This window comes from Hordeum vulgare, chromosome 7H (assembly GCF_904849725.1).
Source record: "Hordeum vulgare subsp. vulgare chromosome 7H, MorexV3_pseudomolecules_assembly, whole genome shotgun sequence".
Taxonomy (NCBI): domain Eukaryota; kingdom Viridiplantae; phylum Streptophyta; class Magnoliopsida; order Poales; family Poaceae; genus Hordeum; species Hordeum vulgare.
The window spans coordinates 60010772-60082860 of record NC_058524.1 but is presented as its reverse complement, the minus strand read 5'-3'; the positions used below and the strand labels follow the sequence as shown (position 1 = coordinate 60082860).

At 43.7% G+C, this 72089-nt stretch overlaps 2 protein-coding genes across 2 annotated transcripts; one reads left to right on the top strand and one right to left on the bottom strand.

Moving 5' to 3' along the window:
- Window positions 1–35766: 35766 nt before the first annotated feature.
- On the top strand, window positions 35767–36463 carry LOC123407491 (hydrophobic protein OSR8-like). Its single transcript, XM_045100632.1, has 2 exons — window positions 35767–36033; window positions 36114–36463. The coding sequence occupies exons 1-2, from the start codon at window positions 35938–35940 to the stop codon at window positions 36255–36257; spliced, it is 240 nt and encodes a 79-aa protein (XP_044956567.1). The 5' UTR covers window positions 35767–35937; the 3' UTR covers window positions 36258–36463.
- Window positions 36464–37036: 573 nt separating this feature from the next.
- LOC123407490 (ABC transporter C family member 13) lies at window positions 37037–54629 on the bottom strand. The gene is made up of 36 exons (XM_045100631.1): window positions 54526–54629; window positions 54395–54435; window positions 54197–54284; window positions 53271–53435; window positions 53070–53198; window positions 52722–52822; window positions 52080–52149; window positions 51266–51520; window positions 50821–50890; window positions 50591–50651; window positions 44608–44695; window positions 44009–44127; window positions 43822–43919; window positions 43452–43518; window positions 43130–43247; window positions 42925–43041; window positions 42754–42834; window positions 42414–42668; window positions 41884–41985; window positions 41736–41803; window positions 41457–41588; window positions 41231–41378; window positions 40750–41033; window positions 40506–40653; window positions 40184–40359; window positions 40002–40113; window positions 39843–39896; window positions 39216–39338; window positions 38978–39076; window positions 38782–38874; window positions 38572–38682; window positions 38336–38497; window positions 38077–38264; window positions 37758–37947; window positions 37442–37609; window positions 37037–37222 (listed from the first exon to the last, which is right to left on the bottom strand). The coding sequence occupies exons 1-36, from the start codon at window positions 54553–54555 to the stop codon at window positions 37145–37147; spliced, it is 4389 nt and encodes a 1462-aa protein (XP_044956566.1). The 5' UTR covers window positions 54556–54629; the 3' UTR covers window positions 37037–37144.
- Window positions 54630–72089: the final 17460 nt, after the last annotated feature.

Here is a 72089-nt window from a genome sequence, read left to right as displayed (position 1 = left end):
TTTCTGTTTTCTTCTGGGTCGTAGCCATGGAGAATCTTCATCATTCAGTAGGATGCTTGGGTCAGTTTTCACTTTGAAGGGCGGAATTTCATGAAACTTATTATAATCTTCTGACATGTCTGTCTTGTCATCTACTCCCACGATGTTTCTTTTCCCTGAAAGAACTATGTGGCGTTTTGGCTCATCGGACGATATCTTCTTTTGCTGATTTCTTTTTCTCGTTAATGTAGACATGTCCTTCACATAGAAAACCTGAGCGACATCATTGGCTAGGACAAATGGTTCGTCCATGTACGCAAGATTGTTGAGATCCACTGTTGTCATGCCGTACTTTTGGTCTACAACTACCCCGCCTCCTGTCAGCTTCACCCATTTGCACCGAAATAAAGGGATCTTAAAAGTAGGTCCATAGTCAAGTTCCCATATCTCCTCTATGTACCCGTAATATGTTTCCAAACAGTGCCCATTCTCGTCTGTTGCATCAAAGCGGACACCACTATTTTGGTTGGTGCTCTTTTTATCTTGGGCAACCGTGTAAAATGTGTTCCCATTTATCTCATACCCTTGGAAAGTACATATAGTCGAAGATGGTGGCCTGGCCAAACAATACAGCTCATCCCCAACGGTGTCGTCATTCATGAGATGTGTCTGCAACCAACTGCCGAAAGTCTTCTCGTGTTCCCCTTTAATCCAAGAGTCAGGCTTCCCCGGGTTTTCGGAGCGTAGAATATTCTTGTGTCTCACGATATACGGAGCAACCACGGTGGAATTGTGTAGAACTGTGTAGTGTGCTTGAGAGATAGAATGCCCGTCCATACATACTTTTGCTTTCCTTCCTAGTGTATCTTTTCCTGTCAGCCTACCCTCATACCGAGATTCAGGAACACCAATCGGCTTAAGGTCAGGAAGAAAGTCCACACAAAACTCAATGACCTCCTCTGTTCCATAGCCCTTGGAGATGCTTCCTTCTGGCCTAGCACGGTTACAAACATATTTCTTTAAGACTCTCATGAACCTCTCGAAGGGGAACATATTGTGTAGAAACACAGGACCGAGAATTCTAATCTCTTCGACTAAGTGAACTAGGAGGTGTGTCATTATATTGAAGAAGGATGGCGGGAACAACAACTCAAAGCTGACCAGACATTGGACCACATCAATCTGTAACCCTGATAGACTTTCTCGATCGATTACCTTCTGAGAAATTGCATTGAGGAATGCACATACCTTCACAATTACCAGGTGAACATTTTCCGGTAGAATTCCCCTCAATGCAACCGGAAGCAATTGCGTCATAAGCACGTGGCAGTCATGAGACTTTAGGTTTTGGAATTTTTTGTCTTCCATATTTACGATTCCCTTTATATTCGACGAGAAGCCAGTCGGGACCTTGATACTGAAAAGGACTTCAAAGAAGATTTCCTTCTCTTCCTTAGTAAGAGCATAGCTGGCACGCCCTTGAAACTGCCCTGGATGCATGCCATCTCTTCCTTTATGACGTTCCTGGTCCTCCCGTGCTTCCGGTGTATCTTTTGACTTCCCATACAAGCCCAGGAAGCCTAGAATATTCACGCAGAGATTCTTCGTCAGGTGCATCACGTCGATTGCCGAGCGGACCTCATGGACTTCCCAGTAGGGTAGCTCCCAAAATATAGATTTTTTCTTCCACATGGGTACGCGCTTATCAGGGCCGTTAGGAACAGGTTGGCTACCAAGACCCTTTCCAAAGATTACTTTTAAATCTTTGACCATAGCAAATACTTCAGCACCAGTACGGATGACAGGCTTCCCCCGGGGTTCTGCCTTGCCATTGAAATGCTTGCCTTTTTTCTTTAAGGGATGCTTGGGCGGAAGAAAACGACGATTGTACGGATACACATTCTTCCTACAGTTGTCGAGATATATATTTTCTGTCTGATCCAAACAGTGTGTGCATGCATTGTATCCCTTGTTTGACTGTCCTGAAATGTTACTAAGAGCAGGCCAATCATTGATGGTTACGAAAAGCAACGCTCGAAGGTCAAATTCCTCTTGTTTGTGCTCGTCCCACACACGTACACCTGGTTTGGCCCACAGCTGTAAAAGTTCATCAACTAATGACCTTAGGTACACATCAATATCGTTGCCGGGTTGCTTTGGACCTTGTATAAGCACTGGCATCATAATGAACTTCCGCTTCATGCACAACCAAGGAGGAAGGTTGAAGATACATAGAGTAATGGGCCAGGTGCTGTGACTGCAACTCTGCTCCCCAAAAGGATTCATGCCATCTGTACTCAGACCTAACCATAAGTTCCTTGCTTCAGCTGCAAATCTCGGGAACTCTCTCTCGATTTTTCTCCACTGCCGACCATCAGCGGTGTGCCTCAACTTATCATATTTCATACGATCTTCCATGTGCCATCGCAACAACTTCGCATGATCTTTATTTCTGAACAGACATTTCAACCGTGGTATTATAGGAGCATACCACATCACCTTGGCAGGAACCCTTTTCCTAGGTGGCTCGCCCTCAATATCACCAGGGTCATCTTTTCTGATCTTATGCCGCAATGCAGTGCATACCGGGCATTTATCCATATTCTCGTACTTCTCACCGCGATAGAGGATGCAGTCATTAGGGCATGCATGTATCTTCTGCACGTCTAATCCTAGAGGGCAGACAAGCTTCTTTGCTTCGTACGTGCTGGCGGGCAATTCGTTCTTTCTTGGAAGCATCTTCTTCATCAGTACCAGCAACTTTTTGAATGACGAGTCAGTCACACCGGTCTCTGCCTTCCACTTCAGCAATTCCAGTGTGCTACCCAGCTTCTTCTGGCCATCTTCACAAGTTGGGTACAACAATTTGTTGTGGTCCTGTAACATCTGCTCGAACTGCAACCTCTCCTTTTCTGTGTCGCAACCTCGCCGTGCATCAGAAATGACCCGGCCAAGATCATCAGCGGGCTCATCTGGTTCCCGTTCTTCATCCTGATCTTCTTCTTCATTGTCTTCCATTGCGGTATCAGCATACTCAGGGAACATAGATCGGTAGTTGTCATCATCGTTCTCTTCTTCTTCATTGGCGTCTTCCATCATAACCCCTCTTTCTCCGTGCTTGGTCCAAACATTATAGCCCGACATAAAACCGGACCGAAGCAGGTGGCTCTGAATGACTCTTGAGGAAGTGTAATCCTTCTCATTCCAACATTCAACACATGGACAAAACATATAGCCACCACCATGCTTGTTCGCATCGGCTGCATCTCGAAAAGAATGCACGCCTTCTCTGTAAGCGGCTGTGCGTCGATCACCGTACATCCATGGATGGCTCATCTGTGTTATACGACAGTATATCAAATACAATCACGATCCTAAAAATTAGTACCGCACAGTCTAAACGAGGAAATATAGTTGCTAACCTTTTAGAATAAGTAGAAATAAAGAGGAAGAGGTTTAAGCGTGGCTCAGGCATCTCATATCGTAGTTGTGTTCGGTGAACTGAAACGGCATCGCTCTAACACACATTTCAACAAACACCTCTAGTGCATCAAAAAAAGTGGAGAGCAAGCACCCACCCACAATCCTCCATCCAAGAAAAATGCAAGGAAGAGGGGAGAGGGGGGCTGTGCTATATATAGGCAGAGGACTTTAGTCCCGGTTTGAGACACAAACCGGGACTAAAGGTGGAGCACATGCGGGCTGCCCACCGCGTAGCCCTTTAGTCCCGGTTTGGGACACGAACCGGGACTAAAGGCTCCTTACGTGCCGGGACTAAAGCCTCGGGGGAGGCATTGAGAATTGGGGCGACGTGGCCGGGCCTTTAGTCCCGACCCAGAGGCAGGCCGGGACTAAAGGGTCTAGGCCAAAGGCCCGTTTTCCACTAGTGAAAGCTCATCCTGCCGATTGCTGAACTCCGTTTGAGATTAACTTATTTTAAATTTATTGTTGTAAGAAAGAGTGGATAGCACAAGCACTAGCTCCTTCCTCCAAAAAAGATAAGGGTTTCTCTACCTCCTGCTGGCGTCGATACCGGTCCATCTCGTCTTCGGTGGCCATAGGGTCGTGGGGGGATGTGGTGGATCACGACCCTTGCCGGCGAGGGAGCTTCGTTTTTTAGATGTTTCTTTGATGTTAGGGTTTGTGTCCTGTTGAAAAAGATGAGACGGTCGGTGACGGTTTCTTGAAGATGGAGTAAGGTCCTCTCTATCTAGCCCATGTCTTGGTGGTGCGTCTACCATCATCGGGGGGTTAAAGTTGTGTCTTTGATGGATCTGTCCTTCGTAGATCTGATGGTATTTAGTCGACGTTCGTCTATGTTTGTGTGTCTTCAGATTGGATCCTGATGATCTACGCTACTCTTCATCGTTGACGGTTGATATTCTGGTATGATGGTCCTATAAGGCCTTCGCGGAACAACTTTTTAATTGTCTACTACAACAAGTTTTGTCCGGCTCCAACTACGGAGGAGCAATGACAACGATGCGTCTTTGCCTCGTTTCAGTGATTGTAGTCGTCGATAGGTGGTCGAGGATCTGAGTGTAAATTTTATTATTTTTTATGTTCGTTGTACTGTCACGTGAAAATGAATAAATTAAATGTTTTCTTGCAAAAAAAGACAGAAATCATGTATAGAAGTAGAGAAAAGGACAGGTTAATCAAACAATAAAACGAGCATAAGAACTTTGGAGCTGTTGTTGGAGAGGAAGTTTTCTTTCACTCTAACCTCTTGGAAGAAATCCTATGTACTTCCTATGAAAAGAAACTTCGATGTAAACCCATCCATGCATGTAGGTCATGCACTTTTTCTCTTCTTGAGTTTTTAAAGACATACAAATCAAGCAGGCAACTCGGACATATCTAAAGAAAGTATAGTTTAGGAAAAGTTAATGTAAATCCTATAATGTCTGAAGGCATGTATAATGATCGATATCTTAGTGATGCCACTTGAATAATTGCTATGCATAAAGAGAGAGAAACGAAAAGAAAAAAATAGTTGAAACTTGTTGTATCCCACATTGAATAATAGTGAAGAATTGGATGATTTCAGACTATAGTTTTTAGAGTGAATTCCGTATTTTATCCCTAAGTTTGACGTTTCTGACATTAATTATCCCATTTAAGATAATTTCATCCGCCATACCCCATTTAACAAAAGTATTGCCGCAATTTACCCTTTTCTATTTTTTATGAGCATTCTGATACATGATCTTGATTGCCAGGTCCACGTTGTCATAATATTTTTTCTGCATATGAAATTAACAGCAATGTATAGCATAACTATAATCAGTTTTGACAAAACAATGTGCATAAGTATGATATAAGCTACCATCTAAAACAATCAATTTTGAAAGCATCATCTCGTGCATAAATAGGAAGAATATTTTGCAACACATGTGTTTTGTCCACATTGCATTTTCCCGATCCATTACACAAACGAGGTAAACATCATCTATTCCAACTCTGCATATGAGTTCACCATGACACATGCGTTTTCGACACATAATGATATGGCACATGAATCAAGTGCCCGTAAATCGTTCAAGGATCTGTGTTTGCGTGTGCTTGCCATCGGCCCAGTCCGATCGACTGTGCGAAGCGGTAAAGTCTGCAAAAAAACTAGGAAAAACCTGCCGACATGGCATGTCAGCTGGACCTGATAACTGTGACCCATCACTCAAAATGCTTTAGAAAATCTAAAAGGGGTAAACTGTGACAACACTTCTATTAAATGGGGTATGATGGATGGAATTCTGTTAAATGGGGTAATTAGTGTTAAAAAAATGTCAAACTTGGGGGTAAAAAGTGGAATTCACTCTACTTTTTACCCCAACTTGAGCATCGCCTTGAGCAGCTCCAAGCATCAAAGTCCACCTCATTGGACTCCGACTTTGATCTGGATTCGGACATGACCGAAGAAGAGAGAAGAGGAGATGGGAATGAAAGTGACAGCTAGAGTTAGGGCTTGGTGCGAACAAGATCAGATGTGTCAGGACATGCCGATATGACGGACATGTTCGCAGAATCCAATATACGTCCAACATTTAGAATGAGTTTGCAGCACTAAAATGACGCAGTTGTAGCAAAAAAGATTCGACATCGGCTAGCTCGCTAGCCACTGCGTTTATAGCAAAAAACTGAATGGTTTGCAGCAAAGAAATTGTTGTCGTCCATCGTCGAGGTCGCATCATCTTCACGAATGATGTAGCAAAAAAGTGTCATCGTCCGTGATAGCAAATGAATCTGCTGATAGTAGCAAAACAAAACACTGATTCCAACAAATAAAAATCAGCGACAAATCCAGTACTTTGGTTCCAGCAAAAAAAAATGTGTCGGTTGTAGCATCCTCGTCACCTCATGTAGTATCTCCCGTGGCCGGTTGCAGCACTCCATAAACAATATAAGTAAATATGTGTATGGGCACATCCATAGCGACCGTTGCATCGTCGTTTGCGTCGACCTCGCAACGGTTTGTGCACGGGCAGCAACGAAGGGGGAAGCGGAGCTCGGCCATGAGGTGGTTAACATGCAGCACTGCCTCCCCCATGCAGAAACCGACAGTTCACGGTGGTTCACTGTGGGAGAAACAAGAACGTGCAGCGGCGGGTTGTATATGTGAACAGGAGGAAGAAGAAGGAAAGAAGAAAAAAATAAGATATGCTTGGTGGAGAGTAGGCCACTTGGCCAGTCTAGCGGTATCTGAGAAAAAAATAGTTTATTAGAGCAATTCCAACCGGCCGATCCAAATGGACAGCGGTTTTGTTCGCTGTTTGTATGTTTGGGTCGGTCGTCCGTTCCGCGTCCGTCCGCTTTTCTTTTTTGATCGGCCGGACGTTTAACGCGGGCGGTCCATTTTATGTTCACACATTAGATAAAACATGTCAGCATGGCAAGGCCCAAGACTGCATGTCGGCACCATACCAGCGACCGACATACATTGCCAGCCTATATTAAAACCACCACACAGTTCATACTGGCATACTTGCCAGCGGCCGACACGCATGCCAGCACGCCAAAAGGGGCGGGAATTCGACCACGCCATGTCGGCCTGTGGTCATGCCAGCACACTTGTCGACATACAAAAAAAGGGTCCGTGATCTCCGTCGCAGATCACAGCTAGTCGAAGTTGAACATTTCAGCCTGCATCTTCCCGAACCATAGCCTATTCCTTAGCGACACGGTGTTTAGATCAACCTTCTGTTGGGGAACTTCGCATGGGAAACAAAAAAAATTCCTACGTGCATGAAGACCTATCATGGTGATGTCCATCTACGAGAGGGGATTTGGATCTACGTACCCTTGTAGATCGCACAGCAGGAAGCGTTAAGAAACGCGGATGATGTAGTGAAACGTCCTCACGTCCCTCGATCCGCCCCGCGAACCGTCCCCCGAACCGTCCCGCGATCCATCCCACGATCCGCTCCGATCTAGTGCCGAACGGACGGCACCTCCGCGTTCAGCACTCGTACACCTCGACGATGATCTCGGCCTTCTTGATCCAGCAAGAGAGAAGGAGAGGTAGATGAGTTTCCTGACAGCGTGACGGCGCTCCGGAGGTTGGTCATGATCTATCATAGCAGGGCTCCGCCCGAGCTCCGCAGAAATACGATCTAGAAGAAAAAACGTGGAGGTATGTGGTCGGGCTGCCGTGGCAAAGTTGTCTCAAATCAGCCCTAATACGTCAGTATATATAGGAGGGAGGGGGAGAGACCTGCCTTGAGGCTCAAGGGAGCCTCAAGGGGTCGGCCGAAGGGGCGGGAGGAGGAGTCCTCCTCCAATCCTAGTCCAACTAGGTTTGGAAGTTGGAGTCCTTCTCCACTTTCCCACTTCCCCCCTTTTTTCTCTTTGATTTTTTCTTCTCCTGCGCATAGGGTCGCTTGGGCTGTCCCACCAGCCCACTAAGGGCTGGTGCGGCACCCCTAAGGCCTATGGGCTTCCCCCGGGTGGGCTGCCCCCCCCCCCCCCCGGTGAACATCCAGAACCCATTCGTTACTTCCCGTACATTCCCGGTAATGCCAAAAACTTTTCGGTAATCAAATGAGGTCATCCTATATATCAATCTTCGTTTCCGGACCATTCCGGAACCCTCGTGACGTCCGTGATTTCATGCGGGAGTCTGAACAACATTCGGTAACCAACCATATAACTCAAATACGCATAAAACATCGTCGAACCTTAAGTGTGCAGACCCTGCGGGTTCGAGAACTATGTAGACATGACCCGAGGGACTCCTCGGTCAATATCCAATAGCGGGACCTGGATGCCCATATTGGATCCTACATATTCTACGAAGATCTTATCGATTGAACCTCAGTGCCAAGGATTCATATAATCCCATATGTCATTCCCTTTGTCCTTCGGTATGTTACTTGCCCGAGATTCGATCGTCAGTATCCGCATACCTATTTCAATCTCGTTTACCGGCAAGTCTCTTTACTCGTTCCGTAATACAAGATCCTGTGACTTACATTAAGCCACATTCCTTGCAAGGCTTGTGTGTGATGTTGTATTACCGAGTGGGCCCCGAGATACCTCTCCGTCACACGGAGTGACAAATCCCAGTCTTGATCCATACTAACTCAACAGGCACCTCCGGAGATACCTGTAGAGCATCTTTATAGTCACCCAGTTACGTTGTGACGTTTGATACACACAAGGTATTCCTCCGGTGCCAGTGAGTTATATGATCTCATGGTCATAGGAATAAATACTTGACACGCAGAAAATAGTAGCCACAAAATGACATGATCAACATGCTACGTTCATTAGTTTGGGTCTAGTCCATCACATGATTCACACAATGATGTGATCCAGTTATCAAGCAACAACACCTTGTACATAGTCAGAAGACATTGACTATCCTTGATCAACTGGCTAGCCAACTAGAGGCTTGCTAGGGACAGTGTTTTGTCTATGTATCCACACATGTATCTAAGTCTTCATTCAACACAATTATAGCATGGATAATAAACGATTATCTTGATACAGGAATTATAATAATAACTTATTTATCATTGCCTCTAGGGCATAATTCCAAGAGTCTCCCACTTGCACTAGAGTCAATAATCTAGTCCTCACATCGTCATGTGAATTACATTGTAATAAATCTAACACCCATACAGTTCTGGTGTTGATCATGCTTTGCCCGTGGAAGAGGTTTAGTCAGCGGGTCTGCCACATTCAGATCCGTGTGCACTTTGCAAATATTCACGTCCTCCTCCTCGACGTAGTCGCGGATGAGGTTGAAGCGTCGTTTGATGTGTCTGGTCTTCTTGTGAAACCGTGGTTCCTTTGCTAAGGCAATGGCACCCGTGTTGTCACAAAACAGGGTTATTGGATTCAGTGCACTCGGCACCACTCCAAGATCCGTCATGAACTGCTTCATCCAGACACCCTCCTTCGTTGCCTCCGAGGCAGCCATGTACTCTGCTTCACATGTATAATCAGCTACGACGCTTTGCTTGGAACTGCACCAGCTTACCGCACCCCCATTAAGAATAAATACGTATCCGCTCTGCGACTTAGAGTCATCCGGATCTGTGTCAAAGCTTGCATCGACGTAACCTTTTACGGTGAGCTCTTCGTCACCTCCATATACGAGAAACATCTCCTTAGTCCTTTTCAGGTACTTCAGGATATTCTTGACCACCGTCCAGTGATCCATTCCTGTATTACAATGGAACCTGCCTGCCATACTTATGGCCAGGCTAACGTCCGGTCTAGTGCACAGCATTGCATACATGATAGAACCTACGGCTGAAGCGTAGGGGACGAAACTCATTGTATTTCTATCTTCCTCAGTTACTGGGCACTGAGTCTTACTCAATTTTATACCTTGTAATACTGGCAAGAACCCTTTCTTGGACTGGTCCATTTTTAACTTCTTCAAAACTTTATCAAGGTATGTGCTTTGTGAAAGTCCTATCAGGCGTTTCGATCTATCCCTATAGATCTTAATGCCTAGAATGTAAGCAACTTCTCCTAGGTCCTTCATATAGAAACTTTTATTCAAGTAACCTTTTATGTTCTCCAAAAGCTCCACGTTGTTTCCAATCAGCAATATGTCATCCACATATAATATTAGAAACGCCACAGAGCTCCCACTCACTTTCTTGTAAATACAGGATTCTCCAACCACCTGTATAAACCCAAATGCTTTGATCACCTCATCAAAACGTTTATTCCAACTCCGAGATGCTTGCATCAGTCCATAAATGGATCGCTGGAGCTTGCACACTTTGTTAGCATTTTTAGGATTGACAAAACCTTCGGGTTGCATCATATACAACTCTTCCTTAAGGAAACCGTTAAGGAACGCCATTTTGACATCCATCTGCCAGATTTCATAATCGAAAAATGTAGCTATAGCTAACATGATTCTGACGGACTTAAGCATCGCTACGGGTGAGAATGTCTCATCGTAGTCAATTCCTTGAACTTGTGAAAAACCCTTTGCCACAAGTCGAGCTTTATAAACGGTCACATTACCGTCAGCGTCCGTCTTCTTCTTAAAGATCCATTTGTTCCGAATAGCCTTGCGGCCTTCAGGTAGTACTTCCAAAGTCCACACTTTGTTTTCATACATAGATCCTATCTCGAACTACATGGCCTCCAGCCATTTGTTGGAATCCGGGCCCACCATTGCTTCTTCATAATTCGCAGGCTCATTGTTGTCCAACAACATAATTGATAAGACGGGATTACCGTACCACCGTGGAGCAGTACGCGGTCTGATCGACCTGCGAGGTTCGACAGGAACTTGATCCGGAGTTTCATGATCATCATCATTAACTTCCTCCTCAACCGGCGTTGCAACGATAGGGGTTTCCCCTTGCCCTGCGACACCATCCAGAGAGATGAGAGGTTCGACAACCTCATCAAGTTCTATCTTCCTCCCACTCAATTCTCTCGAGAGAAACTCCTTCTCGAGAAAAGCTCTGTTCTTAGCAACAAACACTTTGCCCTCGGATTTGAGATAGAAGGTATAGCCAACTGTCTCTTTTGGGTAACCTATGAAGACGCACTTTTCCGCTTTGGGTTCCAGCTTTTCAGGCTGAAGCTTTTTGACATAAGCATCACATCCCCAAACTTTAAGAAACGACAACTTTGGTCTTTTGTCATACCACAGTTCGTATGTGTCCTCTCAACGGATTTTGAAGGTGCCCTATTTAAAGTGAATGCAGTTGTTTCTAATGCATAACCCCAAAACGATAACGGCAAATCGATAAGAGACATCATAGATCGCACCATCTCTAATAAAGTACGATTACGACGTTCGGACACACCATTACGTTGTGGTGTTCCAGGCGGTGTCAACTGTGAAACAATTCCATATTGTCTTAAGTGAGCACCAAACTCGAAACTCAGATATTCACCCCCACGATCAGACCGTAGGAACTTGATCTTCTTGTTCACTCTGAAATTGCTTGAACTTTTCAAATGTTTCAGACTTGTGCTTCATCAAGTAGACATAACCATATCTACTCAAATCATCAGTGAAGGTGAGAAAATAACGATATCTGCCGCGTGCCTCCACACTCATCGGACCACACACATCGGTATGTATGATTTCCAACAAGTCACTTGCACGATCCATTGTTCCGGAGAACGGAGTTTTAGTCATCTTTCCCATGAGGCATGGTTCACACGTGTCAAGTGAATCAAAGTCAAGTGACTCCAAAAGTCCATCGGTATGGAGTTTCTTCATGTGCTTTGCATCAATATGACCTAAGCGGCAGTGCCATAAAAACATGGCGCTATCATTGTTAACTCTAACTCTTTTGGTCTCAATGTTATGTATATGTGTATTATCACTATCAAGACGCCCAAGATGCGACCCTAACCTCAATTTGGCACGAAGGCCTCGTCAGGGATAGAAGCGCATCTCGTCGTGTCGCAAGAATGGATATCGTTACAAGTACATGTACTGAAAAGAAGAGATATATAATAGAATTGGCTTACACTCGCCACAAGCTACATCAGAGTCACATCAGTACATTACATAATCATCAAGAATAAGAGCAGGGTCCGACTACGGACGAAAACAAACAAGAAAAATAAGAACGACGTCCATCCTTGCTATCCCAGGCTGCCGGCCTGGAACCCATCCTAGATTGATGAAGAAGAAGAAGAAGCAACTCCAAATGAACAATCAACGCGCTCGCGTCGAGTAACTTTTACCTGTACCTGCAAGTGGTGTTGTAGTAATCTGTGAGCCACAGGGGACCCAGCAATCTCATTTCCAAAGGTATCAAGAGTAGCAAAGCTTAATGGGTGAGGTATGGTTAAGTGGTGAGCTTGCAGCCGCGACTAAGCATATATTTGGTGGCTAACTTACGAATACCAGAAATAAGAGGGGGAAGATCTGCGCATAGCAGACGTGAACTACTGATGATCAAATTAATGATCCTGAACACCTACCTACGTCAGACATAACCCCACCATGTCCTCGATCGGAGAAGGAACTCACGAAAGAGACAGCCACGGTTACGCACACCGTTGGCATATTTTAATTAAGTTAACTTCAAGTTATCTAGAACCAGTGTTAAACAAAGTTTCCACGTTGCCACATAACCGCGGGCACGGCTTTCCGAAAAGATTTAACCCTGCAGGGGTGCTCCAACTAGTCCATCACAAATTACCACAAGCCGCATAGAAATCCTCCATCACGGAGCTCGCGATCTCGTCGGATTCCCTAGTGGAAAACCTCAACTCTGAGATTACCCAAAGCATCACCGGAATCCCGATGCACAAGATATCTCGTCAAAGGTAAAACTAATCCAGCAAGGCCACCCGGTGTGTCGACGAACACGATAGGAGCTGCGTATCTCGTTCTCGGGACACACCGTCTATGCATAGTGGAAGGTAGCCAAACCTCGAGTTGCCCCGAGGTGGCACCGCCGACTGCTAGGTGGGTGGACCAACACTCATGCGGAGCACTGGCCCGGGGGTTGATTAAATTATCCTCGGGGTCCGGAAAGTCCCTATGCAATTTTATTAGGTGATTAGGCAAATGTAGTACCAATGTTGGGCCTTGCCAGACCAGCTTTAATCTAAAACGAATTATCAAGGGGGTCCCCATAACAACCCCGATCTTGTTAGGAGCATAACACCGGTAGCTGGAAACTAAGGGGGCAAAGGTGGAACAAAACACCAGGCTAGAAAAGGGCCGAGCCTTCCACCTTTTACCAAGTATATAGGTGCATTAAATTAAATAGCATTTAAATATGTTGATATAACAAAGAACCCATGTTTTCACATGAAAGCAACTGCACCTGCAACTAGCAACGCTAACACAAGGTTAAGCAAGCAGTAACATAGCCAATCAGTGGTTTGCTAGGTTGAACGGGTTGATGGTTTTCATGGCATTGTTGGGAGGCTCATATTTAACATGTGGTAGGCAACGAGACATAATCGATAGAAGCGATAAAACTAGCATGGCAATGATAGTAATGGTATTTGGGAAAATGGTCATCTTGCCTGAGATCCCGCTTGGAAGAAGAATTCCTCCGTGAAGCAGACGAACCGACGTAGTCGAACGGGTCCTCACAATCCGGCACGCGTGCGGAGCTCTATCGAGACGAAGCAAACCGGAAACACAAATCATCACACGGAATTCACCACACGATGCACAACACAAATGATGCATGAGCAGCTGGATATATGCAAGTCACGTCATGACAATTCACACAATCAGACACTACACATTAAGTGAAGTTCAATATGCCACGAAATGCATATTGACGAAACTTCACATTTATTTATTTAGTTCTATCCCGATTAGATACTCGGCAATATTAAATGTGATTAAACATGGCAAGAGGTGAAGCGCAATTAAACTACCTATCTAGGCATTTTAAATGAGGTCGGAAAGGACATATAGCACCTCCGAGACGACCTCACATGTTAATTTACAATTCTGTCCAGATCTGAACTAATGCATTTAATTGGTTGTTAAACAGCAATACAAATAGGTTCACGTGATTCTACGCGTCATTTCAAGCAACCTACACATAAAGAACATCTCCAACGGAGCTACGGTTCAAAAGATACAAGTACCGCAAGATATGATGGCATGAATGCAAAATGTGTGCAACGACGGTCACGAGGACTTCAAAACATACAAACAGAAAGATAAAATGAAACTACACAAGATTCTAAGCAAGTTTCATATAGGACACGATCAAATCGGAGCTACGGTTCAAAAACTACGAGCAAAACAAGAAATGACTACAATCTGCCAAAATCAGCCACATAGCATTTTCTACGCCCCACAACTACGAGCTACACAACTCCGATAAACTCAAGCAAGGCATGGCACGAAAGAGGGCAAGACGCACTACTACAAACAACTAACAAAAACTAGCATGGCATCAAGGAGCACTAGGAAAAGAAGACATAAAATGGCATCTCACGCACTATTTCAGACTTAGTGAAAATTACACCTCATGAGAGTGCAGTTTTCGATCTGAAGCAATATTGACAGCAGCAAAACCTATAGCTAAAGGACTCCAAATGGCATGAAAATTTACAGCATGCTAGAAAAACATAAGGGATACAACTAACTCCATTGGACCAACCTCAAAAGAGCTACAGATCACAAGATACAAGCAGGACAAGACAGCAACAAAATATAACAGATTCCAGACTTAGAAATATTTCAGCTCCTCTAAAACAGCACTATTTCTAGCAACTTGAGAGAAAGAAAATCACACCTAAACATGCATTTCTATTGCAACCAAAAATACGAAGGGCTAGACTAAACACCCAAGAACAACTCCCTAGTTGACAACTCAGTCAAACGAAGAACGGATTAAATCCTACGAATCAAACAAAAGGGCAACATGGCAAAATATCTCGCGAACTAACTTACTCAAAAGCTAAAACTAATTGCACAGAAAAATCACACGGATTTTTCTACCCCGAAAACATATAAAACATGTGGGGTTGCAACACAAAATAATGCCACACATTAATGCGAGATAAACACCTATATACGAGAAAATAAACTACCGGCAAACCATACACGTAAAAATAAAAATGGCCGCTCTAAAATACATGCAAATATGATTCCTAAAACATGGACATTTAATCTACGGTAGACGGGCAGTCCGGACACGCGCGAAAAATATTACGGGACGCAAACATAAAGGACAGCATGCTAAACTAGGCGTTAGGCACGCTAAACGACTTCAAACAAATATGCAAGTTGTGAAATCGTGTTCTACTCGTGAAGCTACCCCAAAACCATATAAAATACTCCTCGTTCCGACTTACGAATAAAAAGTTACGGGGGTTTTATTAAACGTCTATTTTTCTGGAATTTATAACCGTAAATCCTAAAAAAATACTACCGGGCCTAATATTCTACCAGGCCGGAAAAAAAAGTGTTGGGCGCAAAATAGTTAACACACGCGCAGGGCGCTGGTCAAAGGGTGCTCACCTTCGGGCCTACCTGGAGATGGACCGGCTTGGAGGGAGCTGGGCCGAAGGCCTCGGGGGGGAGCCAGGCCGACTGGGCCTTGCCTGGGGGCGAAGGCGCGGCCAGGTGGGCTGCCTGGTGCTGGGGAGGAGGCCCAGCAGGGCAGTGCGGCCTGGAGAGGGGGCTCCCTGTCGTGCATCTTGGCACGAGGCGCGAGCAGCCATGGAGGCGACGGCCGGTGGCGAGGGCGGCCGGCCAGGGTGCAGAGGCAACCGGGAGGGGGCAGATCCGAGTGGATCCGGGGCCTCCGGTCCCATTCTGGCCGGTGGGAGCACGAACCGATGGCCGGTGGAAGAGATCGCGGCCGAGCTCCCATGGCGGTTCCTATGGGACAGAGGCAGAGAAGAAGGGGAGCCGGTCAGGGAGAGAAAAGAGAGGAGACTAGAGAGATGAGCGGGGTGAGGCTCGCCGGCGGCGGGACCTCACCGGAGTGGTACGGCGACGGGGCCGGACTAGGTCGCGGGGCAGCTCGTTCGCCGGGCAGGAGGGCGCACGAGCACGGGCACAGGAGGCGCTGCCATGGACGGGAGGATCTGCGGGCATGGGAAATCCCCTGTGGTCGCCCGGACATTGTCCACTTGAGTGGACATTGTCCGGTTGGTGAGATTTTGGGCAAATCTGAGCCATTAGATGTGAATCCAATGGCCAGATTTGTTCAGAGGGTTTGGGCTGCGGGATTTAGAAGGGTGAGGTCTAGCAGGTGGAGTTTTTGAGGGGGGTGGCTGCAAAAATGGCTAGGGGAAACCCTAGTGAAGTGAGAGGGGTCTCTCTAGGGGGGTGTTACTTATATAGGGTTGGTCTGTGGTGGGGTGGACCTCGTCCGTCCGATCGCGATCCGATGACCACGAACGGAGGAAGTGGCTAGGTGGAACTAGTGGGCTATGTGGAGCGGTTATCCGGAGACGAGAGGGAAAACGGGCAGCGCGGCAACGAATTTTTAAACACCGACAGATGTCCGACGGTAGACCGAATACGGTGCCGCTACGGTCGACCGTTCAGTTACCAGACGAACTCCGATCGCGACGAAATTTGACAGGCGGCCTAACAACAACTAATAAAGACCACGCGTCAAATCTCAACCCGGTCATAGGAAGTTTTACGCACACTTTTAAAACAGGGTTACGACGGTGCCACGGACGCGTGCGAGTACGGTCGGGCTCAGAACGGACAACGACGAGAACCGGCAACTAACAACAGATGCAACTTTTGAAAACTGGTGGCAACGGAGATGCCGATGCAATGCAGATGATGCGAATGATGCGATGATGATGCGACAAAACAAAATAGACACACGACGAAAACGGAAAGAAGGGGGAATCTTCTGGAACATCGACATCGGGCTGTCACAACTCTCCTACACTACAAGAGGATCTCGCCCCGAGATCCAAGAATGAAAGGGGGAGAGGATAAGAAAGAACAAGAGGTAAAAACTTAGTCGCTTCTTTGCCAAACAAGTGAAACCAACGATCCTTGAAGGTAGCAAAGAGCTGAGGAATGATATGAGAAAGAAGCAAGAATTCACGGAAATTTCGGCAGCACTTCGGTAGGAAAACAGGAAAAAATATTGAAAATGTGGAAGAAATAGACAATATTCACAAGAAACAACTACATAGAACAAGGGAACGCCATGATCCTGATAGAACAACAAGATTGACCCAAAAGAGCAACATCACAATGCCTCCGGAACAAGAGAATATGAACTAGCTCATACGGAAGAAGAGAATGAAGAGAAAAATGACAACTACTATCTACAATGAACTTGGCAAGCAGCCTTGCACGAAGAATTTAACGGAGTTGTTGGAAAAAACAACAACGAAAAGAACAAGATAGTAGTGGGCTTATGAACACCTTTCAAACTAATGAAGTGACAACCAGCCACTAACAGAAACAAGGATTGATTACAAGAAACAAGATATGAACAATTACTTACACCAAGAGGATACATTGAGAACTTGGATTAATGACAAGCACCATGATAGCACAATCCATAGGAAAAGATTTAGGTGAACTCCAAACCAAGATAGCTCAATGAAGAAATCATGGGTTAAGAATAATCTCATGATCAAAGGATTGCTGGATTTAATTATCTCATTCTTGAAAGGAAATCTCTTCGAGGCTCCTACACTAACAAGAATGTAATAATACCACCTCAAAGGATAAAGGAAGAACAAATGCACTTGGAAATGCAAGATAAGAAAACTTGAGGTTCTCTAGTTGAATCATGAAGAACACTTTGAGAATGAATTGATATCACAATGAACCACCATGAAGGTGTTGGGGAACGTCGCATGCGAAACAAAAAATTTCCTACGCGCACGCAGACCTATCATGGTGATGTCCATCTACGAGAAGGGATGAGTGATCTACGTACCCTTGTAGACCATACAGCAGAAGCGTTAGTGAACGCGGTTGATGTAGTGGAACGTCCTCACGTCCCTCGATCCGCCCCGCGAACTATCCCGCGATCAGTCCCACGATCTAGTGCCGAACGGACGGCACCTCCGCGTTCAGCACACGTACAGCTCGACGATGATCTCGGCCTTCTTGATCCAGCAAGAGAGACGGAGAGGTAGAAGAGTTCTCCGGCAGCGTGACGGTGCTCCGGAGGTTGGTGATGGTCTCGTCTCAGCAGGGCTCCGCCCGAGCTCCGCAGAAACACGATCTAGAGGAAAAACCGTGGAGGTATGTGGTCGGGCTGCCGTGGAAAAGTCGTCTCAAATCAGCCCTAAAACCTCCGTATATATAGGTGGGAGAGGGGGGGCCTTGCCTTGGGGCTCAAGGAGCCCCAAGGGGGTCGGCCGAGCCAAGGGGGGAAGGTCTCCCCCCCCCCCCCCCCCAAACCGAGTTGGACTTGGTTTGGTGGGTGGGAGTCCTTCCTTCCCTTCCCACCTCCTCCTTTTTTTTTCTTTCTCTTTGATTTTTCTTCCAATGTGCATAGGGCCCTTTTGGGCTGTCCCACCAGCCCACTAAGGGCTGGTGCGCCACCCTCAAGGCCTATGGGCTTCCCCGGGGTGGGTTGCCCCCCCCCGGTGAACTCCCGGAACCCATTTGTCATTCCCGGTAACTCCGAAAACCTTCCGGTAATTAGATGAGGTCATCCTATATATCAATCTTCGTTTCCGGACCATTCCGGAAACCCTCGTGACGTCCGTGATCTCATCCGGGACTCCGAACAACATTCGGTAACCAACCATATAACTCAAATACGCATAAAACAACGTCGAACCTTAAGTGTGCAGACCCTGCGGGTTCGAGAACTATGTAGACATGACCCGAGAGACTCCTCGGTCAATATCCAATAGCGGGACCTAGATGCCCATATTGGATCCTACATATTCTACGAAGATCTTATCGTTTGAACCTCAGTGCCAAGGATTCATATAATCCCGTATGTCATTCCCTTTGTCCTTCGGTATGCTACTTGCCCGAGGTTCGATCGTCAGTATCCCCATACCTATTTCAATCTCGTTTACCGGCAAGTCTCTTTACTCGTTCTGTAATACAAGATCCCGCAACTTACACTAAGTCACATTGCTTGCAAGGCTTATGTGTGATGTTGTATTACCGAGTGGGCCCCGAGATACCTCTCCGTCACACGGAGTGACAAATCCCAGTCTTGATCCATACTAACTCAACTAACACCTTCGGAGATACCTGTAGAGCATCTTTATAGTCACCCAGTTACGTTGCGACATTTGATACACACAAAGTATTCCTCCGGTGTCAGTGAGTTATATGATCTCATGGTCATAGGAACAAATACTTGACACGCAGAAAACAGTAGCAACAAAATGACACGATCAACATGCTACGTCTATTATTTTGGGTCTAGTCCATCACGTGATTCTCCTAATGACGTGATCCAGTTATCAAGCAACAACACCTTGTTCATAATCAGAAGACACTGACTATCTTTGATCAACTGGCTAGCCAACTAGAGGCTTGCTAGGGACAGTGTTTTGTCTATGTATCCACACATGTAAATGAGTCTTCATTCAATACAATTATAGCATGGATAATAAACGATTATCTTGATACAGGAATTATAATAATAACTATATTTATTATTGCCTCTAGGGCATAATTCCAACAGTCTCCCACTTGCACTAGAGTCAATAATCTAGTCCTCACATCATCATGCGAATTACATTGTAATAAATCTAACACCCATACAGTTCTGGTGTTGATCATGCTTAGCCCGTGGAAGAGGTTTAGTCAGCGGGTCTGCTACATTCAGATCCGTGTGCACTTTGCATATATTCACGTCCTCCCCTTCAACGTAGTCGCGGATGAGGTTGAAGCATCGTTTGATGTGTCTGGACTTCTTGTGAAACCGTGGTTCCTTTGCTAAGGCAATGGCACCCGTGTTGTCACAGAACAAGGTTATTGGATTCAGTGTGCTTGGCACCACTCCAAGATCCATCATGAATTGCTTCATCCAGACACCCTCCTTAGCCGCCTTCGAGGCAACCATGTACTCCGCTTCACATGTAGAATCTGCTACGACGCTTTGCTTGGAACTGCACCAGCTTACCGCACCCCCATTAAGAATAAATACGTATCCGGTTTGCGACTTAGAGTCGTCCGGATCTGTGTCAAAGCTTGCATTGACGTAACCTTTTACGGTGAGCTCTTCGTCACCTCCATACACGAGAAACATCTCCTTAGTCCTTTTCAGGTACTTCAGGATATTCTTGACCGCCGTCCAGTTATCCACTCCTGGATTACTCTGGAACCTACCTGCCATACTTATGGCCAGGCTAACATCTGGTCTAGTGCACAGCATTGCATACATGATAGAACCTATGGCTGAAGCATAGGGGATGGAGCGCATATGCTCTCTATCTTCATCAGTTGCTGGGCACTGAGTCTCACTCAATCTCGTACCTTGTAAAACTGGCAAGAACCCTTTCTTGGACTGTTCCATTTTGAACCTCTTCAAAACTTTATCAAGGTATGTGCTTTGTGAAAGTCCTATCAGGCGTTTTGATCTATCCCTATAGATCTTAATGCCTAGAATGTAAGCAGCTTCTCCTAGGTCCTTCATAGAGAAACTTTTATTCAAGTAATCCTTTATGCTCTCCAAAAACTCTACGTTGTTTCCAATCAGCAATATGTCATCCACATATAATATTAGAAATGCCACAGAGCTCCCACTCACTTTCTTGTAAATACAAGATTCTCCAACCACTTGTATAAACCCAAATGCTTTGATCACCTCATCAAAGCGTTTGTTCCAACTCCGAGATGCTTGCACCAACCCATAAATGGATCGCTGGAGCTTGCACACTTTTTAGCATTCTTAGGATCGACAAAACCTTCGGGTTGCATCATATACAATTCTTCCTTAAGGAACCCGTTAAGGAACGCCGTTTTGACATCCATCTGCCAGATTTCATAATCGAAAAATGCAGCTATTGTTAACATGATTCTGACGGACTTTAAGCATCGCTACGGGTGAGAATGTCTCATCGTAGTCAACTCCTTGAACTTGTGAAAAACCCTTTGCCACAAGTCGAGCTTTATAAACGGTTACATTGCCGTCAGCGTCCGTCTTCCTCTTAAAGATCCATTTGTTCTGAATAGCCTTGCGGCCCTCAGGTAGTACTTCCAAAGTCCACACTTTGTTCTCATACATGGATCCTATCTCGGACTTCATGGCTTCTAGCCATTTGTTGGAATCTGGGCCCACCATTGCTTCTTCATAATTTGCAGGTTCATTGTTGTCCAACAACATGATTGCAAAGATGGGATTACCGTACCACTCTGGAGCAGCACGTGGTCTCGTCGACCTGCGTGGTTTGACAGAAACTTGAACCGAAGTTTCATGATCATCATCATTAACTTCCTCCTCAACCGGCGTCGCAACGTCAGAGGTTTCCCCTTGCCCTGCGCCACCATCCAGAGGGATGAGAGGTTTGACAACCTCGTCAAGTTCTATCTTCCTCCCACTCAATTCTCTCGAGAGAAACTCCTTCTCGAGAAAAGCTCCGTTTTTAGCAACAAACACTTTGCCCTCGGATTTGAGATAGAAGGTGTACCCAACTGTCTCTTTTGGGTAACCTATGAAGATGCACTTTTCCGCTTTGGGTTCCAGCTTTTCAGGCTGAAGCTTTTTGACATAAGCATCACATCCCCAAACTTTAAGAAACGACAACTTTGGCCTTTTGCCATACCACAGTTCGTATGGTGTCGTCTCAATGGATTTTGTTGGTGCCCTATTTAAAGTGAATGCAGTTGTTTCTAATGCATAACCCCAAAGCGATAACGGCAAATCGGTAAGAGACATCATAGATCGCACCATCTCTAATAAAGTACGATTACGACGTTCGGACACACCATTACGTTGTGGTGTTCCAGGCGGTGTCAACTGTGAAACAATTCCAAATTGTCTTAAGTGAGCACCAAACTCGAAACTCAGATATTCACCCCCATGATCAGACCGTAGGAACTTGATCTTCTTGTTACGATGATTTTCAACTTCACTCTGAAATTGCTTGAACTTTTCAAATGTTTCAGACTTGTGCTTCATCAAGTAGACATAACCATATCTACTCAAATCGTCAGTGAAGGTGAGAAAATAACGATATCCGCCGCGTGCCTCCACGCTCATCGGACCACACATATCGGTATGTATGATTTCCAACAAGTCACTTGCACGCTCCATTGTTCCGGAGAACGGAGTCTTAGTCATCTTGCCCATGAGGCATGGTTCGCACGTGTCAAGTGAATCAAAGTCAAGTGACTCCAAAAGTCCATCAGCATGGAGTTTCTTCATGCGCTTTACACCAATATGACCTAAGCGGCAGTGCCACAAAAATATGGCGCTATCATTATTAACTCTAACTCTTTTGGTCTCAATGTTATGTATGTGTGTATCTCTATCAAGATTCAATATGAACAATCCTCTCACATTGGGTGCATGACCATAAAAGATGTAACTCATAGAAATAGAACAACCATTATTCTCTGACTTAAAAGAGTAACCGTCTTGCAATAAACAAGATCCAGATATAATGTTCATGCTCAACGCAGGCACTAAATAACAATGATTTAAGTTCATAACTAATCCTGATGGTAACTGAAGTGAAACTGTGCCGACGGCGATTGCATCAACCTTGGAACCATTTCCTACGCGCATCGTCACTTCATCTTTCGCTAGCCTTCGTCTATTCCGCAGTTCCTATTTCGAGTTGCAAATATGAGCAACAGAACCGGTATCGAATACCCAGGCACTACTACGAGAGCCGGTTAAGTACACATCAATAACTTGTATATCAAATATACCTGATTTTTCTTTGGCCGCCTTCTTATCTGCCAGATACTTGGGGCAATTGCGCTTCCAGTGACCCATACCCTTGCAATAGTAACACTCCGTTTCAGGCTTAGGTCCAGCTTTGGGTTTCTTCGTCGGATTGGCAACAGGCTTGCCGCTCTTCTTTGAATTACCCTTCTTGCCTTTGACGTTTCTCTTGAAACTAGTGGTCTTATTCACCATCAACACTTGATGCTCTTTACGGAGTTCAGACTCTGCGACTTTCAGCATCGCAAACAACTCGTCGGGAGACTTGTTCATCCCTTGCATGTTGTAGTTCAACACAAAGCCTTTATAGCTTGGCGGCAGTGATTGAAGGGATTCTGTCAGTGATAGCCTCTTGCGGGAGTTCAATCCCCAGCTCAGCTAGACGGTTTGAGTACCCAGACATTTTGAGCACATGTTCACTGACAGACGAGTTTTCCTCCATCTTGCAAGCATAGAATTTATCGGAGGTCTCATACCTCTCGATCTGGGCGTTCTTCTGAAAGATAAACTTCAACTCCTGGAACATCTCAAATGCTCCATGACGCTCAAAGCGACGTTGAAGTCCCGGTTCTAAGCCATACAAGACTGCACATTGAACTACTGAGTAGTCCTCCTTACGTGCTAACCAAGCGTTCTTAACATCCTGATCAGCCGTAGCGGGTGGCTCATCTCCTAGCGCAGCATTAAGGACATAATCCTTCTTCCCAGCTTGTAATATTAGCTTAAGATTACGAGCCCAGTCTACAAAGTCGCTTCCATCATCTTTCAACCTAGCTTTCTCTAGGAACGTATTAAAATTCAGGGTGACTGTCGCGTGAGCCATGATCTACAACACAAATATATTCAAAGTGGACTTAGACTATGTTCAAGATAATTAGAGTTTAACTTAATCAAATTATTCGCTAAACTTCCACTCAAAAAGTACATCTCTCTAGTCATTTGAGTGGTTCATGATCCACTTACACTAGCTCAAGTCCGATCATCACATGAGTTTGAGTATAGTTTGAGTGGTAAGCATCCCTATGCTAATCATATCATCTATATGATTTATGATCGACCTTTCGGTCTCATGTGTTCCGAGGCCATGTCTGCACATGCTAGGCTCGTCAAGCTTAACCCGAGTGTTCCGCGTGCGCAACTGTTTTGCACCCGTTGTATGCGAACGTTGAGTCTATCACACCCGATCATCACGTGGTGTCTCGAAACGACGAACTGTAGCAACGGTGCACAGTCGGGGAGAACACAATTTCGTCTTGAAATTTTAGTGAGAGATCACCTCATAATGCTACCGTCGTTCTAAGCAAAATAAGGTGCATAAAAGGATTAACATCACATGCAATTCATAAGTGACATGATATGGCCATCATCATGTGCTTCTTGATCTCCATCACCAAAAGCACCAGCACGATCTTCTTGTCACCGGCGCCACACCATGATCTCCATCAACGTGTTGCCATCGAGGTTGTCGTGCTACTCATGCTATTACTACTAAAGCTACATCCTAGCAAAATAGTAAACGCATCTGCAAGCACAAACATTAGTATAAAGACAACCCTATGGCTCCTGCCGGTTGCCGTACCATCGACGTGCAAGTCGATATTATCTATTACAACATGATCATCTCATACATCCAATATATCACATCACATCGTTGGCCATATCACATCACAAGCATACCCTGCAAAAACAAGTTAGACGTCCTCTAATTTTGTTGTTGCATGTTTTACGTGGTGACCACGGGTATCTAGTAGGATCGCATCTTACTTACGCAAACACCACAACGGGGATGTATGAATTGCTATTTAACCTCTCTCCAAGGACCTCATCGGTCAAATCCGATTCAACTAAAGTTGGAGAAACCGACACTCGCCAGTCATCTTTGAGCAACGGGGTTGCTCGTAGCGATGAAACCAGTCTCTCGTAAGCGTACGAGTAATGTCGGTCCGAGCCGCTTCGATCCAACAATACCGCGGAATCAAGAAAAGACTAAGGAGGGCAGCAAATCGCACATCACCGCCCACAAAAACTTTTGTGTTCTACTCGAGATGACATCTATGCATGAACCTAGCTCATGATGCCACTGTTGGGGAACGTCGCATGGGAAACAAAAAATTTCCTACGCGCACGAAGACCTATCATGGTGATGTCCATCTACGAGAGGGGATGAGTGATCTACGTACCCATGTAGACCGTACAGCAGAAGCGTTAGTGAACGCGGTTGATGTAGTGGAACGTCCTCACGTCCCTCAATCCGCCCCGCGAACTATCCCGCGATCAGTCCCACGATCTAGTGCCGAACGGACGGCACCTCCGCGTTCAGCACACGTACAGCTCGATGATGATCTCGGCCTTCTTGATCCAGCAAGAGAGACGGAGAGGTAGAAGAGTTCTCCGGCAGCGTGATGGCGCTCCGGAGGTTGGTGATGATCTCGTCTCAGCAGGGCTCCGCCTGAGCTCCGCAGAAACGCGATCTAGAGGAAAAACCATGGAGGTATGTGGTCGGGCTGCCGTGGAAAAGCCGTCTCAAATCAGCCCTAAAACCTCCGTATATATAGGTGGGAGAGGGGGGGCCTTACCTTGGGGCTCAAGGAGCCCCAAGGGGGTCGGCCGAGCCAAGGGGGGAAGGTCTCCCCCCCCCCCCACAAACCGAGTTGGACTTGGTTTGGTGGGTGGGAGTCCTTCCTTCCCTTCCCACCTCCTCCTTTTTTTTCTTTCTCTTTGATTTTTCTTCCAATGCGCATAGGCCCTTTTGGGCTGTCCCACCAGCCCACTAAGGGCTGGTGCGCCACCCTCAAGGCCTATGGGCTTCCCGGGGGTGGGTTGCCCCCCCCCCCCCCCGATGAACTCCCGGAACCCATTCGTCATTCCCGGTACATTCCCGGTAACTCCGAAAACCTTCCGGTAATCAAATGAGGTCATCCTATATATCAATCTTCGTTTCTGGACCATTCCGGAAACCCTCGTGACGTCCGTGATCTCATCCGGGATTCCGAACAACATTCGGTAACCAACCATATAACTCAAATACGCATAAAACAACGTCAAACCTTAAGTGTGCAGACCCTGCGGGTTCGAGAACTATGTAGACATGACCCGAGAGACTCCTCGGTCAATATCCAATAGCGGGACCTGGATGCCCATATTGGATCCTACATATTCTACGAAGATCTTATCGTTTGAACCTCAGTGCCAAGGATTCATATAATCCCGTATGTCATTCCCTTTGTCCTTCGGTATGTTACTTGCCCGAGATTCGACCGTTAGTATCCCCATACCTATTTCAATCTCGTTTACCGGCAAGTCTCTTTACTCGTTCCGTAATACAAGATCCCGCAACTTACACTAAGTCACATTGCTTGCAAGGCTTATGTGTGATGTTGTATTACCGAGTGGGCCCCGAGATACCTCTCCGTCACACGGAGTGACAAATCCCAGTCTTGATCCATACTAACTCAACCGAACACCTTCGGAGATACCTGTAGAGCATCTTTATAGTCACCCAATTACGTTGTGACGTTTGATCCACACAAAGTATTCCTTCGGTGTTAGTGAGTTATATGATCTCATGGTCATAGGAACAAATACTTGACACGCAGAAAACAGTAGCAACAAAATGACACGATCAACATGCTACGTCTATTAGTTTGGGTCTAGTCCATCACGTGATTCTCCTAATGACGTGATCCAGTTATCAAGCAACAACACCTTGTTCATAATCAGAAGACACTGACTATCTTTGATCAACTGGCTAGCCAACTAGAGGCTTGCTAGGGACAGTGTTTTGTCTATGTATCCACACATGTAAATGAGTCTTCATTCAATACAATTATAGCATGGATAATAAACGATTATCTTGATACAGGAATTATAATAATAACTATATTTATTATTGCCTCTAGGGCACAATTCCAACAGAAGGACCTTCGTATACAAATGAATGATGCAAAGATATGAAGGAAGAAAGAATAAGATTATGACCTTGCCAAGATTTATATGAAGCCTCACAAAGAGATTCTTGATAAAACTTAGAACTCCGGAAAAAAAAGATGAGAACACTTGAGAAAAGAATTATATCATGAGCCACTCCGGAAGAAGAATTCAAATTAGTATGAACAAGAATAAGAATTATGTTATGCTCATCCTTCATCAACTTAAATTGATGACAAGCAACGGATTTTTGCATACCCCTTATTCTTCTTGAAAGAAACTTGAAGAGAGAGATAGATAAGCACCACTTGAAGCATAAACGAAGGAAGCACCGGTAAAAATTCATAATTGAATGGGGATACCAAGAATGAATGGAGATACATGAGAATAAAGAGATCATGATCCACCTGAAATAAAACTAGAACGAGGCACCGGATAAACGAGAGACGAACGAAGAGACAACAATTGAGAAGAATTGAGGATGAAAGCTGAAAGCTGAGAACGAAGAATCTTCTGAAATGATGGCCTTCGGAGGATCGAGAATGAAAACAATTCAGAAAAACACCGGATATCAAGAAATGAATCACGCAGGATTGAAAACAAATTCAAGATGATAACGTGAAGCTGAAATGACGAATATCGAAGAGAATAGACCAAGATTTGAGAGAAAAACCCCTTCGGTCTTCAAAACTGAAATGAAGAGGAGAACACCACCAAGAATAACTGAGATACTCCGGAATAAAGAATAATGAAAGGTTGAGCCAAATATGAGAATTAATTCCAAAAGGTCTTGAAGAAGGGATATGACTGATGAAATTCATACTTGCATCACAGTTGAAAAGATATAGAGGTCTCTGGGAAAGATTACAAAAGCCAGATAAGATCCTGGGAAAGAACCTGTGGGTTATGGGCCCACTCAAAGAACCACCGTTGAAAAGATTGCTAGACCGAGAGATATTGCACCGGTATGAAGAGAACTAGATGAGGTTGAGCACCTCGAAATAATTAAAGAATTGAAAACAAGAAACTCTGAGACATCTTCAACGCTCCGGATGGAATAGTGATAACTGAATAAACAAGATAGGCTGAAACGAATCTCCAACATAGGAAAGACTTACAAGCACGAAAAGGATATGATGAACACGGACAACTGAATTAAATTCACCGGGAAGGAACAAAATGAAGAAATGATGACTCGACTCCTGAGAATGTTCACAATGAATCACCGGTTACGAAAAGAAGAAAAGATAGCGGAAGCATCACTGAATATAAAGGCACTAGGATGATGACTGAAACATTGAAGAAAAGGGGTGGGAGGGCGGGGAAAAACAAAGACAACTTGGGACAGATGAGATGAACTCCGGAATAAAGAGAGAATGATCTTGCAAAATAGGAGAGGATGGAATTCACTTGAAGAGAAACACACCGGTTGGAAAAGAATTAACATGACGACTCCGGTTGACAAGAATTGACATGACAATTGAACGAACAAAAGAATTTGCATTCTCACATAAAAATATGAGAACACCTCTTAGGAAAGATCTGAAATCACCACTTGACATCGAAGCAACTTGAATTACCAAATTCAACAACACAAAGGGTGAGGATTTGTTGGAAGATTGTCCTATAAGCAACTACTTGAATTCACACCTATGAATTCCCGAAATATCTGGTCATGCAATCTGGTACACGGATACAAGGAGTAATATCACACAACTCCTATACTAACCCGTCACCTGTATCACATCCGTCAACACACGACCAGAATCTCGGACCTTCATCTACAACAGACCCTCGTGATCACAACGATACAAAGTATGGCAGTACTCCCGAACAATCTGCACCAGTACTGGGGACATCGGGGTTATCTCACAACTACTAGTATTGAAGCAATTACGAACATCCTTCGTTCTGAGATACTAAGAAATCTGAATGATAACGATGTGCTCGAGAATCCCCTGGAGCTCAACTCCCCTGAAACTCAAAGCAGATAGGAGGCACCAAGACAGAACTCCGTCACATCGGCATCATATAGATTCCAAAAATACCCGCGTGATCCTAAAAAAATGAGTGGGAAGAGGAGTAGAATAAATTATTACGTCAAGATTCCTCACCAGAGCATAGAAGAGGAGAAAACAGAATCCTACTCTCCGATATATAACTAGACTCAAAGTAGTTTTTCACTAGACTCGACTCGGCCAAGTTCGATCAATCAAGGGGGCTCCTAGGTCGGTACTGAACAATCCTCTCACATTGGATGCATGACCATAAAAGATATTACTCATAGAAATAGAACAACCATTATTCTCTGACTTAAACGAGTAACCGTCTCGCAATAAACAAGATCCAGATATAATGTTCATGCTTAACGCAGGCACTAAATAACATTTATTTAAGTTCATAACTAATCCTGATGGTAACTGAAGTGAAACTGTGCCGACGGCGATTTCCCACGCGCATCGTCACTTCATCCTTCGCCAGCCTTCGCTTATTCCGCTGTTCTTGTTTTGAGTTGCAAATATGAGCAACAGAACCGGTATCGAATACCCAGGCACTACTACGAGAGATGGTTAAGTACACATCAATAACATGTATATCGAATATACCTGGTTTTTCCTTGGCCGCCTTCTTATCAGCCAGATCCTTGGGGCAGTTGCGGTTCCAGTGACCCATACCCTTGCAATAATAACACTCCGTTTCAGGCTTAGGTCCAGCTTTGGGTTTCTTCGTCGGATTGGCAACAGGCTTGCCGCTCTTCTTTGAATTACCCTTCTTTCCTTTGCCGTTTCTCTTGAAACTAGTGGTCTTATTCACCATCAACACTTGATGCTCTTTACGGAGTTCTGACTCTGCGATTTTCAGCATCGCGAATAACTCGCCGGGTGACTTGTTCATCCCTTGCATGTTATAGTTCAACACAAAGCCCTTATAGCTTGGTGGCAGTGATTGAAGAATTCTGTCAGTGATAGCCTCTTGCGGGAGTTCAATCCCCAGCTCAACTAGATGGTTTGAGTATCCAGACATTTTGAGCACATGTTCACTGACAAACGAATTCTCCTCCATCTTGCAAGCATAGAATTTATCGGAGGTCTCATACCCCTCGATCCGGGCGTTCTTCTGAAAGATAAACTTCAACTCCTGGAACATCTCATATGCTCCATGATGCTCAAAGCGACGTTGAAGTCCCGGTTCTAAGCCATACAAGAATGCACATTGAACTACTGAGTAGTCCTCCTTGCGTGCTAACCAAGCGTTCTTAGCATCTTGGTCAGCCGCGGCGGGTGGTTCATCTCCTAGCGCAGCATTAAGGACATAATCCTTCTTCCCAGCTTGTAGGAGCAACTTAAGATTACGAGCCCATTCTACAAAGTTGCTTCCACCATCTTTCAACTTAGCTTTCTCTAGGAACGTATTAAAATTCAGGGTGACTATCGCGTGAGCCATTGATCTACAACACAAATATTTTCAAAGTGGACTTAGACTATGTTCAAGATAATTAGAGTTTAACTAATCAAATTACTTGCTAAACTCCCACTCAAAAAGTACATCTCTCTAGTCATTTGAGTGGTTCATGATCCAATTCCACTAGCTCAAGTCCGATCATCACGTGAGTTGAGGATAGTTTCAGTGGTAAGCATCCCTATGCTAATCATATCAACTATATGATTCATGATCGACCTTTTGGTCTCATGTGTTCCGAGGCCATGTCTGCACATGCTAGTCTCGTCAAGCTTAACCCGAGTGTTCCGCGTGTGCAACTGTTTTGCACCCGTTGCGTTCAGTCTATCACACCCGATCATCACGTGGTGTCTCGAAACGACGAACTGTAGCAACGGTGCACAGTCGGGGAGAACACAATTTCGTCTTGAAATTTTAGTGAGAGATCACCTCATAATGCTACCGTCGTTCTAAGCAAAATAAGGTGCAAAAAAGGATTAACATCACATGCAATTCATAAGTGACATGATATGGCCATCATCATGTGCTTCTTGATCTCCATCACCAAAGCACCGACACGATCTTCTTGTCACCGGCGCCACACCATGATCTCCATCAACGTGTCGCCATCGGGGTTGTCGTGCTACTCATGCTATTACTACTAAAGCTACGTCCTAGCAATATAGTAAATGCATCTGCAAGCACAAACATTAGTTTAAAGACAACCCTATGCCTCCTGCCGGTTGCCGTACCATCGACGTGCAAGTCGACATTAACTATTACAACATGATCATCTCATACAACCAATATATCACATCACATCGTCGGCCATATCACATCACAAGCATACCCTACAAAAACAAGTTAGACGTCCTCTAATTGTTGTTGCATGTTTTACGTGGTTGCCATGGGTATCTAGTAGGATCGCATCTTACTTACGCAAACACCACAACGGGGATGTATGAATTGCTATTTAACCTCTCTCCAAGGACCTCATCGGTCAAATCCGATTCAACTAAAGTTGGAGAAACCGACACTCGCCAGTCATCTTTGAGCAACGGGGTTGCTCGTAGCGATGAAACCAGTCTCTCGTAAGCGTACGAGTAATGTCGGTCCGAGCCGCTTCGATCCAACAATACCGCGGAATCAAGAAAAGACTAAGGAGGGCAGCAAATCGCACATCACCGCCCACAAAAACTTTTGTGTTCTACTCGAGATGACATCTATGCATGAACCTAGCTCATGATGCCACTGTTGGGGAACGTCGCATGGGAAACAAAAAATTTCCTACGCGCACGAAGACCTATCATGGTGATGTTCATCTACGAGAGGGGATTTGGATCTACGTACCCTTGTAGATCGCACAGCAGGAAGCGTTAAGAAACGCGGTTGATGTAGTGGAACGTCCTCGCTTCCCTCGATCCGCCCCGCGAACCGTCCCACGAACTGTCCCGCGATCCGTCCCACGATCCGCTCCGATCTAGTGCCGAATGGACGGCACCTCCGCGTTCAGCACACGTACAGCTCGACGATGATCTCGGCCTTCTTGATCCAGCAAGAGAGACAGAGAGGTAGATGAGTTCCCCGGCAGCGTGACGGCGCTCCGGAGGGTTGGTGATGATCTATCTCAGCAGGGCTCCGCCCGAGCTCCGTAGAAATGCGATCTAGAGGAAAAACCGTGGAGGATCTGTGTTTGCATGTGCTTGCCATCGGCCGAGTCCGATCGACTGTGCGAAGCGGTAAAGTCTGCAAAAAATACTAGGAAAAACCTGCCGACATGGCATGTCAGCTGGACCTGATAACTGTGACCCATCACTCAAAATGCTCTAGAAAATCTAAAAGGGGTAAACTGTGACAACACTTCTATTAAATGGGGTATGATGGATGGAATTCTTTAAATGGGGTAATTAGTGTAAAGAAATGTCAAACTTGAGGGTAAAAAGTGGAATTCACTCTACTTTTTACCCCAACGTGAGCATCGCCTTGAGCAGCTCCAAGCATCAAAGTCCACCTCATTGGACTCCGACTTTGATCTGGATTCGGACATGACCGAAGAAGAGAGAAGAGGAGATGGGAATGAAAGTGACAGCTAAAGTTAGGGCTTGGTGCGAACAAGATCAGATCTGTCAGGACATGCCGATATGACGGACATGTTCGCAGAATCCAATATACGTCCAACATTTAAGATGAGTTTGCAGCACTAAAATGACGAAGTTGTAGCAAAAAAGATTCGACATCGGCTAGCTCTGTGTATGGTGATAACAAACGTTGTCGTCGGTTATAGCAAAAAACTGAATGGTTTGCAGCAAAGAAATTGTTGTCGCCATGTCAAGGACGCATCATCTTCACGAATGATGTAGCAAAAAAGTGTCATCGTCCATGATAGCAAATGAATCCGATGGTAGTAGCAAAACAAAGCACTGATTCCAACAAACAAAAATCAGCGACAAATCCAGTACTTTGGTTCCAGGAAAAAAAAGTGTGTCGGTTGTAGCATCCTCGTCACCTCATGTAGTATCTCCCGTGGCCATCCATAGCGACCGTTGCATCGTCGTTTGCGTCGATGCGGGGGGGGGGGCCTCGGCCATGAGGTGGTTAACATGTCAGCACTGCCTCCCCCATGCAGGAACTGACAGCTCACGCTGGTTCACTGTGGGGGAAACAAGAACGTGCAGCGGCGGATTGTATATGTGAACAGGAGGAAGAGGAAGGAAAGAAGGATAAAAAATATATGCTTGGTGGAGAGTAGGCCACTTGGCCCAGTCTAGCGGTATCTAAGAAAAAAATAGTTTGTTAGAGCAACTCCAACTGGTCGATCCCAATGGATAGCGGTTTTGTTCGATGTTTGTCTGTTTGGGTCGGTCGTCCGTTCCGCGTCCGTCCGCTTTTCTTTTTTGATCGGCCGGACGTTTAACGCGGCCGATCCATTTTATGTTCACACATTAGATAAAACATGTCGGCATGGCAAGGCCCAAGAGTGCATGCCGGCACCATACCAGCGACCGACATACATTGCCAGCCTATATTAAAACCACCACATAGTTCATACTGGCATACTTGCCAGCGGCCGGCACACATGCCAGCACGCCAAAAGGGGCGGGAATTCGACCACGCCATGTCAGCCCGTGGTCATGCCAGCACACTTGTCGGCATACAAAAAAGGGTCCGTGATCTCCGTCACAGATCACAGCTGGTCGAACTTGAACATTTCAGCCTGCATCTTCCCGAACCATAGCCTATTCCTCAGCGACACGGTGTTCAGATCAACCTTCATGATCTCCGCGCCCGAATCGAATGCCTTGCAGGTAGACGTGGAAGCCGGGAATCGGCTGCATGCAAGACGCGCGCGGCGATTCTGGCAACATCATCCGAGGATATGCTGACGAGCCCGTGATCGCCGCGGTCGCGACAACGGCAGCGTTGACAAGCATGTGCTGGCTAGGATTTACTCCTAGGTACAATAAGGCCTTCCTCGTTGTCGCCTTCACCCGAGCATTGGTGTCTTCTTGTTGCACGGTGGCGGTGACAGCTGCCTCGCCCTTGCATCATGCGCGTGTCTGCGATCCTTCCTCTTGACCGACTCCATGACCCGCTCCTCGGGCGTCAACTCCTTCTTCTTCTTCTTGGGTGGCGCGGCGGCCTTGCGGGGGGCGCGGGCCTTGCCTCTGGCTTCGGCGGCAGCGACGGACGAGGCCATGGAGGCGGTGGCCTCGAAGTCGTCGTCCATGGCGGTGGGAGCGGGTGCGGGAGCGAGCAAGAGAGTTTGGGGGAAATTGGAGGGAAGAAGTGTCCGCTTTGTCGCCGACTTGCAGGCCAGGGAGGGAAGTAGGCACGCGCCGCTCGCGTCCGTTTCATGTCCGCGCCAATGCAAATCAGGCTTAAAATTGGGCCGGGGATGGATCGACAGGCGGACAAAAAACGGACACGCATCCGTTTGGGTCGGCACGTTAGGCCAACTTTTTATCGCGCGTACCCAAACGGACGACGGCGGATGAAATGGATCGCCCCGTTAGAGTTGATCTTAGATCTTAGGATATGTACAATGATGATATTGTAGTGATGTCGGGTCGGATAATTGCTATTGCAGAAAGAAAGAAAGAACGAAAAGAAAAAATAACAATAAAACTTGTTGTATCCCACATTAAATAATAGTGAAAAAAGAATTGAATGGCTTCAGACTATATTTATTACCCCAACTTGAGCATCGCATCGAGGAGCTCCAAGCCTCAAAGTCCACCTCATTGGACTTCAATTTGGATCCGGACATGATCGAAGAGGAGAGAAGAGGAGACGAGAATGAGAGTGATAGCTAGGGTTAAGGTTTGGTTTCTGCAAAAAAAAGGTTAAGGTTTGGTTTCAGCAAAAAAAAAGGTTTAGTGTGAACAAGAACGGATGGGTCAAGACAGGTCGACATGGCGGACATGTTCGTAGAATCCAATATCCACCTAATATTTAAGATGAGCTTGAAGCGATGAGACAATTCCGATAAATGGCTGGCTTTTAGAAGATTTTCTCGGCGGTGTTTGTACCATTCGTCCGAACAAATAAGGTGGCTACGGCGAACGATTTGAGATGCTCTAATGGTGCGTGGTTGGTTTTTCAGCTTAAGTTTGGTTGACCATTGATATTTAATGTTGGTTGATGTTTATTTAGAGAATAAGAGTAGAAATTTTAGATTTTGTCAACCTTTATAACATGCTTTCTAATTTAAAGAGTCTATAGATAATTGAGGTTTTCGACTGAAATTGGACACCCGATTTTGATCGGTTCAACAAAACTCAATTCCTTTATACTATACACCATGCTTTCTAATTTTTAAGGCATGACAATTAATTGATGCCTTCAATTTAAAATTGGGTCACCCGATTTTGATGGGTCGAGAATTTCTCAAGAAGATCTCCCATTTAATGTTTTTAATTCACTATGCTCCATGATTTTAAAACTATTTCATTCAATTAAGGTATTCAATTTTAAATTTGGTTTATGATTTTGATGACCAACGATTTTTCAAATCAATGAGCAGCAAACGGCCTATAAGACATATCACTTTCATGCACTCTCCCACCACCCAGAAAAAAAAAGTGTCATCATGTGATATTATAGCATCAATATAGCACATGCAGCTGTCAACGCATAATTTTTCCTACATAAATATAAATTTGGTAATGGATAACAAAGACTCACACCACGAAAGACCACCAAATCACCTCATTATAAATATAAAAAACACACTCAATCATCTCCCCCATCCTTCAAACAAAATGTTCCATCAGTTCTAAAACATAATTCTTCAGAAAGTAAAATTTATTTAATTTTGACCAAGGTCAGAATAAAAAATATCAACACTCACAATAATATTTATTTTTCTTCATTTCATGATTAATCTAATCATATGATTCGATATTATGTACGGATTTTATTGTATCTCTTCACGAAATCGATCAAAGCTAAAATGTTAGATTTTTTAAGAAAATAATGGACCTTATATTTTAAAATAGAATGAATATTTTGTTCTTAAGAAATCCGACCCTTCTATAGTCGGTATGAATTTTATTTTTTTTGAGGGATCGGTATGAAATTTGGTAGGACACGTGAGCGTGTGATAAGCCCGAGCTGGACCTGAGAAACGGGACCAACAGTCAGAACTTGCAGCCAACCCAGCCCGCACAGGTCGCGATCTGCCCCCGCAGAGAAACAGAGCCGCGCACGCATCGTTGTTGGTCGACATCCCTCCCGCAGTCCACACCTCCGCCTCCGAGTCCGGCGACCGCGAGCAACCCAGCCGGGAGACCGCAGCGAGCGAAGCGCGATGGGGATGTGCTCGTGCTGCTGCCGGTGCCTGGAGATCATGTGCGCCATCCTCCTCCCGCCCCTCGGCGTCTGCCTCCGCCACGGCTGCTGCTCCGTACGCCACCAATCTCACCTCCCCCATCCCTTTCTTCCCCCGGCTAATCAACATGTCCCTCCTCCCCGTTTCTGCGGCAGATGGAGTTCTGGATCAGCGTGCTGCTCACCATCCTCGGCTACCTGCCGGGCGTCCTCTACGCCGCCTACGTCATCTGCTCCGTCGACCCCGAACGCGTCCGCCGCCGCGGCGACAGCGACGACGACTACATCTACGTCGCCTGAGCGGCAACCAGCCGCTGCTCCTCCCCTCCGTCCCCCGCCGCGTGGTCTCTCTATGGGATTAGGTTAGTGGAATGAACCAGCCATGTTCCTGCCCCCCTGTATATGTATATGTAATGTATGTGTACACTTTGGATGACAGCTTATATACCTGAAACTGGATCCAGATTTGCTGGTACCGTGGAATGCAATTACTGCAGTACTGCTTACTTGCCTGGTTCAGTTGTGATTCTTGGTTTATGAGCATTTCATCTGGGTTCATTTCAACTTTGCTGTGATAATACTTGGATATAACAGATTCTATCCTAGATCCATTTCAGAAAACCTCGAGTTCCAACAAAACGATTCATAAACTAGAGGATCAGCCTTCCTATAAGCTCTTAGAGCATCTCCAGCCGCCCACCCAGGATGCCTCCAGGACACCTTTTTAGGTTCGGTATTAGGCTCGGGGACGTTTTTTGATCGAAAAACGACCCAGCCACACCCCCAGCGCCCCACCAAACGTCAAAATAGCACCGGCATACCCAGACGAAACCCGGCGTGCTGGGGGGCTCTTGGGGGGCGTCGGCACAAGTTTCGGCGAATCATGTCTCCCACGTGTCTTTTTTCTTGGCCAACCAAATCATTTCCCTCACAAACTTTTGATTGGGGTGGGGTGTGGCTGGTAATATGCCCTCCCCTGCACCCCTATTGTCGCCGGATGACCCCCAAGACATCAACTTTTTTGGTTCGATGGTGTTCTTGGGGGCTCCAACGGCTGGAGATGCTCTTAGATGTGCATGTCAACTGAAGAAGGTATTAGATTATTAGTGATCAAAGTGAAAGATACAACTAAGCCCTAGTGTTTCATCTAGTAGTACAACACAGAGTGACACATGATTTTCCTAGGATCACATAGATGCCTTCGCGAATCGTGAGAATCTTGATCTGTTGTCATTCATAAGAACCTCTGGGTTTCCTTCTTCAACCTATAAATTTGGAGGAAATAGAGTTAGATAATGTGCTAACAAGGTAAGCCAAGGACATTTTTAATGATTTGAACATAGTATAATCACGCTGATGCAGATGTCCAATGAAGGGCATCTGATTTTTGTTCATTTCGTTAAGTATTTTGTTGCATCCAGATTTTGACTCTTCGGATTTATCGCTTCACTAAGAGGTTATAAAAGCATAATGGCATGACTTACCAGTTTGCCTTGATCAAGAACTAGAATATTGTCCATCTTCATCACCGTTGAAATGCGATGGGCTATGGTGAGGACCGTCATGCCTTTGCATTCAGCAGAAATAGTTTTCTGTAACAGGAATGCTGTCTGATTGTCAACATTGGCTGTGCACTCATCAAGGCAAAGTACCTGTAGAATCATGAGCAGGTTTAACTTCTTTCAGCAAAAGTGCAAAACTACGTGGCACACAACTTAACATCATTAGCTTTTGCTGCTGATGGAAGGCTCCAAAATACCAACATACTAGGGGTACCATTGCAATGGTAAAGTAGTTTACCTTTGATGATTTTAGGATGGCACGGGCGAGACATAGGAGTTGTCGCTGGCCTACTGAAAAGGATCCACCACTTTCTTTCACATGGATATCGAGTCCTCCTATTGATTCTATCTCTGCCTTCATATGACATTTTTCAAGAGCTTCCCATATCCTGATATCTGTTGTTATACTGAAAGGATCTAGGTTTTCCCTGTTTGTCAACTGAAAATTAGAATGCTGGACAGAGGTTTCTCTGTTTATTTCTCTATAAATGTCCAGCCAATGCCCAAAAAATTGTAAAGACCAGAAAAGAGAGAAATAAGAGCAACTAATATTTTACCTCAAAGAACCATCAAATAGAAACGGACTCTGGGGTACTACTGCAAAATGTCCACGAAGATCTCGGACAGCAACTTTGGCCACATCAAAACCGTCTACTAAGATGCGACCATTGCAGATTGGAGTTAAACGGAAAAGTGCATTCAGTATACTGGATTTCCCTGCTCCGGTCCTTCCTATTATTCCAACCTAATAAACCAGGGCAGTTTAATACTAGTTTTCTGAATGATTCAACAAGAATGTTCAGACAGTTACCGTACCTGCATGCCAGATGGAATATGGAATGAGATTTCATTCAAAGCCGGTGGTAAATCCGGTTTGTACTTAAGAGTTACATGCTCAAACTCGATCTTCCCTTCTGTTGGCCAACTTCTATCAGGAGATTCTGATCCCTGGAGTTCTTCTTGAGGTATACCAACATACTGCAAGCATAATTGAATTATTATAGCGAAACATGCATGTCACTAACAGACAATTTATTTATTTTGTTTTTTACCTCAACAACCCTCTCAACAGAGATCATCTCCTTTTCCGTCTCTGTAAAGGTGGTTAAGAAACTATTCAACAGAGATACAACAGGTGCTGCATACGATAGCGCCAGGCCCACCTGCAATGCATTTTCTGTATTTTAATTTATATATATAGTTAAAATATAGCAATATTTTCAACAGTAACAGAAATGTAACAAGCCTGTCGTGCTACTTACCAGTCCAGGTGTACCAAAGTTAACAGGAGAGTTGCTATGGAAGCCAACAACGGACATCACGGCGATGAACAAAATGATCAACCCTGCCAACAACTAAATGATCTGCTAGTTACTACATTAACTGCACAATAGGCCTAACTGATAGAGAAAGATTCATGATTCCATAACAGGAGATGAAGTTACCAAAGAATTATACCTGGAGTCTTAATGAGAGCCACAGACTAGCAGTAAGTTCAGAGTAGGATGTTTTCTGATATAGTGTCAGATGTTGGACGAATCTCTCCAAGAAAAATCCCTGTGTATTTTACTGTCAATATCTTGAACAAACCACATCAACACAAGTCACTTGTGGTTCTAACAGCTAAGTTCAAACAAAGGTAAAGGTTCTGGTATCCTTAATGTCATTTTCCATAGTCTTAGTGTAATCAACATACCTCCTTTTGGAACGCTCTTATCGTTGATGAACCATCAAGTGTCTCTGTAAAAGATGAATAGATAGGTGAACGAGCAACACTGTCAAGTCGTCTTACTTCACGTGATGTTGACCTGTAATAGAACTGCACAGAGTGTTAGTTAGTTTCTCCAGTAGTACATCATATATACAGTGCGATAGATTGTACCAACTACAGAAAAATAAAGTACTCCCTCCGTTCTTAAATATAAGTCTTTTTAGAGATTTCACTAGAAGACTACATACGGAGCAAAATGAGTGAATCTACACTCTAAAGTGTGTCTATATACATCCGTATGTAGTATCCCAGTGAAGCCTCTAAAAAGACTTATATTTAGGAACGGAGGGAGTATAAGATTCCACAACGTGAATGTATTTAGGCTAACAAGAACAAGATGAGTTATGCGCAAGTACACATGAGCTCCTTACGGTCTGTTTTCAGTTTTGTGGAAGGATCTCCTGAAACACATGCTATGCACTAGAGAGTTTGATAGTTGATACCATAAGAGCCAATCAGTTTATCACTACATAACATGCATCGAGAATGTTCGAATAGGACCAAAGCCTTAATGAAAAAAAGGACTAAAACTAAGGAAATGGATAACAGTACCTGCACTTTGCTGTAGATAAGCCAGAGAGGAACTAAGATGAGTAGGAAGGTGACCTGTGTGGGAACCTTTATGAGTTAGTTACAAGCTAAGTGAATTATTTTGTTTGAATATAATATGGCTCACATTAGAGTTATATAGTAAAACTATTGCATCTTTACCTGTGAATAACACAAAACAATAAGAGTGCCAAGTAAGCTGAAGAAGTTGGCCACAAATATATTGAGGATAAATGGAAGAGAATCATCAACAGTGTAGAGGTCTGATGATAATCTGGAATTTCATAAAGTTCATCAGGGCGTTTCTATTTGCAGAGCTTACTGGAGATTGCTGACATACTAACCTATTCAGTATTCGGCCGCTGGGATTTTTGTCAAAAAAGGAAACTGGGGCACCGATTAGACTGCCAAGAAGATCAGCATGTATCTGAATTGCTGCGCACAGACCGCCATATGCAAAAGAAAATGCCCTTCCCAATGTGAAAAAGGAGTTGATTATGCCAAATCCAGCAAGGATAGTCTACAAAGATCAAAATCTTGAATCAGCATAAATGCACATCAGATCTTATTTATTTCACGCTCTGTCTTCTGTTCTGAGTGACCAGATATAATGTTTATGATAATAACTGTTCAAATTCAGTAGACTTAGATAGAGAGCACTCTTACCAGATAAAATCTTGTGTTATTGGTGCCTGAGCTGCTATCCACCCAGTAAGTCAACCAAAGATCATTGCCATTACGAGATGATTGCATTAAGAATGCACTCACAAATATCAGAAATACCATTGACCACCCTGCAAGTGTTGCATATTTTCTGTAGAAATAATCATTTCAGGTTAGCTGTAGTAGGAAGTTTAAGTAGCTTCCACTATTCAATGCAGTAAATCAACAATATTGCAAAACAACTCACTTGTACACAATAATCTCAACCATGCCTTCTTTCCTGCCCTCTGCTTCAGTCTGATCTTTTTGTTCCTCCTGATCAACCGCTGAACCATTGTCAAGCACATCTTTAGTCTTGGATTCAGAGGTGCTTGGTCCTTTATCTTTTTGTGAACTTGTTGCTGAGACAGCAGATGAACTATCTGGATTAGATATTCTTGAATATGGAGTTGCCAAGAAACTGTCCAATGTCCCAAACCACTTGACAAATCCATCAGCCATGACCACAATCATATCTGCAGCATAAATAGCCTGAAGAAAAAAGGAAACGTTGTTGTTGTTTTAGCGGAAGCTATCTTCATTTTCTTGCTATCAAATTAAATGCTCGTTTCATGAATATAGTTAGTTGGTGCCAGGTAGTGTCTTTAATCCGATATAGATATTTATATTTAGAAATATTTAGAAACAACATGCTACAATCTGTTTAGGTGAGATCAACAAATCATTACCTGGAGACTGTGGGTGCTTAACAATCGTGTTTTTCGCTTCATTTGTGGTCCCATAATGGCTTTTTCGAGGATCCATGAAGCAACCTGTGAGTCAACTGCACTAAGTATATCATCAAACAAGTATATATCAGAGTCATGATACAAAGCCCTGCAAGTATACAATGACTTTGTTAGTACAAAAACTTTGGACTTTCCAGTCTCAACTGCACAATGTTTTTAAAATGACCTTGCCAATGCTAGACGGGCTCTCTGTCCACCCGATAAGTTGAGACCTTTCTCTCCAATGTGTGACATATCTCCCGCAATCATTGTTGAGATGTCAATATCAAGGGTACATGCTTGTATTACTTCTTCATATCTGCATAAATTCTCCAACACAGAATAATAATTAAAATAAGACACAATCAACACCAGGTAATTCAGTTTTTAAGAAAAATAATAAAAAGCACCACCGTTCGCAGAATAAGTGATTCTTATTAGTAAAGCTAACATTTAAACAATCTACCTCCTTGTGTCAAATCCTTTTCCAAGCAAAATGTTTTCCCGTAAAGACCCAGATAATATCCAAGGTACCTACAAAAACCAATGAAACTTTTAAGTTTTACGTGGTTCAAATGTGAATATTAAGCCATCTCTAAATGATAAAGTACAACCTGTGGTACATATGCAATTGAACCACATGAGTTGATAGAACCACTGATGACAGACATTTCACCAATAATAGAGTTCAGCAAAGATGACTTGCCTGAACCAACCTGAAATGAACATAATATTATTATTTTTTCCAATCAACAGAAAATAACGCAATAGCCAACACTCTACAAGTGTGGTTATTTTTACTCCTCTTGGCAAATTAAGGTGCTTAACAGAAAGCCTTGTGAAAGTTCCCTATCCAACTATCAGTATCCAAATAAAATGCAAATTTGCATTATAGAAGTGTCAGAGAATCGATGAAGCTGGAGAGAAAAAAAAGTGTGGCAATGAACATTTAAGAAGGTTTCACTGGTAATAGTATTGCAAATTCAAATATGATTTTCAGCCATTAATACAGTATCCCAAGGTATTCTTTCACCAACCAAAAGAACAATGTTCAAAGAAAATACTCTACTACAGTTGAGACACTAGGATAACTAAAAGAAAATACACTGCTACAGTAGGATAATTATACAATTTTAAAAATCACCTCGCCTACGATTGCAATGAAGAGGCCTTTCTGTAGCTGCAGAGATATGTCTCTGAGAATTATGTGGGGCTCAACAGTGGAGACACTAGACCAAGAACAACATAGGTTCCTGATGATAACAGCTGTCGGATCATAGATTTTTTCAGTGTTTCTGTTGAAGTCATCATTTACAGTGTCAGTTGAGATAGTCAACTCGGAAGAGCAGTGCTCTGGAGTAGACAAATAGTTGTGCAGTCTTCTGCTAGAGATAACAGACTGCAATACCAGAGAATACAGATAAGGTTACAGTGGTAGAGGTGCATCTGCCATTACAATAACAGATGGAGATCATGTAACTTACATCAATCATCCCATTAATAACCCATGGCAGCGAGTTTAAGGGAGATATTAATGTGTTGAAGAGTGCGACACAAGTGAAGACCTGTAAGAAGGAATATGTATGGAGTTTTTGTCACCCTGAGGCCCGAGGGCATTTTTTAAACATACAGTTTAATTCAAGATATTGCTTTACCGTGGCGGCATCCAGTGAGTGGCCCATTATTGCAAATATGGAAAAGGTGAAAAGGGAGAACAATGTTGGCGTGGTTGCCCAGAAATAGACACACCATGCATCCAGATATTTTCGAGTCTATCAGGAAAAGAAGCATTTGTTAGTTCCAGTATGAAAAATACAACTTACCATAAAAGAAATTAAAATTGCAAACAAGCAAGCTCACTGCAAGATGCTTCACTTCTAATGCTCTTCTTTTATTCAAGCGTTGAGTGAATAGTTTGTCCCAGCTGTACATCTTCACTGTTCTAATATGTGCTAAGAGTTCTCCTGCACAGCTTATCCTGTCCACGGAAAAAACAGCAATGGACATTTTTGCACAATTACTCAAACTAACTTTTCCATTCATAATTTGTGCTAATGAAATATATCTCATGGTGTTCTAAAATATGTCAACAGGAAGAGGGAAACAATATGAGAAGATAACCAAGAAAAGGATTTTTCTTTTCTTTGTTCCACAATAGTAAGAGGGGAATTGCTTATCTCACCTTTCATCTTTTTGCTTCATCATGTTTTGTGTGGCAGTAGCAATCCTTGTAGAAATCCATTTGTTCACTGTATAATATGGCAGTGTTTTGATGACATAATTTGAACATAAATCTTGAAGTAATGATTAAAGAAAGGCCCAGCATGACGTGATGCAATATTTATGGAATCATGGTTGCTTTAAGATGCACATTTTTATGTGTTAGCGCTAGTATAGGAGCATGTATCTGTCAACGCCCCAGATAAAAGGAGAGATGGATGAAGTAAGAGGCCTAAGAATGATCTACACCTAACATAGATGCATGACCTGGCAAGCCTTTCAAGATATACGGAAACCTACTTCACAGTAAACAATTAAGAAGATAGCAATACCTGGTATTAGTATGATTGTTATCGTGAGTCCAGATAGGAATGCATAATTGACTTGTGTATACAGTAGGTAAAGAGCAAGTCCAATCTGCAACGGGAAGCTAGACAAATACCAAAGCGTACAATTCTGCAATTAACTAAGGCCGCACAAGCATACAATTTAAGTCCGTAATAGCCAAGAATGAAATACCTCCAAGCATCGTGAAGATTGTTACTTATGTTTACTGTGCGGTCAACATCAACAGACATGAAGGTCTGAATCCCTCCTTCAGAAAACCTAGAACGCTCAGATAGACTGAGACATAGACACTGTTTTTTTAAGGTCCATACAAAATTGAAAAAGGACAAATGTAAGTCAAGTAATATTTGAATGATGCTTCAAGTAATATTTGAATGATGCTTCAAGTCTTCTGGAAGTTGTTACAAAATTCGTTGTTGAATCAGAAGAACAAAAAAGCATGCTACAGCATCAGCCAGCAATACAAGATATGCTACAGCTATTGTAAAATGCCACATGATTGGTCTAAACAAACATACAAGCTACTAGTTGGCTCCATATTGAATGGCAGGAAATCTAGGTGTATTAGGTGACCTAGCATGCTAGATGATGATTTCTATCGTTCTTGGGAAGTGCATAATAGGCAATATGCCTAAGAACATCTTAGTAGTATGTGCTTACGACCAGTTTAATTAAGTACTGTACAATGCAAGCAGATTCCAATGTTCTTTGCTTCATTTTTATCTTTTTGACAGAATGATAGCAACAAAATATATTATGGTTGGGCATACCTTCCGGTAAACTATTCCCATCATACTTGATCGCAACATTAACTTGAGCTTTGCAAGACGAAAGGAGTACTGAGTATCTAAAAATGACCTAGAGAATGGAAACCAGAAATTGAGTAAATCTAGTTACTAATGAGTTTTGGAAAGATACATTTTGGAAATGATTTGTTCAGCATTTACGTATTTTCACTGTTTAGCATGGTCATTACGACAAGTAAAAACCACACTCATAATACAACAAGAGGTTAGAAATCATAACTCGTAAAGTCATCTCCCTGAAAAAAACTGATAAAGTCATCTTTATTATCATACTTATTCCTATTTACGGCAAAATCAATTTAGCTAAGTAGCATGCAAATGAACATGTGGCATCAGTACAAACGTATGACATGATGCAGCATTCTTCAGAAGATAATATGAGAAGACCACGATGCCTATCACATAACCTGTCTTTCAATGACTAAAAGGCTTAAGGAAATTGTTGTTAGGAATAAGCAACTTGTATTCCCATGAGGCCATAGGCCGGTATATATACATGTACAGGTGATGGACTATATGCAGAAAACCCCTTATATATTGGGATAAATACAAAAGGGTACATGACTTATATTATAACTCTTAACACCCCCCCCCCCTCAAACTCATGGTGGATGAACAACACTGAGTTTAGAGAGATAAAAGCCATGTTGTGCTCTAGTCTAGGCCTTCGTCAGGAAATCCGCCAACTGTAACTCGGAAGGCACATACTGAAGAGCAACAACCTGATCCTGCACAGCAGCGCGCACATAGAAAGCATCAACACCAATATGCTTGGTGAGCTCATGCTTCACAGGATCGCGCGCAATGCTAATAGCACCTATACTGTCAGATAAGAGCAGAGTCGGTGTAGTGACAGAAACACCAAAATCCTGAAGTAACCATCGTAACCAAGTCACCTCTGCCGTCAAAAGAGCCATCGCTCGCAACTCAGCCTCTACACTCGAACAGGAAACTGCAACATGTTTCTTCATCTTCCAGGCAATGAGAGAACCACCAAGAAAAACACAGTAAGCAGAAAGTGAACGGCGATCTGAAGGATCACTAGCCCACGTAGCATCCGAATAGGCATGAAGCTGTAAAGAACTGGAGCGAGGAAAGAATAGACGGTGAGAGATCGTGCCCCGAAGATATCGGAGAACACGGAGGAGATGACTATAGTGAACCGATGTGGGAGCAGAGACGAACTGACTCAGAATATGAACCGGATAAGAGATATCCGGACGAGTGACAGCTAGATAAACAAGACTGCCAACAAGATGACGATAACGCGTCGGATCAGGCAGGGGATCACCATCCGTAGCAGAGAGGTGAACATTGAGCTCCGTAGGAGTCTCAACAATGCGCTCATCAGTAAGAGCAGCACGAGCAAGAAGATCCTGGATATACTTTTCCTGGGATATAAAGAAGCCATCAGAGGTAGAAGAGACTTCAATCCCAAGAAAGTAGCGAAGAGGTCCAAGATCAAACATAAGGAACTGCTCACTAAGGCGGGCCTTGACAAAGGCAATATACTCAGGGTCATCCCCAGTGATGACCATGTCATCAACATAGAGAAGAAGAAGAGTCCGACCATGAGGAGAAAGGTGAATAAACAATGTTGGATCATGAACATTGGGTGAAAAACCAGCGACAGTCACCACAGAGGCAAAATGCTCAAACCAGGCGCGAGGGGCTTGCTTAAGGCCATAGAGAGAGCGACGAAGACGACATACCATGCCATAAGGAACAGAATACCCAGGTGGTGGCTGCATGTACACCTCCTCACGCAGCTCACCATTAAGAAAAGCATTCTTAACATCAAGCTGAGAGATAGACCAGTGGCGTGTAGAAGCCACGGCAAGAAGTGTACGAACAATGGTCATATGAGCCACAGGAGCATAAGTCTCGTCATAATCACGACCATGCTCCTGCTGAAAACCACGAGCCACAAGACGAGCTTTGTGACCCTCAAGAGAACCATCGGAGCGAGTCTTAACCTTGTAGACCCACTTACAAGTGATGGGACGGACTCCGAGAGCAAGGGAAACAAGATCCCACGTACCAGTGCGTTCAAGAGCAGCAATCTCCTCTGCCATCGCAAACTGCCATTCAGGATGAACAACAGCCTGATGATAAGTAGTCGGCTCAAGAACAGCAGCACCAGCGGTGGAAAATCCAAAACGGTCAACAGGCGGACGAGGACGAGAACCCAAGCCATAAGTACGCTGCGATGAGGATGACGACACATCCACAGAGACATCCATAGAACGTGAACGACGAGTGTAACACTGAGGAAAAGACGGAACAATGGAAGGAGGAATCGCCAAGGGAGAATCGGGGAGTGGCGACAAAGAAGTCACCGGAGATGAAGGTGTAGAATTAGGTGACATGCTAGACGAGGAGACCGTGGAAGATGGTGGCGACAAATCGACTGGAGGTGGAGAAGCAGACGGAGCAGAACGAATAGGCAAAGGCTCGACGGGTGTGATAGGTGTGTCAGGAAAAGTGAGGAAAGAGATATCCTCCACTGAAAAATTCGAGGAAGATGGGCGTGGGTAGAAGGGACGAGACTCATCAAAAGTCACATCCCGAGAGATACGCATCCGACGACCGAGAGGATCCCAACAACGATAGCCCTTATGCTCATCAGTATAGCCTAAGAAGACACACTCAACAGACTGAGCGGTCAGTTTGGTGCGTTCGCGGGGGGCAAGAAGAACATAGCAAACACAACCAAACAAGCGAAGCATCGAATAATCGGGAGAACGATCAAAAAGACGCTCGAAAGGAACACCACCCTGTAGAGCAGCGGAAGGTTGGAAATTGATGAGATAGGTGGAGGTGGAGACGGCCTCAGCCCAAAAATGAGGCGGGAGAGAGGCAACAATCATCAATGCACGAGCTGTCTCAAGAAGATGACGATGCTTGCGCTTAGCCACACCATTCTGAGCGTGAGCACCAGGACAAGAGAATTGAGAGAGAGTCCCTTGCTCAGCAAGAACACCACGCAACATCTTAGAGATATACTCGCCAGCAGAGTCAGCACGGAACACACGAATGGGAGAAGAGAACTGAGTATGAACCATGACAGCAAAATGCTTATAAATGGACAACACCTCACTACGAGAAGTCATGAAATAAAGCCATGTGTAACGAGAGAAGTCATCTATGAAAATAATATAGTATTTATGACCCCCTTTCGAAGCGAAAGGAGCCGGACCCCATACATCGGAATGAACTAAATCAAAAGGACGCTTAGACATTGACTCACTATGTGGATATGGTAACTGAATCTGCTTGCCAAGACGACAACCCTGACACTCTAAAGAGGCATCTCCTGAGATAGACCCCAGAAGACCTTGACGAACTAATGACGACAAACGAGAGCCAAGATGACCAAGTCGATGATGCCACTGCTGGAAGGAACCAGTAGCCGAGGCGACCAAAGCGGAAGAACTGGCGATAGAGTGAGCAGCGGAAGGAACATGAAGCCAGTCCAACTCCCAAAGACCCCCAGAATCACGGCGGCGAGGACCAGCCCCAACCAGAGTGTGCGTGCGACGGTCCTGGACAGAACAAGAGTCAAGGTCAAGGATGACACGACAACCAAAATCAGCAAGTTGACCAACGGAAAACAGATTCATGGTAAGTCGAGGAACATGAGCAACATCAGGAACAGAATAAGGAGTGGTAAGATTGCCTCTACTAACGACAGAAGGGGAGTACCATCAGCGGTGAGGACATGAACAAGAGAATCAAGCGATCGAAGAGAGGACAGAGGAGAAGAATTAGAAGTCATATGAAAGGAAGCTCCAGAGTTCAGAACCCATGGGGATGTACCTGACTGTGTAGAAGGTGGTTGCTCAGTGCGGGAAGCCTCAGTCACAGAACCAGCAGTACCCGTCGAGGAAGAACCCGAAGCAGCAAGCAGACGCTTAAGTCTCAAAATATCCTGCTCGGTCAAAGCGATGGCTGAAGCTGTCGAGGTAGATGACGAGGTCTCTGTAGATGATGAGCGCGCCTTGCGCAAGTGTTTCTTCTTTGTGTAGCAGTTGGACTCAATATGACCATCATTGTTGCAGTAACCACAATGTGGACGGGGGCAACCTGAGCCTCCAGAAGGTGTGGGCAAGAGCGGCGGAGCACTCGAGCGAGAAGGGGTCGGTGCAGCAGATGGCTTAGAAGTAGCCCGAGAGCGAGCACCGAAGGAACCTCCAGCAAACCAGCACCACGTAAGCGAGTCTCCTCAGCACGAATCTCAGAAAGCGCCTCCATGAGAGAGATACGGCCACGAGCAAACAACTGAGCATGCCGGGGCTCAAACTCCTTACGGAGCCGAGACAGGAACTCGTAGACGCGATGAAACTCCAAGTCGGCCTGGACAGCCTGGCAACAGGGGCAAGTACGATAACCAGCACTGCGGAGAGAATCAAGCTGGCGCCAGGTAGCAGAACTCCGTGCATAGAAGTCATCAACAGTAGAGTCGCCCTGCTGAAGAGCATGCTCCTGACGGACCATAGAGAGGTATAAGGCATCACCCGAGGGCTCATAGCACTGACGAAGGCGAGTCCACATCTCAAACACAGTAGGAAGGCCCAGAAACTCAGAGGCAAACTGAGGCAGAACGCTAGCAGTGAGAACAGCTGCAGCACGAGCATCATCATCAAGCCACTGGGTGTAAGCAGACAGAGCACCATGATATGTCTGAAGAGCCTCCTCATAAGCCAAGAGCCAAGACCTTCTCATCATAAGCACGGATAGCGTCCTCATCAGCAAGCTTAGCCGCATCCTTGGCGGCCTGAGTAGCATTCGCAGGAAAAGCCGGTGGGGTTGGCGGAGTGGGAGCCACGGGAGGAACCGGACATGGCGGACAACAGACCTCACCAGAAAGGAAACCCCATAGGCGGATGCCACGCATGTGAATGCGCATGAAGCCAATGAACTCGGTGTAATTAGTGCCATCAAAGATCACCGGACAACGAGGAACAGCAACGTAGCCGGATGAAGCAGACATTTTTTTAGAAGAAGTCAACGAGCCGCGTCAGAGCAGGACTCAATCTGGCGAAGGCAAGATCAGATCGAATCCTGGTAGCTCCTGGCGGCGCAGGCTGGGACCGGATCGCTCGCGGGACTGGATGGAGCGGACCTGCCTGCAGATCGAGTCCTTGGTAGCTCCTGGCGGCACGGGCTGGGACCTGATGGCTCGCGGGACTGGATGGAGCGAACCTGCCTGCAGATCGAGACGGGGCAGCAGCGATCTGGAACCTGCCTGCAGATCGAGACGGGGTAGCAGCGATCTGGAACCTGCAGCGCCTCGGCTTGGTGCCTCGCGGGACTGGATCGGGACGGGGCAGCAGCGATCTGGAGCGGACCTGCAGCGCCTCGTGGAAAGAACCAGCAGCCGATCTGGAGCAGCCTTTGAGACGGCAGCTGGACGGGGAGGAGAAGGAGATCGAGGACAGACTTCGATCGGGAGTAGGAGAGAAGGATCAATCACACGAGTTGCAGCGTGCAAAAAAATTGACCTAGCTCTAATACCATGTTAGGAATAAGCAACTTGTATTCCCATGAGGCCATAGGCCGGTATATATACATGTACAGGTGATGGACTATATGCAGTAAACCCCTTATATATTGGGATAAATACAAAAGGGTGCATGACTTATATTATAACTCTTAACAATTGCAACCTTTTAACTGAGTTTATTTCATGGAAAGCGTAATTGAAGACTTACTATGGACCTAACTGTGACTATCTTACCACAAATCTCACTTATAACTCATCAGTATCTAAAACTTGGTTAAAAACAATGTCTAGACTTCCAAATAATAATTAAAAAACTTAATGGGCTCGACAACCGAGGTGAAGTATCTAAGACTCAGTAAAGTATAATGTGTCTAGACTTCCAAATCAAGCAGGGTCCATGGAGATGCAAAGGCATAAATAATTTGTGGTGAGAAGATTTACTTGATAATCGAAGTCAATCCTAGGGAAATGGCAATAATATATCCATCCATGCCAACGGAACCTGACGAAAGAAATACAGAAAAATACCAGAAGATGTAGATTGGTTTATACTTTATACATTGCTTCGAAGGCACAAATAAACCAGTATCTGTAGTGGATGCTACTTTAATAAGCAGTTTATGCACAGACAAATATTTAGTGCAAAGCCTTGTACTTTTAGGAAATAATACCTTCTTGAATTAGTCTTATGAATTTGTTCAGTAGCAGTGGGCTTATAAAATTGATACTGTCATTTATCACCTGCGTAAATAGAAATTAATATAATGTATTAGAAAACAAAACATTCTGTGAACATGTAAGGCTAGTGATAATTTTGCCAGCCTTCATTCAACAAGACAGAATATGACCTCCAGGATACATATCGAATTAATAAAATCCATCCCAGCTTTTTGTACATGGAATTCCCAATAGCGGTGATAAAATCTTTTTTTGTTAACTTGATTAATCTGGTCATGTATGCGACATCGCTATAGAAGGAGTATGCAGAAAGAGATCATGTACTTCTGTATCATAAATCCTCACCCTCTTATATAAAATTACAACCCCCCCCCCACAATTAATTCATATATATGACATGCATTTACTCAACCGATCTATAATAAGTTATGAAGGTACCTTTAGTATGCCCAAACGTAAGTATGACCATCCATAAGCGTAAAACATAGCTCTAAGTATAGATGATTCAGCATGGTAAGTTTGTTGTTCAGCAGTCCAGGAAGACAGAAGTTTCTCGTAACAGGAAGCAGGTCTGAGCTCAGCGGGTAATTCAAGTAGATCTGTGAAGTCAAGCTGTCTTCTGATACCAATGTCCATAATTGGATTTACAGAGTTAAAAGTTAATAGTTCCCAGATGTTGGGGTGCTTCTTTACCTGAGAGAACAAGACATAAAGCATATAGAGAAAATTAGAATCTGAACTATGTAATTTGATTAGAAAACCAGTGTTCAAATTACAAATAATCAAAATAAACGCATCTGACACTCTGTAGCCCAAGAAAGTTGTGCATATTTGTTCCCACACCTAAGGTTTACATAATCTATTGGCATGGTTTTTAGATGAACATGTTTGCAGGTCTGGATTATAGGTCCACATAACCTTAATATTGATTCGACTATTCCTGCCATGTCAGCACAAATGCACAATCCAGCCAATGTAGCATTGCAATTATCAATTGGAGTTTTCAGCTGTTTGGTGTTTTGACACCTGTGCTCAAAACAGGGATGCCATTTGTATCGCACAAATCACTTGCCCTCAAAACAAAGATGCCGTATATTGTTATGACCAGAAAACTAGACATTAAATTGATGAATTTAGCCAAATTATGTATTAATAACATTTAAATCAGAGAAGTATGAAAAAATAGAGTGAAAGTGCACATATCCTGAATGCACAAGAGGAACTTGAAAAGGCTATTACAAAAACGTCATACCAAGTTTGCACTTCCATCCTCAGAATTTTCACTGTTCGGAATAAGGGGAGCTTCGATAGAGTTTACCTCTCTGAAAGAGAACAACACAACACACAGCTTTACAGGAATTCTGAGGAACAGGCTCAGTATGCTTTAAAACGATGAATAACGACACAGAGTAAGTTATCCAACAGAGTAGCTAGGTTGCTGCGCTTGGCAAAAGAAAAGTCTTAACATGCCTAGATGAAAGGTAAATCATTGAATTAAGAAATGGAAGAGGAGTAGAGGATGCGTCCTGCAGACATCCAAAATAAATAACAGTTGTAGTTTGACTTTGCCTCATTTAGCAACTATGCACATAAAATGGAGCATGGTAACATTAAAATTAAGCACACGAGTGTACTAGTAAAAAAGACCAGGAAATTTATACATGATATATCAGTGACTTAGGTTGCATTTTGAGATAAGCAACATGGTTAGCTCCAAGTATAACTCTAATTAGTAAAACATAAAAATCTTGCGTTAATTCTGACAGGATATTTTTTTACACTTTCAAGTTAAATTGGCACTTAAGCTAGTATTTAACTTCAGCAGTCGCGAAAAGATAAAAACCCAAAACATGAAAAAGGATAGTGTGCTGTAGGTAATGTACAAACCAGTTACCTTTTGTTGCTTAATTTGCCTACTACAGTTATGACAATAAGAAGAAGTCCAAATGTAACTGACATAGAGAATGAGACGATCTCCGTAAAATACGCCAATGCCTGTAATGAGTACCAAAACATAGCATAAATTAAGTGCCTCTCTTTGGTGTAGCTGCCATTTTATGTCAATTTATATGCAACTTGCAGTAGCATGCCAGCTAAAGAAACAGTAGCGGACAGATAATTTATAGGTAATCGTAATACAAGCAGAAAATCATAGACAAGAGTTCCATAACTGATACCCATATCAAGAAAGCATCAAACAAAGTGGAAAAAAAGAAGGCAAAATGTGTGTAAAATGGAATACCTTCATTTTTGTAAGCGTGTATTGCAAATGAGGTATCTCTAGAAGGATCTTCAACATCCAGCAAATGCACATGATTGGGTTGCAGAGTACTTGGGACCAAGGCCCATTGGCAGAGACAAGAACAGCTACCTATTCAAAGGACAGACTATAATGGCTGGACAGGAGGAGCATGCAAATCGTTATTGTAGCCGGATGTCTTACCCATGCAAGAAACTGGGAGCATCTGAAGAATGATTCGTGGTTTGGGACATCTATCCCTTCAACTTCTTTCTTTACAAGCAAAATCAGTCCAAGCAAAGAAAGGCAGGCTGCAAAGCTAGGTACGCCAAACACAAACAACTTCTCTGGTAAACGTCTCCTGACGTTCTGAAGCAGTGGGTGAAATTACAACCGTTAAAAGAACATGGCAAAAAGTAACAACAGTGTATAAAATTAAACAACAATGCTAATTAAAGTCTAATTAACTATCGTTGCAAACAGGGGATATTTGATGATTAAACTTCTGCAATATTTAAGCAACTCTCAGTTCTCCACTTATTCAAACATGACATAGTTGTTCTCCACTAGAAACATCAAACAGATCATTAGCTAGAATCTTTGAGTTGAGTACTCCAATTGGTAGAACAACCAGCCGGCAACAAAGACCTTCAGTGAGTTCTGAAATACATGCAAGTTGCATAGTACCCGAAGGTAGACCTAGCAATCCATCCTTCAGCATATTATTAACTGAACCCCTGTTTCAACCTATTGTTTAACAGAAAGTAAACGCAACACTCTAGATTAGTATATAAGTAGATAAATGATCTGCCTATAAGAAATAGCTGTCAGCATCCGACTGTCCTATAATTTGCAAACAGACAATAACACCTTGAGAATGACAGGTGCCACCTATAATCATATATGTTGTCTCTGTCACTAGTTAACTGTCTTGGTGCTTTTAGAGACATGCTCAAACTCGAGAGGCCCAATTGCACGCAAACTGAAGTAAACTCGTATGCGATTTTGCTCGGTGCTGCGATGCCTCACCAGCAAGTAATAAGTTGGTGCAATCAATCATGTATTTTACTTTGACACGAATCAAGTTACCAGAGCATTTAGTCAGTTCTGAACCCAATCGGACTAGTTACCTCGGTTGTGGACGCGTCGTTCCTCCTGGCGACGAAGAGCGCCAGTACGGCGACGGCGGCGACCACATTCCCCCCGAGCCCCAGCACCGTGCGACGCAGGGGAAAATTAAGGAACGGCAAAGCGGAAAAACGATTCCCGATGGTCACAGCCCGAACCGCGGAGCCGCCAGCAGAGCGAGAAGGAGGGGAAAAGGATATAAATCCGCGAAGCACGGAGCGAAGCGCCTCCCGTCCCAGACCTGCAGAAACCGCCGCCGCGTCCCGATCAAAGCGCGCGTTCGAAAACGGGGGGGAATCCGGCGCCGCGCGAGGGGTTTTAGGGGCCGTACCTCGGGATCGCCGGGGCAGAGGAAATCCATGGCGGCGCGCGGTCGCGATTCGGCCCGGGCGGCGAGCGGGGCTACGCTAGCGGGCGGAGGAGGGAGGGACCCTCGAGCGTGCCGCCGTCGCCGTCGTCGCGCGCATTCCTCTTCGGTCTTCTCCCCTCCCCTCCCCTCCCCTCCTCTTTGATGAGCGAGTGCGCCCTGGAGCGAGGGGTTTTGGTTTTGGTGCAACTTTTCCGTCGCCGTCTTCCGCCACTGAGCGGCCGGGCCACCGCGGGCGCGGGACCCACATGTCATGGCGAGTGAGAGTGGCGTTAGCTTTTCTGGGGGAAAAAAAGAAAGGCCGCGGCCGCACTAGCGCGACGCGAATGGCGTGCGCGCACGCGGACGCCGGTGTCCGCTCTGCGAGAGTGGGTGGGCTTTTTGTCAGCCTTTTGCCTTTTGGGCTTTGGATTGATCCTCTCATCCCCTCAAAAAGGAAAAAGAAAAACCTTTTTTAGGGGTAAAAAGAAAAAAAAAACTACTCTCTCTCATGTGCTGCCCACTAGGTCCACACTTTCTCACAAGCGTCGGTACTACATCTCGCCTACTGCAAGATAGAATAGAACACCGTCCCGCCTGAGGCCTAGTTTAATCCTTTCCCTGCCGGGGATTGAAGGGGGGTTTGCAGAGATTTTAGCTTGTAGGGGATTTAATCTCTCTCAATCCCTTTTAAATTCACCTCAACCGAACAAGCCCTGAAGGATTAACGTCCGGTGTCGTGACTAACCTGGCTCAATGACATGCTTTCCTATCTATATATGGTTTCTAGGAGCGGTTTTGAAAAGCTTCTATGGACGTTTTAGAAACTTCTTTCTTGTGTGTTTTCTATATCGTTTTTCTTTTTTCCCTTGGTTTTGTTTTTGTAATTCGGAAATACATATTGACTTTTTCCCAAATGCTTTGGATATTTCTTATATACTTTTCGCAAATAATAATGCATATTTATATATATGGCTCAACCTTTTTTGATACATGTTAAACATCTATCTGAATGCGCATTTAGTACTTGTAACATGCGCATCAAACGTATTTTTCATAACATAGTGAACATAGTTAAATATTAAATGTTTGAATTTTTTTCAAAAAACATCATCAACATTTTATAAAGATCATTTACATTTCAGATGTTATGAACTTTTTCTTCCAAAATTGCATGAAAAATCATTTACATTTCACGCTTTTTTTAAATGTCACCAAACACAGTTTTAAACAAGTGGACATATGTTAAATGTCCCAAACATTTCTAATGATCCGGCCATTTTTTACAAATTATACTAAAATTCTTTTTCAACTTTCATGAATATTTGTCAAAACATCATGCAAAAATTAAAACGTGTGAATACTTTTTGAATGACTCGAACATTTTTTGAATGGACGACCAATTTCTGAATGTTACATAACATATATTTTTACACTACTTTAATATTTTTAAATATGTGGTACACATTTTTAAATTTAAGTAATTTAAAATTTTAAATATATGTTTAGAATATTGAAAATATAAAAAGATTAAAAAAAGGGAAAGACGAACAAAATAGAAACACATGTGTTCTATAGGAGTAAAGCTAAGGTTTATTGATCATAGTCTACATGAGGTGGGATACAATTCAGATCACGGGGATGAACCAACTACACGTGACATCGCGACCCACAACAACAGCGGACCCACATCATGTAACGATTGACCAGTACCATCCCTGGGTGAGAGCATGAGAGTACTTAGCTAATCTATGAGTTTCGCAGTTGACGGCATGACCTTCAATAAGAAAATTTTACAAGTTTTTTGCTCGAAGCTTAATCTATGTAACAATTGACCCGTACCATCCCTGGTTACCCTTAATGATGTCGCCCAACACTTGTTTGGAGTCTGATGAGATGATGAAATTATGAAGAAGGAGGTCCTCCGTTAGAGCGAAAACTTTCTTGCACGCGCCCCCAGGATTGTGGATGCCCACGAGGCCACGGTGACCAATGATGAACTTCGAAGATAACTACAAGTATCATCGCGACCCACAACAACAGCGGACACACATCATGTTCGTGAAACACATGGGTGCATGCACTAACTTGCGGTTGTCTGAGGCTCAGCTCATATTGCACATTGAGCCTGGTCCAGGTAGCGAGCGCTGCACGCGATGTCGATCCTAAGCACCGAGTCAGGGGAGCTCCTAGCTGCCGCTCGTAGCGGCAAGGAAGAGCAGCAATGCATAGGGGCTCACCACAGCTGGGCTATTTTTTTTGTTTCAAAAAAATCTAATGATTTTTTTATATTTCTTTTACTCCTTTTCTGCTTATTTCCTTTCTTTCTTTCTTTTTTGGTTCGTATTTATTTCTTTTTCCCTTTCTTTTCATATTTGATGAAACAAAATGGAATTCGAACAACATTTTTTGAAAACCAGAGCATTTGTTGAATTTAAGAAAACAAGGAAATAACAGAAAAATATTTTTTCCTTTTTTCTGTTACTTTTTCCCTTTTCTATTTATTTCGTTTTTTGTTTTTTATTTCCTTTTTACTTTTATTTTACATATTAAGCAAAAAACAATTTTCATATTTGAAGAAAAAATTTGTAAAAAAATGTGAATAAATTTGGAAGAACAAACAATTTTTTAAAGCACGAATATTTTTTGAATCTGTTGAATTTTTTCTTGATAAGGAGAACAATTTAAAAAAACAAACAACTATCAAAGTGTGAACAATTTTTTAAAGCATAAACATTTTTTAAACTTTGAGAACAAATTTTCAAATTGAGAACAATTTTGAGCAATCGTGAACAATTTTGGAAGCGCAAACAATTTTCAAAGCATGAACATTTTATTAATCTTGAGAATAAAACTTTGAAAAAGGTAACAATTTTGAAAATTCCGAACGAATTTGAAAGCGCAAACAAATTGTTAAAACACTAACTTTCTTTAATTTTGAGAACAAATTTTGAAACCCCGAATAATTTTTCAAAACCTGAACAATTTTTTAAAGCCCAGTCATTTTTGAATCTTAAGAATAAAATTTTGAAACGGAGAACAATTTTGAAAAACCCCAATCAAATTTGGAAGCGCGAACAATTTTGATCATTTAAAATGGAAAATAAATTGGAACCAAGAAAAAAATTCTAAAGCATTAACGTTTTTTGGATCCTGAAAACAAATTTTTAAAACAAGAACATTTTTGAAAAATCATAATCAAATTTGAAGCAAAAAACGATTATTTATAGAATTTTAAATCAAGAATAAACTTTTAATTCTAGAACAATTTTCAAACATTCTGCGAATTTTCAGAACAATTTTTTGAAAACTGCAAACATTTCTTGAAAATCTTGAACATTTTTTGAAAAGTCCAGAATATTTTTTTAAAGAGCCAAATAAACCAGAATTTCAGGAACAATTTTCGAAAATTCCGACCATTTTCTAGTTTCTGAATGAAGTTTGAAACACGATAAAGTTTTGAAATTTGGAACTTTTTTAAAAGTAAGAAATTTGTTTAATTTCAAGAACATTTTTTGAAAATGAAGAACATATTTTTAATCAGAAAAAGGAAATTAGAAAACAAAGAAAGTAAACAAGAAAGAAAAAGAAAGAAAAAGAAAGAAAAAAAGGAAAACGAAAAAAAAGTTCAGGAATATTCTGTAAATTTCCCAAAACCGAATAATACTCGCCTGGACTAACCGCTAAATGGGTAATCTCAATAGAATCCTTCGCCACCCAGTCCTATGCGTTTACCGGACTATTTGCTGCAATGAGCGGCAAATAGGGCATTCCCCGAGTAAGCCCCTAACGCGCCAGGTATTTGACTAGCGTTCGCACCAATGCGACATTCTTGCTTGCTCATGTCTTCCCCTTTTTTTATTGACGGTTGTCTATTTGTCCATTGAGGAATGACTTTCCAAAAAAAATTTCCATGCATTGGGAAAATTTTGAAACATTATGAATTTTAAAAAAAGTTCATGATTTGAAAAAATACATGAACATGAATAGGTTTGCAAATTAAAAAAAATGGTTCTTGTTTTCCAAAAAAATTGGAGTTGTTTGTAGATTTAATGTTAAAACAATAAAAAAATGAAAAAAAATTTAGAAAAAAAAGGAAAAGAGAGATAAAAACCGGTAGGAAAACCCTAGCAGAAAACGTAGAAAAAATAACCCAAGACAGAAGTATCTAGTAGCTTGCCAAAACCTGAAGTGCAGGACTTATATGGACCGCTAAATCAGGATATGTGTGGGAATCGTGTACCGATAACGAAGCGACCAACGCTAAATAGGAACTGGCCAATAGGAAACACTTTAAGCGATATATAATCGTATGCTCTCATGAGCGCCCCTCAACCGGTGTCTCCCATTTACAACAGTTGTTGACTAAGTGAGAAACCTCCCAGCTCACTACGTGATTTGGTCCAGCCCAACTATCACAGATCACTCTTTAGTTTTCTTTCTTTTCTTTAATTTTCAATTCATTTTCTTTTTCATTTTTTCACGCTGTTATTGTTGTTATTATTTTCTTTCCTTTCCATGCTTTTGTTTTTTCCTTTCCTTTTTAATTTTGCGAACATTTTTACAAAAATCACGAATAATTCTAATAAACTTGAAGATTTTGTTGTTCATTAATTTCGAAAAAAATCATAGATTACAATTTTTTGTTCCTCAAATACAGTAAATGCTCATACTTTATTTAAAATGTCATATATTTCCAAAATTATTCATCAAATTCATAAAATCTTCATATAATTCAAAATATGTTCCTAAAATACAAACGGATGCATCAAATTTAAGAAAATGTGATTTTTAGAAATTATTTAACTTTTTTATGTTGGCAAACTTTTCAGGAAATTCGTGAACTTTTCTTTGAATGCATGAAGTTTTTCCAAATTAGTGAAAGTATTTTTATAATTTGGCACATTGTTTATCTATAATGTGAACTTTCTATTATTTGTGAACATTTTATAACACTTTTTAAAATTTGTTTGCGCTTTCACATGAAACTATATCATCGAGAATATATGGCGAGGGTGTGGAGGGTATTAATATTTCCATTTTTGTTCTTGATAAATTTATGATTACAAATTCCTGTAGGAACATGCACTGGTAAATAATAAAAATCAATTAATAAGAGTCCAAGATTAACCCTTCTAATTAAACTTACATGGTGCTTTGGGACCAATGTTTTCTCGTCGATTCTCAAAGAGATCATGGAATAAATACAACAATGCAAAAAAACTTATTAATTGTACTGCGTCTCTACTATATGTTAGTATTTTATAGATAATTTGCGGCTGATTGGTGTATAGGTGTGACCTCCTTTCTGTCAATAAAATTCGATCATCAATGCATACACTATTTTTTAGCTTTTTTATGTTATGGTGTTTAATTGTAGTGAAGGGCATGCGTGACACAATAATGATGTAATCGTCACTTGTGCAAAGAGGTCGTGGGTTCTATGCGGCCTCTCTGCATTACACTATTGAAGGACAAGGCTTGCCTCGTATAATCCACTCAAGACCCATCTGGTGTGGGAGAGTTTAACATTGAGTAATACCTTTTTTGTCCTTAGTGTTTAATTGGAGTCTCAGCCAGCATTGCATGTGTTAAGATTGGATAGGCCATGTTCTTTCTATTGAGTATATCACTTTTACTTTCAGTAGGCTTCTATCGTCACCAAGAGAAATGCTTTAATCTCGCATCAACTAAAACCTATTTTGGTTGACTACTTTGTTTGGTCATGTTATTTTTGGATTTTTTTTGTCTTTTTGAGCCAAAGTTGGATCAGTTTGTGAGAAGGAAAAGAAGAAATCATGATTGACGTGCATAATATAGAATATGTTACACTCTACTTTTGACTGAAGGGTCAAATATTCATTTTCACCGTTCTTTTTTGAATAACTTTCAAAATATGGTGTATTGGTGTACCAAAGAAATACTCACCAATGACTAGGATATCAAGTGGAAAATGTTCGTTCATTAGAGGGTTATTGATGGATAATGCTCTCATGTCGAGAATACACAAGCGAGGGACCACGACTCTCTCGAGCCCAACGTCACCCTCCCTGGTGGCTTGGAGGGACACCCTAGTTAGCGTCGGTGCCTCCCCTACTCCCCCGTTGTATTTATTGAAAGTGTGTTATATCGACCAGAGGGGGGTAATAGGTGATTTTTACAAATTCATCATAGAGGAAACTCCTAGTGAGGAAAGTACCCAGTCATGAATAGAGTACAGCGGAATAAGTACTCAAACACATGTGCAGAAGCGGCTATAGTTTAGTCCTCAGAGTGAGGTGAAACGTTCAGGTTACACAGGTTGCACAATCAAGATAAGTAGGTGCTCAATAACTTAAGTGAAGAATTTGAGCTAAGGAATTAGAGAAAGTCTTCAATCAAATTATTCAAATAGTACAGATCAAAGTCATCAACATGCAATTGAGGAAATGAAAGAGTTGAAGAAATAGAACTCGTACATCAATGAAGACAATGGTTTGATGACCCAGTTCCAACTATTGTGATAGTCGTACGTCTGGTTTGGAGCGGCTTGGTATTCAAACCAGAGAACACATAGTCCTGAGACACACAGTCCCTACCATATTCTCCTTGAGCTAAGGACACACAGTCCTCACCCAACACTCATGGTAAGTATTCATGACAGACTTTCAAACCCTCACAAACTCGGTCACCCGACGATCCACAATTGACTGTTGGATGCTCTAGACCATTGACGCCTAACCGTCTGGAGGATGCAGATTCCTCAAAGGTAACAAGCGTCGGTTCCACACAGGAACAATCTCTTCAGTGATGCTCAATCACTTTGGGTTTTGTTATGGGTTTGGGTGTTAGGGGTTTTCCCTCACTTGATGATTTTCGCTTAAAGTCCTCGAGGATTGGGTTGCTCTAAATGACAAGTGTCAATTAATCTCGGAGCAGCCAACCAACTAGTGGTTGTAGGGGTGGCTATTTATAATCGGGGAGCATCCCGACATGATTTTACATCAATGTCCCCAATGATATGACCGTTGGGTGGATAAGATTGGGGATAGGTGGCGTGCGGCGCGACAATGGTCAGATTTTTCAACTGTGAAAATCCTCATGTCTCTCATGTTCCTCATTGATAGGCAATTCGAACTAGCGAAATCCGAACTCCTCACTTAGTGCAATTTCTTCAGCGACTAGAAGAACTTCGTCTCTGTCACTGAAGACTTTGACTAAGCTGTGAGAGATTTTCAAATGCTTCACTCGAAGGATTTGGTATGTGTAGATTTTTAGTTGAGCATCATGAGGAAACTTTTCCTTAGTATTACCTCGACCCCTTTAACAGTACGGTGTTCCTATGACTCGAGAAATAAGAAAATGAAACATAAAGAGTAAATCTTCAAGCTTCAAAGTCTTCAGAACATTTTCCTCGGGATACACCAAATTCCTCATTTTCAAAGTCTTCATGAGGAATAGAAAATTTCTTCGCTATTAAAGTCTTGAAGGAATGACCAAAGTCTTTACTGGAAGGCATACATTTTAGGGGTCAATGTTCTTCGAATAACTCAAACTCCTCGGCAACTTATAGGATGTGTGTACACTCACCAACATATTAGACTCTCAACCTGTATCCACCAAAATCACTAAGGGGCACTAGATGCACTTACATTTATGTTGCTCGAGCAATGGTCGAGAAGCCCGCGCAGTATCTTGGGAAGGTGGCGGCATGTAATCTCGCTAGCTTGTGCCGCCCTTCGGGTTGCATCTACTTCTTTCGATCTATGTGATGGTTTCAAAGGCGGTGGCTATGGAGATGTTTGGTGGTTTCCCGACCATCACATAGCAAGACCCCTCTGCAGGAGTGGCTTCGGCCCAACGATCATGGAATTGCACGCTCTCATATATATGTCCATGGTTGACCGACACAACTCTAGAGCGCCTGAGGAGCCTTGTCTCCTTCCTGCTCCTTTGGCTCACCAACATATTGGAGACTCATGTAACACACAAGATGCAATACAATCCTTATCTTGGCGTGAGGGCCTCGATAGGGATAGAAGCGCATCTCGTTGTTTTGCAAGAATGGATATCGTTACAAGTACATGTACTGAAGAGCCGAGTATATGGATTTGGCTTACACTTGCCACAGGCTACAACGATATCACAACAATACACCAACATATTCAATCACCATGTAGAAGAGCAGGGCCCGACTACGGACAAAAACAAACGATAAAAGAACGACGTCCATCCTTGCTATCCCAGGCTACCGGCCTGGAACCCATCCTAGTTCAATGAAGAAGGAGAAGAATAAGAAACTCCAAATAGCACAATGAGCGCACTCACGTCAAAGTAACTCCTTACCTGTACGTGCAACCGGTGTTGTAGTAATCTGTGAGCCAGAGGGGACTCAGCAATCTAATTTCTAAAGGTATCAAGACTATCAAAGCTTAATAGGTGAGGTATGGTTAAGTGGTGAGGCTGCAGCAAGCAACTAAGCATTCATTTGAAGTGGCTAACTTACGAGTACAAGAATAAAAGAGGGGGATGATTTACGCATAGTAGACTTGAACTACTGATGATCAAATGGATAATCCTAAACACCTACATACGTCAGACATAACCCCATTGTGTCCTCGATCAGAGAAGGAGCTCATGAAAGAGACAGTCATGTTTACACACTCAGTTGGTAAGTTTTAACTAAGTTTACTTTAAGTTATCTAGAATCAGATGTTAAACAAAGTTTCCAAGTTGCCACATAATCGCGGGCACAACTTTCCGAAAGATTTAACCCTCCAGGGGTGCTCCAACTAGTCCATCAAAAACTACCACACGTTGCGCCGGAATAACCTCGATCGGGGAGAACCCATGATCTCCTCGGGCTCCTATTGGAAAACCTCGACCTCAAGATAGCCCAAAGTATCATCGGAATCCCATGCACGAGACGCTTGAGAAAGGTAAAACAAGTCCAACAAGGCCGCCCGAGGTGCCGAAAATCCCGATAGGAGCCGCGTATCTCGTTCTCAGGGCACACCGGATGAGCTATGGTTACCATGCCAGACACCGAGTTGCCCCGGGTAGCGTTAATAAGCTGCTCTGTTTGAGACTAACACCATCAACACTGCCCCCTATATTATGTTGAATTACTCCCCGGGTAGCGCTAACTCCCTATGCGGCAAATTACTTATCAGTATTATTATGTTGAGGAAATATAGTACCAATGTTGGGCCTTGCGAGACGAGCTTTATCCCAAAACGAAAGTCAAGGGTGTCCCCATAACAACCCCAAGCATGTTAGGAGCGCTCATTTATGGAACATAACACCGGTAGCCGAAACTAAGGCGGCAAAGGTGGAACAAAAGACCTGGCTAGAAGGCCAAGCCTTCCATCTTTTACCAAGTATATATATGCATTAAAAATAATTAGCAATAATATGGTGATATAACAAGGAACCCATATTTTCACATGGAAGCGACTGTACCTGCAACTAGCAATGCTATAAGAAGGCCGAGCAAGCGGTGACATAGCCAAACGGTAGTTTTCTGGGTGGTGGAAAGGTTAGAGATTTTTCATGGCAATATTGGGAGGCTGATATTTAACAGGTGGTAGGCAGCGGGACATAGCAATAGGAACGAAACAACTAGCATGGCAATGTTAGTAATGGTATGTGGGGAAATGGTCATCTTGCCTGAGATCCCGCTTGCAAGAAGAACGAATCCGTGAAGCAGACGAACTGACGTAGTCGAACGGATCCTCACATCCCGACACGCTTGCGGAACTCTATCGAGATGAAGCAAATCAGAAACAAGAACCAACACATGATATTCACCACGACACATGCACGATATGATGCACAACCAATTATGATGCATGTCCATTTCAATTATGCCAGGCATGGCATGACAATTCACAACAATCAAACATTAACATTAAGTGAAGGCAATATGCAATGAGTTGCATATTGACGAAACTCCACATTCGAACTATTTAGTTCACTCCCGTTTAGGTACACGGCGATATTAAATGTTGTTTAAACATGACAAGAGGTGAAGCACAAATAAACTACCTATCTAGGCATTTTAAATGAGGTCGGGAACGACATATAGCATTTCCAAAACGACCCCACACATTCGCTTCAAAATCTTTTCATATATGTCCTAAGCATATTTTAAGTTTGATAAACTGCAAAATAAAGTGGAGCACGTGAAACTACACGTCATTCTAGTCGGTTTACATATATAGCTCATCTCCAACGGAGTTACGGTCTAAAAGATACGAGCAACACAAGATCATATGACATGGGTGCAACATGCATGCAAAGGACAGCCACAACAACGTTCCGGTTCCGATAACTCAATGAGATAACGGTGCCAACAAATTGGGAGTGTGTGTGTGTCATGCCAAAGAATGATGGGGTGATCCCGATTACCGGGTTCCCATGTGCCAGAGGCATGAATATGGGGTACGTGCAACTAACATGGCATCTATGAAACAACCAACTCGCAACTCATACAAAAATGCATGTCTAGTTTATGGATGAAATCGCAGGAGGAAAAAAAATGAACATATGTCGAATTCCAACAGATTGCAGTGGCCCATTAGTAAAATCAACCCAAGTGGTTGTGCACACAAATGGAAAAATAAATCAGTGGAAGAAAGAACTGAGGCTTACATATATAGCTCATCTCCAGCGGAGTTACGCTCTAAAAGATACGAGCAACACAAGATCATATGACATGCGTGCAACATGCATGCAAAGGACAACCACAACAACGTTCCGGTTCCGATAACTCAATGAGATACTGGTGCCAACAAATTGGAGTGTGTGCGTGTCATGCCAAAGAATGATGGGGTGATCCCGATTACTGGGTTCCCATGTGTCGGAGGCATGAATATGGGGTACGTGCAACTTGTTGGGGAACGTCGCATGGGAAACAAAAATTTTCCTACGCGCACGAAGACCTATCATGGTGATGTCCATCTACGAGAGGGGATGAGTGATCTACGTACCCTTGTAGATCGTACAACAGAAGCGTTAGAGAACGCGGTTGATGTAGTGGAACGTCCTCACGTCCCTCGATCCGCCCCGCGAACAATCCCGCGATCAGTCCCACGATCTAGTACCGAACGGACGGCACCTCCGCGTTCAGCACACGTACAGCTCGACGATGATCTCGGCCTTCTTGATCCAGCAAGAGAGACGGAGAGGTAGAAGAGTTCTCCGGCAGCGTGACGGCGCTCCGGAGGTTGGTGATGATCTCGTCTCAGCAGGGCTCCGCCCGAGCTCCGCAGAAACGCGATCTAGAGGAAAAACTATGGAGGTATGTGGTCGGGCAGCCGTGAGAAAAGTCGTCTCAAATCTGCCCTAAAAGCCCCATATATATAGGAGGAGGGAGGGAGACCTTGCCTTGGGGTCCAAGGGATCCCCAAGGGGTCGGCCGAGCCAGGGGGGAGGACTCTCCCCCCCCCAAACCGAGTCCTACTTGGTTTGGTGGGAGGGAGTCCTTCCCCCTTCCCACTTCTTCCCCTTTTTTTTTCTTTCCTTTGATTTTTCTCTCTTGGCGCATAGGGGATTGGTGGGCTGTCCCACCAGCCCACTAAGGGCTGGTGTGACCCCCCCAAATGCCTATGGGCTTCCCCGGAGTGGGTTGCCCCCTTCCGGTGAACTCCCGGAACCCATTCGTCATTCCCGGTACATTCCCGGTAACTCCGAAAACCTTCCGGTAATCAAATGAGGTCATCCTATATATCAATCTTCGTTTTCGGACCATTCCGAAAACCCTCGTGACGTCCGTGATCTCATCCGGGACTCCGAACAACATTCGGTAACCAACCATATAACTCAAATACGCATAAAACAGCGTCGAACCTTAAGTGTGCAGACCCTGCGGGTTCGAGAACTATGTAGACATGACCCGAGAGACTCCTCGGTCAATATCCAATAGCGGGACCTGGATGCCCATATTGGATCCCACATATTCTACGAAGATCTTATCGTTTGAACCTCAGTGCCAAGGATTCGTATAATCCCGTATGTCATTCCCTTTGTCCTTCGGTATGTTACTTGCCCGAGATTCGATCGTCAGTATCCGCATACCTATTTCAACCTCGTTTATCGGCAAGTCTCTTTACTCGTTCCGTAATACAAGATCCCGCAACTTACACTAAGTTACATTCCTTGCAAGGCTTGTGTGTGATGTTGTATTACCGAGTGGGCCCCGAGATACCTCTCCGTCATACGGAGTGACAAATCCCAGTCTTGATCCATACTAACTCAACTAACACCTTCGGAGATACCTGTAGAGCATCTTTATAGTCACCCAGTTACGTTGCGACGTTTGATACACACAAAGCATTCCTCCGGTGTCAGTGAGTTATATGATCTCATGGTCATAGGAATAAATACTTGACACGCAGAAAACAGTAGCAACAAAATGACACGATCAACATGCTACGTCTATTAGTTTGGGTCTAGTCCATCACGTGATTCTCCCAATGACGTGATCCAGTGATCAAGCAACAACACCTTGTTCATAATCAGAAGACACTGACTATCATTGATCAACTGGCTAGCCAACTAGAGGCTTGCTAGGGACGGTGTTTTGTCTATGTATCCACACATGTAAATGAGTCTTCATTCAATACAATTATAGCATGGATAATAAACTATTATCTTGATACAGGAATTATAATAATAACTATACATTTATTATTGCCTCTAGGGCATAATTCCAACAGTCTCCCACTTGCACTAGAGTCAATAATCTAGCCCTCACATCACCATGTGAATTACATTGTAATAAATCTAACATCCATACAGTTCTGGTGTCGATCATGTTTCGGCTGTGGAAGAGGTTTAGTCAGTGGGTCTGCTACATTCAGATCCGTGTGCACCTTGCATATATTTACGTCCTCCTCCTCGACGTAGTCGCGGATGAGGTTGAAGCGTCGTTTGATGTGTCTGGTCTTCTTGTGAAACCTTGGTTCCTTTGCTAAGGCAATGGCACCAGTGTTGTCACAGAACAAGGTTATTGGATCCAGTGCACTTGGCACCACTCCAAGATCCGTCATGAACTGCTTCATCCAGACACCCTCCTTAGCCGCCTCCGAGGCAGCCATGTACTCCGCTTCACATGTAGAATCTGCTACGACGCTTTGCTTGGAACTGCACCAACTTACTGCACCCCCATTAAGAATAAATACGTATCCGGTTTGTGACTTAGAGTCGTCCGGATCTGTGTCAAAGCTTGCATCGACGTAACCTTTTACGGCGAGCTCTTCGTCACCTCCATACACGAGAAACATCTCCTTAGTCCTTTTCAGGTACTTCAGGATATTCTTGACCGTTGTCCAGTGATCCACTCCTGGATTACTCTGGAACCTGCCTGCCATACTTATGGCCAGGCTAACATCCGGTCTAGTGCACAGCATCGCATACATGATAGAACCTATGGCTGAAGCATAGGGGACGGAGCGCATATGCTCTCTATCTTCATCAGTTGCTGGGCACTGAGTCTTACTCAATCTCGTACCTTGTAACACTGGCAAGAACCCTTTCTTGGACTGTTCCATTTTGAACCTCTTCAAAACTTTATCAAGGTACGTGCTTTGTGAAAGTCCTATCAGGCGTTTTGATCTATCCCTATAGATCTTAATGCCTAGAATGTAAGCAGCTTCTCCTAGGTCCTTCATAGAGAAACTTTTATTCAAGTAACCTTTTATGCTCTCCAAAAGCTCTACGTTGTTTCCAATCAGTAATATGTCATCCACATATAATATTAGAAACGCCACAGAGCTCCCACTCACTTTCTTGTAAATACAAGATTCTCCAACCACTTGTATAAACCCAAATGCTTTGATCACCTCATCAAAGCGTTTGTTCCAACTCCGAGATGCTTGCACCAGTCCATAAATGGATCGCTGGAGCTTGCACACCTTGTGAGCATTTTTAGGATCGACAAAACCTTCGGGTTGCATCATATACAACTCTTCCTTAAGGAAACCGTTAAGGAACGCCGTTTTGACATCCATCTGCCAGATTTCATAATCGAAGAATGCAGCTATTGCTAACATGATTCTGACGGACTTAAGCATCGCTACGGGAGAGAAAGTCTCATCATAGTCAATTCCTGGAACTTGTGAAAAACCCTTTGCCACAAGTCGAGCTTTATAAACGGTCACATTACCGTCAGCGTCCGTCTTCTTCTTAAAGATCCATTTGTTCTGAATAGCCTTGCGGCCCTCAGGCAGTATCTCCAAAGTCCACACTTTGTTCTCATACATGGATCCTATCTCGGATTTCATGGCTTCTAGCCATTTTTGGAATCTGGGCCCACCATTGCTTCTTCATAATTTGCAGGTTCATTGTTGTCTAACAACATGATTGACAAGACGGGATCACCGTACCACTCTGGAGCAGCGCGTGATCTCGTCGACCTGCGTGGTTCAACAGAAACTTGAACTGGAGTTTCATGATCATCATCATTAACTTCCTCCTCAACCGGCGTCGCAATGACAGAGGTTTCCCCTTGCCCTGCGCCACCATCCAGAGGGATGAGAGGTTCGACAACCTCGTCAAGTTCTATCTTCCTCCCACTCAATTCTCTCGAGAGAAACTCCTTCTCGAGAAAAGTTCCGTTCTTAGCAAAAAACACTTTGCCCTCGGATTTGAGATAGAAGGTGTACCCAACTGTCTCTTTCGGGTAACCTATGAAGACGCACTTTTCCGCTTTGGGTTCCAGCTTTTCAGGCTGAAGCTTTTTGACATAAGCATCACATCCCCAAACTTTAAGAAACGACAATTTTGGTCTTTTGCCATACCACAGTTCGTATGGTGTCGTCTCAACGGATTTCGATGGTGCCCTATTTAAAGTGAATGCAGCTGCTTCTAATGCATAACCCCAAAACGATAACGGCAAATCAGTAAGAGACATCATAGATCGCACCATCTCTAACAAAGTACGATTACGACGTTCGGACACACCATTACGCTGTGGTGTTCCAAGCGGTGTCAACTGCGAAACAATTCCACATTGTCTTTAAGTGAGTACCAAACTCGAAACTCAGATATTCACCCCCACGATCAGACCGTAGGAATTTGATCTTCTTGTTACGATGATTTTCCACTTCACTCTGAAATTGCTTGAACTTTTCAAATGTTTCAGACTTGTGCTTCATCAAGTAGACATAACCATATCTACTTAAATCGTCAGTGAAGGTGAGAAAATTACGATATCCGCCGCGTGCCTCCACGCTCATTGGACCACACACATCGGTATGTATGATTTCCAACAAGTCACTTGCACGCTCCATTGTTCCGGAGAACGGAGTCTTAGTCATCTTGCCCATGAGGCATGGTTCGCACGTGTCAAGTGAATCAAAGTCAAGTGACTCCAAAAGTCCATCAGCATGGAGTTTCTTCATGCGCTTTACACCAATATGACCCAAGCGGCAGTGCCACAAAAATATGGCGCTATCATTGTTTACTCTAACTCTTTTGGTCTCAATGTTATGTATATGCGTGTCTCTATCAAGATTCAATATGAACAATCCTCTCACATTCGGTGCATGACCATAAAAGATGTTACTCATAGAAATAGAACAACCATTATTCTCAGACTTAAAAGAGTAACCGTCTCGCAATAAACAAGATCCAGATATAATGTTCATGCTCAACGCAGGCACTAAATAACAATGATTTAAGTTCATCACTAATCCCGATGGTAGTTGAAGTGACACTGTGCCGACGGCGATTGCATCAACCTTGGAACCGTTTCCTACGCGCATCGTCACTTCGTCTTTCGCCAGCCTTCGTCTATTCCGCAGTTCCTGTTTCGAGTTGCAAATGTGAGCAACAGAACCGGTATCGAATACCCAGGCACTACTACGAGAGCCGGTTAAGTACACATCAATAACATGTATATCAAATATACCTGATTTTTCTTTGCCCGCCTTCTTATCTGCCAGATACTTGGGGCAATTGCGCTTCCAGTGACCCATACCCTTGCAATAGAAGCACTCTGTTTCAGGCTTAGGTCTAGCCCTGGGTTTCTTCGGCGGATTGGCAACAGGCTTGCCGCTCTTCTTCGAATTGCCCTTCTTGCCTTTGCCGTTTCTCTTGAAACTAGTGGTCTTGCTCACCATCAACACTTGATGCTCTTTACGGAGTTCAGACTCTGCGACTTTCAGCATCGCAAACAACTCGCCGGGAGACTTGTTCATCCCTTGCATGTTGTAGTTCAACACAAAGCCTTTATAGCTTGGCGGCAGTGATTGGAGGATTCTGTCAGTGATAGCTTCTTGCGGGAGTTCAATCCCTAGTTCAGCTAGACGGTTTGAGTACCCAGACATTTTGAGCACATGTTCACTGACAGACGAGTTTTCCTCCATCTTGCAAGCATAGAATTTATCGGAGGTCTCATACCTCTCGATCCGGGCGTTCTTCTGAAAGATAAACTTCAACTCCTGGAACATCTCAAATGCTCCATGACGCTCAAAGCGACGTTGAAGTCCCGGTTCTAGGCCATACAAGACTGCACATTGAACTATTGAGTAGTCCTCCTTACGCGCTAACCAAGCGTTCTTAACATCCTGATCAGCCGTAGCGGGTGGTTCATCTCCTAGCGCAGCATTAAGGACATAATCCTTCTTTCCAGCTTGTAAGATTAGCTTAAGATTACGAGCCCAGTCTACAAAGTTGCTTCCATCATCTTTCAACTTAGCTTTCTCTAGGAACGTATTAAAATTCAGGATGACACTTGCGTGAGCCATGATCTACAACACAAATATATTCAAAGTGGACTTAGACTATGTTCAAGATAATTAGAGTTCAACTTAATCAAATTATATGCTAAACTCCCACTCAAAAAGTACATCTCTCTAGTCATTTGAGTGGTTCATGATCCACTTACACTATCCCAAGTCCGATCATCACGTGAGTCGAGAGTAGTTTCAGTGGTAAGCATCCCTATGCCAATCATATCAACTATATGATTCATGATCGACCTTTTGGTCTCATGTGTTCCGAGGCCATGTCTGCACATGCTAGGCTCGTCAAGCTTAACCCGAGTGTTCCGCGTGCGCAACTGTTTTGCACCCGTTGTATGTGAACGTTGAGTCTATCACACCCAATCATCACGTGGTGTCTCGAAACGACGAACTGTAGCAACGGTGCACAGTCGGGGAGAACACAATTTCGTCTTGAAATTTTAGTGAGAGATCACCTCATAATGCTACCGTCGTTCTAAGCAAAATAAGGTGCATAAAAGGATTAACATCACATGCAATTCATAAGTGACATGATATGGCCATCATCACGTGCTTCTTGATCTCCATCACCAAAGCACCGGCACGATCTTCTTGTCACCGGCGCCACACCATGATCTCCATCATCATGATCTCCATCAACGTGTCGCCATCGGGGTTGTCGTGCTACTTATGCTATCACTACTAAAGCTACATCCTAGCAAAATAGTAAACGCATCTGCAAGCACATATGTTAGTATAAAGACAACCCTATGGCTCCTGCCGGTTGCCGTACCATCGACGTGCAAGTCGATATTTCTATTACAACATGATCATCTCATACAT

What these genes read in the sequence shown, in the direction of transcription:
- LOC123407491 (XM_045100632.1), top strand. Translation starts at nt 35,938, where the DNA reads ATGGGGATGTGCTCGTGCTGCTGCCGGTGCCTGGAGATCATGTGCGCC. An exon ending in TCCGCCACGGCTGCTGCTCC is followed by an intron (nt 36,034 to 36,113) that starts GTACGCCACCAA and finishes TTTCTGCGGCAG; the next exon opens with ATGGAGTTCTGGATCAGCGT.
- LOC123407490 (XM_045100631.1), bottom strand. Translation starts at nt 54,555, where the DNA reads ATGGATTTCCTCTGCCCCGGCGATCCCGAG. An exon ending in ACACGCTTACAAAAATGAAG is followed by an intron (nt 52,823 to 53,069) that starts GTATTCCATTTT and finishes TACTCATTACAG; the next exon opens with GCATTGGCGTATTTTACGGA. An exon ending in CAATTGCATATGTACCACAG is followed by an intron (nt 41,804 to 41,883) that starts GTTGTACTTTAT and finishes TGGTTTTTGTAG; the next exon opens with GTACCTTGGATATTATCTGG.